Source organism: Urtica dioica, chromosome 9 (genome assembly GCF_054948205.1).
Source record: "Urtica dioica subsp. dioica isolate 48M chromosome 9, U.dioica_male_clone48M_v1_H2, whole genome shotgun sequence".
NCBI classification, from domain to species: domain Eukaryota; kingdom Viridiplantae; phylum Streptophyta; class Magnoliopsida; order Rosales; family Urticaceae; genus Urtica; species Urtica dioica.
In genome coordinates, this window is record NC_142764.1 from 19,108,673 (window position 1) to 19,161,109 (window position 52,437).

At 36.8% G+C, this 52,437-nt stretch overlaps 5 protein-coding genes across 10 annotated transcripts; 3 read left to right on the forward strand and 2 right to left on the reverse strand.

The window, feature by feature from the left end:
• Positions 1–363: 363 nt before the first annotated feature.
• LOC149385530 (E3 ubiquitin-protein ligase WAVH1-like) lies at positions 364–3,713 on the forward strand. Its single transcript, XM_089627232.1, has 3 exons — positions 364–764; positions 866–988; positions 2,275–3,713. The coding sequence occupies exons 1-3, from the start codon at positions 594–596 to the stop codon at positions 3,415–3,417; spliced, it is 1,437 nt and encodes a 478-aa protein (XP_089483358.1). The 5' UTR covers positions 364–593; the 3' UTR covers positions 3,418–3,713.
• A 14,943-nt stretch (positions 3,714–18,656) lies between these two features.
• On the forward strand, positions 18,657–22,007 carry LOC149385531 (protein PHR1-LIKE 3-like). The gene is made up of 7 exons (XM_089625021.1): positions 18,657–18,804; positions 18,939–19,205; positions 19,934–20,010; positions 20,159–20,213; positions 20,411–20,480; positions 20,590–20,659; positions 21,287–22,007. The coding sequence occupies exons 2-7, from the start codon at positions 18,968–18,970 to the stop codon at positions 21,704–21,706; spliced, it is 930 nt and encodes a 309-aa protein (XP_089481147.1). The 5' UTR covers positions 18,657–18,804; positions 18,939–18,967; the 3' UTR covers positions 21,707–22,007.
• Positions 22,008–24,944: 2,937 nt separating this feature from the next.
• Positions 24,945–28,144, forward strand: LOC149385532 (myb family transcription factor PHL7-like). 2 transcript variants are annotated; one of them, XM_089625022.1, is made up of 7 exons: positions 24,945–25,200; positions 26,141–26,368; positions 26,568–26,644; positions 26,738–26,780; positions 26,864–26,921; positions 27,101–27,170; positions 27,491–28,144. In XM_089625022.1, the coding sequence occupies exons 2-7, from the start codon at positions 26,152–26,154 to the stop codon at positions 27,884–27,886; spliced, it is 861 nt and encodes a 286-aa protein (XP_089481148.1). In that variant the 5' UTR covers positions 24,945–25,200; positions 26,141–26,151; the 3' UTR covers positions 27,887–28,144. The 2 variants fall into 2 exon arrangements, with proteins under 2 accessions (XP_089481148.1, XP_089481149.1); XM_089625023.1 differs by having other exon boundaries at positions 26,873–26,921.
• Positions 28,145–28,784: 640 nt separating this feature from the next.
• LOC149385533 (alpha/beta-Hydrolases superfamily protein) lies at positions 28,785–34,363 on the reverse strand. 4 transcript variants are annotated; one of them, XM_089625017.1, is made up of 14 exons: positions 34,160–34,363; positions 33,637–33,778; positions 33,001–33,082; positions 32,757–32,863; positions 32,533–32,659; positions 32,354–32,448; positions 32,072–32,195; positions 31,367–31,447; positions 30,973–31,071; positions 30,705–30,890; positions 30,238–30,372; positions 30,092–30,148; positions 29,765–29,902; positions 28,785–29,350 (listed from the first exon to the last, which is right to left on the reverse strand). In XM_089625017.1, exons 2-14 carry the CDS (start codon positions 33,675–33,677, stop codon positions 29,156–29,158), a joined length of 1,467 nt encoding a protein of 488 aa, XP_089481143.1. In that variant the 5' UTR covers positions 33,678–33,778; positions 34,160–34,363; the 3' UTR covers positions 28,785–29,155. The 4 variants fall into 4 exon arrangements, with proteins under 4 accessions (XP_089481143.1, XP_089481141.1, XP_089481142.1 ...); XM_089625015.1 differs by having other exon boundaries at positions 33,637–33,926; XM_089625016.1 differs by having other exon boundaries at positions 33,637–33,926; positions 34,032–34,363.
• A 618-nt stretch (positions 34,364–34,981) lies between these two features.
• LOC149385534 (Phosphoglycerate mutase family protein) lies at positions 34,982–37,661 on the reverse strand. Of its 2 annotated transcripts, XR_016301173.1 has the most exons (6): positions 37,283–37,661; positions 37,085–37,184; positions 36,821–37,000; positions 36,277–36,394; positions 35,443–35,595; positions 34,982–35,367 (listed from the first exon to the last, which is right to left on the reverse strand). XR_016301173.1 is itself a non-coding variant. In XM_089625024.1 (5 exons), exons 1-5 carry the CDS (start codon positions 37,515–37,517, stop codon positions 35,533–35,535), a joined length of 696 nt encoding a protein of 231 aa, XP_089481150.1. In that variant the 5' UTR covers positions 37,518–37,659; the 3' UTR covers positions 34,982–35,532. The 2 variants fall into 2 exon arrangements, 1 of the variants encoding a protein (XP_089481150.1); XM_089625024.1 differs by having other exon boundaries at positions 34,982–35,595; positions 37,283–37,659.
• Positions 37,662–52,437: the final 14,776 nt, after the last annotated feature.

A 52,437-nucleotide genomic window follows, 5' to 3' on the forward strand; every position in this document is an offset into this window, starting at 1 on the left:
ATTTTAAAACCGTTTGTTTACTTGTTTACGTCGATTTCATAGAATAGATCAAAATTATCGAAAAAAAACATGACCGTGTTGTTCACAGCACAAGAACGCCAACATGTTAGTACGCCAAAAAATTATTCAAAACAAAAATGAAAAGAAAAAGAGAAAAAGAAGGGAAAGAAATTGGACCCCAAAGCGGTAAAAGTAGTTCCTCGCAAGCTTTCATAAAAGATAAAACAGGAATATATCATAATTCACGATCTAAGTGCTAAAGTGGACACCTGTGTGTATAGAAGTTGGCCTGTATCTTTCTATACGTACATACACACAATATATGTATATATAAAGTTTATAAACACATAGACAGACGAGACGAGAGCGAGTGAAAAACAGTATTTAAATAGAGTGACATCAAAAACGGAAACAATAACATTCGAGACGAGAGAGAGAGAGAAAGAGAGAGAGAGAGAGAGTAATTAAAATAAAAAAGAGAAACATATTTGCAGATTTTTCTCTCTCACTCTCTGTTCTTATATTTGGCTCGTTGCCATAACAATAGCCAAAGTTGCAGAGAAATTTTCAATACTAGAGAGAGAGAGAGAGAGATGAGAGAAGAAGATAGATCGTCGTCGTCGTCAAGGTTAAGAAAAGCAGCGAGGAAGATGATATTAGCGGCTGCGAAAGCGTGTGGTTCTTTCTCCAGAAATGGATCGTCTCTCGTTGACCCAATCGCCTTTGACCGTTCCTCCTATAATCCCAATTCCAACTCCGCTTCTGTAATCATCTTATTTGGCTTCACTTTCATTCCTTTTTTGGCATTTTCAAGCAATAGAAATGCCTGTAATATCGTTTCTGAATTGTGAGCTCTGTGTGTCAGATCTCTGGTTCTTCTCGCGCCGTGTCCCCCAAGAAGCCAAACGAAGCTTACCACGAAGATGTCGTTTCTGCCACTGAGGATTTCGACTCCCCGATTAGTGCCTCCGCATTGCCTTCTGATAAGGTAATTAAATAATTAAATTATGAATTTAAAATCCCTGTTTTGTTCCTCAAGCTATACATAATTATTGGCTTAAAGCGTGGAAAGTGTGTCCGGAAAATCAGCCATTAACCGAACACAGCACAACAAAACACCAACGAGTCTTTTTCTTTTCAGTTTTATTTGACCGTAAAATCTATAGTTAGTTCTCTAAAGTCTATTCAGGCCACACAAAAAAAAAAAAAAAATTCAACACCTCATGGGCTCTCTGTTTATTTTGTGTACACATAATGTAATGTATTTTTGTAATATTTAAAAGAAGTAATAATAGCAGGTGGGGATTAAATGAAATAATGAAGAAGAGGAATATAATATACAAAAAGAAAAAGAAAAAGAAAACATATTGGGCATGTGAACGCTCCTGACACATGTGCACTATTGAAGATTGGGAATCCAGTCCGTTGTTTTGTCTTCGGGCAGAGCTCACTTTCACAAGTTTATTTTTTTAAAACCATTTTTTGACATCCATAATAATATAAATTCAATTTATTTTTACTAAAGTTCTTGAGAATATTTTTTTCCTTTCAAAATTTAAGATTTTTCTACATTTCGGGAAAGAATATTGAAGAAAATATGATTCATTTTACTTAATTAAAGACTAATTCGTTTCTACTTAATTAATTTCACCACACCCCATCAAACACTCCTCATCACTTTCCCACGGTCAAACCCGTAGCAGTAGTACAATACTACAATGCAATCTAACCCAATCATACACACCAACCGTTTTGCTTTTTCCCCTTCCCAATCAGCACGCTCAAACTCAATTATTTCAAAACTAACCTTCCAAAAAAAATAATAAGAAGAAAAAAAAAATTGTACAAAATAGTTATTTGAAATTTTCAGCAAAGTAGTCAAATTTACGTTTTTCAAATTTTTTTTTAAAGTTAAGATAAAAATTATTGATGATTATTATAAGCAATTTATCACTTTAAAAAAAAATTACTCTTGGGATAAAAAAAAAAAATTGAAATCAGATTGATGCACGTTTTAACTAGTTCACTAAATTAAAACAAACTTTGATTATTTTACAAATTCATAATTTTAAATTGACTATTTAACTAAATCACTCTAATAATAATTCAAAAGCTAAATAATAAGGCCAGTACTGTTAGGTCTCTCATGACAACTATTCCATTAACTATTTAACTTTAATTATTTAAACAGTCAGAGTGTTTCATTTCACATATTGTATATGCTCTTTGCTCTTGTATATTGGCTAATAACGTCCTCCTAAAAAAAAAAATCAGAAGCTGTGCGCGATATGCCTGGAGGAGTTGAAGTACGGGAGCAAGAGGCAGGCGATATTCACTGCGCAATGCTCCCACGCGTTCCACTTCAATTGCATCTCTTCGAACGTGCGGCACGGCAGCCTGAGCTGCCCCATCTGCCGCGCGCGCTGGACCCACCTCCCGCGCGCCGCCTCCTCCTCCGCCTGCTCCGACCCCGCTCTGCGCATCCTCGACGACTCCATCGCCACTTTCCGCGTCCAGCGCCGCCGCTCCCACCGCCTCCGCCTCTCCCTCTCCGACTCCGTCTTGACGGTGTCCCTGGCCGACCGCCGCCCCACCGACCTCGTCCTCCTCGCCACCCCCAACGGGCCCCACCTCCGCCTCCTCAAGCAGTGCATGGCCCTCGTCGCCTTCTCCCTGCGCCCCGTCGACCGCCTCGCCGTCGTCCTCGCCCACTCGCCCCGCCTCTTCCCTCTCCGCCGCATGACGCCCTCCGGCCGCCGCGCCGCCCTCCACGTCGTCGACCGCCTCTTCTACGCCGGCCGCCGCCCCGCCCACCCTCTCCAGGCCCTCCAGAAGGCCGCTTCCATCCTCCGCGAATCCGACTCTTCTTCCGCCGCCGCCGCCGTCCTCCACCTCTCCGACTCGCCCACCGCCGCCGTCCCCTCCGCCGCCGTGGGGGCGGTTCCCGTGCACAGCTTCCACGTCGGGGACTACTCTGACGGGCTCGTGATGCGTGACTTCGGGGAGTTTCTGGCTGCGTTGCTTGGCGGCGGCGGCGGCGGTGGTGGCGGGGCGGTGAGCGATGTTCAGCTGAGGGTGAGGACCCGGGAGGGGTCCCGGGTGGTGAGGATCGGGGAGCTTTGCGCCGGCGAGGAGAGGCGGGTTTTGTTGGACGGTTTCGCTGGCGGCGGCCATGCTTTTGTGGAGTACAGCTACAGAGAAGATCAAGACGGCGGCGGTGGTGGTGGGGGTGATGATGATGAGGGTTTTGTTAGAGGCGAGAGCTTGGTGAGTGTGGGAGATGATAATAAGAGTAGTCGGTCTTCTGAGGGGGTCATCGCCGGAGGGAGGCTGAGCAGTAGCGTGGAGAGTTGGGATTACCATGATCCGTATATGGCCAGACGTTGGGCTAAGCATTTGCATGGATACAGACTTTGATTTTTGGATTTGTTGTACATCTACACTAGGGCAAGGAAATTGCTGTTATATTGAATGGTTTTTATCTGTATATTTTTTTTTCTTTTATTTAAAAACGTGGCTGGTGTGGTGTATGCTGGACCGGCCTTTAGGGAGGGAGGGGATTGGTTTTTAACGAGAAATATTTTCTTTAAACTTAGGAACTTCAATTATTTGTTATATGTTGTATTGTTTAGCAGAAATTACATTGTTGTTTACGTATACTCTTGCGAAGAAATTGAACATTATTTTTTTTTTCTCCAAAACTTGAAAATTGGTCGTACCAAGTATCCATCTCAAAAATCATGTCTTGTTTTCCGTTCCAACCTGAAGAAGTTCTTGAACTTGAGAGAGAGACGAGAATTTAGGCGATGAGTTTGTGTAACTGATTTTGGCTGAGTTCTCATTAACAAGAAACGATTATATACCAAATGGTTACACGGTTGTTAAGTTACAGTGCTAACAGCTTTCCTAACTGACTCTAAGCTATACTAACATACACACAAGTGTAGGCTAACATCTATGTTATTCCAATAGCATCGCTCAAACGGGACTGCGATGAACTTGTGGATGTCGAGTCAGTGAGTTGAAGCTTGTCACAAAAGTAATTATGATGAGTAATGGAAAATGGCTTTGTGAAGATATCTGCAATTTGTTCTTCACTGGAGATATAGCGCACATCAAGTTCCTTGCTCAGCACGCGATCTCAAACATAGTGAATATCAATCTCTATATGTTTGGTTCGCTGGTGATAAACTGGATTGGAGGCAAGCATTGTTGTGCTGACATTATCATACCAGATGATCGGTGATTTTTCAATCGGCACAATAATCTCGCTAAACAGAGACTGGAACCAAGCAACAACAGTTGCAGCTGACGCCAACGCCCGGTATTCGGACTTGGCACTTGAGCGCGAAACTACCTTGTTGTTTCATGGAACTCCAATTTAGGAGATTGTTGCCGAGGAAAAGACAGTGACCACCCGTTGAACGCCGATTGTCCAGGTCACCTGCCCAAGCAGCATCAGTAAAGCATTCGAGATTGAATCGTTGGAGTGGTGTGAAGGATAGGCCAACTGTGATTGTTCCTCGAAGATATCGTAAGAGGCGTTTGCACGCAGACCAATGATCGACAGATGGTTCTTGGAGGAACTGGCTTAGTTTGTTGACTGTGTAGGCTATGTCTGGGCGAGTGCTGGTCACGTACTGCAAAGCCCCTATTGTGCTTCGATAGAGAGTTGGGTTTTCGAAGGGCTCACTATTAGTGGCAAAGAGCTTTTTCTTCTGGCACATGGGAGTTGGGCTTGGCTTGTCATGTATCATGTTTGTCCTGACAAGCAGGTCGAGCGTGTAGCGTCGCTGAGTGAGATAGATGCAGTTATGCGTCCGGTGAGCTTTAAAGCCGAGGAAGTAATTTATATCCCCAAGAGTCTTGAGCGCAAACTTCTTGTGAAGATCAGAAATGACTGCTGAGATTTGCTCCGTATCATCACCGGTGATGAGAATGTCATCGACGTAGATGATGAGTATCAGAATCTTTATTGCTCTGAAATTTACTCTCGAACTAGGCTCGTGGTGCTTGTTTGAGGCCGTAGAGGGCTCGTTTCAGTTTGCAGATGTGGGTTGGCCGGGTTGGATCTTCAAAGCCGTCCGGTTGGTGCATATAAACAGTCTCTTTGAGAATGCCGTTGAGGAACACGTTGTTGATGTTGATCTGTTGTATTTGCCAGCCATAGGTGATAGCTAGAGACAAGATGACTCGAACTGTTGGAGCTTTAACGACGGGACTGAAGGTTTCGAAGTAGTCCATGCCAGCTGTTTGTTGAAAACCCTTGGCACTAAGCGAGCTTTCAGTCTGTCCAGTGAGCCATCAGCTTTCTTCTTGATCCTATAAACCCATTTGTTTGCTACAATGTGCATATTGTCTTCATACGGAACTAAATCCCACCTATCATTGTTGTGAAGAGCTTTGAGTTCTTCATTCATGGCACCTGTCCACCTGGAATCTAACAAGGCTTCTTGCACAGTAAAAGGTTCTCTTAACAGTTCTAATAAGGACAATTCCACATTGAAAACTCTTGGTTTGAAAATGCCTAATTTTGAGCGAGTGATCATGGTGTGAGTTTATGCATTTTGAATTTGTGGTACATTAGGCTGTGAGTTTGAGGTTGGACTCGGGGCTAAAGGGATAGATTGACTATGAGAGTTGGTGGTTGGAGGATTGTCAGAGTTGGTAATGGGAGAACTGTTTGAGAGGGTAGGTGTTTGAGAAGATGATGCTTGTGTGGGTGAAGCCAAATTTGGCACAGGTGTGTCAGGTGGGTAAAAGACAGAGAAATGAATGGGGTCAGAGGTTTTTACTGAGTTTGATTTTTCTGGGAACAAGGTCGGATATGGGAACTTTGATTCGTTGTGGACAATATAAATCCTGCCAGATGGACTGAGGCATCGATAGCCTTTGTGATTAGGGCTCAGTCCAATGAAAAGACATGTGGTTGTTCTGAAGTGGAATTTTTGTGTATTGTAAGGTCTGAGATAAGGAAAACAGGCACACCCAAAAGTTCTCAGTAAAGTGTAATCTGGTTTCTTTTTGAAAAGTAGCTCAAAAGGTGTTTTGTGGTCAAGAACAGGTGTTGGAAGACGGTTTATTGTATAAGTGGCTGTGACAAAGGCTTCCCACCAAAAACTGAGAGGTAAGTGTGCATGGGCTAGGAGGGAGAGACCAGATTCCACAATGTGTAAGTGATTTCTTTCAGCTTTCCCATTCTGTTGCTGAATATGGGGACATGGGTGTCTAAATTCAATACCTAGAGAATTTAGAAGAGGGAAAAAAAGGTCTATACTCACCACCTCAATCAGTTTGTAAGCATTTATTTTTACCCCAAATTTTGTTTCAACTAAGGCTTGGAAATTTTTGAAAATTGAGAAAGTTTCAGACTTTGTTTTGAGGGGATAAATCCAAACATATCTGCTGTAATCGTCAATGAAATGTATATAGTATTTGAAACCATCACGAGGTAATTGAGGAGATGGCCCCCAAATATCTGAATGTACAAGATCAAAAGTAGTCTGAGATTTAGAAGTAGAGTTAGGAAAAGAAAGCTGATGTAGTTTGCCAATTTGACATGCATCACAATACTGTAAATTTTTTATTGACTGAACAGGTTTAGGCAGTGTGCTTAACACTTGGGCTAACACATGAGAAGAGGGATGGCCTAACCTAGCATGCCACACATTAGAGTTACAAGTATTTGATGTACTAGCAGACAAACAATGAGACACAGAAGAATCAGAAGGTAAATGAGATGCAACATTTGACAAAAAGGCAGATGATTTTGATTTTAAAAAGCATCCAGGATCATGGGAACTTGCTGAAGGTGGTGCAATGGCAAGCTCGTAAAGTCCATTTTTCAGCAAGCCTTCAAGAAGCACAGTGCGTGTCTCCTTATCCTTGACAAAACAGCAAGTGTCATGAAACTCAACAATGACTCGATTAACTTTTGTGAATTGAGCAATACTAAGCAGGTTTTTGGTAATGTGTGGGACGTGGAGAATGTTTTTGAGTTGTAAAGCTCTGTTAGGCATTTCAGTTTTAACAATGGAATTGCCAATACTAGATATATTAAGTTTAGAGCCATTACCTACAACAAGCTTGCCTTTTCCTTTGTAGTCATTCTTGATCTACAGGTTGTTGAGGTTGGCGGTGACATGGTTGGTTGCTCTGATGTCCACATACCACGCCGCGTCTGCGCTTGCTTCCGCATCAGTTGTGAGGTAAGCCTGTGATTGCTGTGAGTCACCATTGTTGTTGGTGTTGGTGCTGTTTGTATTGGTGTTGTTTGCTTCTGCTCCGGTGAAGCTGACATCAAATCGCCGGTAACATTTGATGGCAATATGACCGAGGCGCCCACAGAGCTGGCACAGAGGCCTGTTTCCAGAGTTTCCGCGTCCATTTGAGTGGCCACGACCTCTTCCTCTGCTCCGGTTGCCGAAATTCTGACCACGTCCTCGATAAGCCACATTTGCAGAGAGTGAATTGTTGATGTCTCCTCCAAGAGATGTGTTGAGTTGTTCAATTCGCATTTCTTGCGATTGAAACATGAACTGAACATCTTGAAGCGTCAAATCGTCATGGCGTGAAGTCAAATTGACCACAACAAATTCGTATTCTTGACCTAATCCGCAAAGAATGTAGAGAATAAGCTCGTCATCTCCAAACGGTTGGCCAGCTGAGTGAAGAGAGTCAGCAAGACCTCGCATCTTCATGATGTATTCATCAATTGACATCGAACCTTTCTTGAGCGATTGCAATTGGAATCGAATTTGAAGAACACGTGCCTTAGAAGTGGTGGCGAAGAGACGATCGATTGTGAACCAAATCTTCGATGCATGAACGTAGTGAGTGAAATGTCCAAGCATAGATTCGGAAATTGAAGAGTAGAGCCAACGTACAACAAACTGATCAAATCGAAGCAATCGCAAGAACTCAGGATTGAGAGTCCTGACTGAAATTCCGTCAGATCCAGGGCGATCCACGAATTGAGGTGGTTGCACGATTGTTCCGAGAAGAATGTCGTCGAGGCTGTGAGCTCTCACTGCCGGCAAAACTTGCGACCGCCATAGATTGAAATTCCCTCGCTCAAGATGAAGGGACAAAGGATTGAGATGCGCTGGAAGGACTTGCGACTCTTGAAGCTCTGTCATCAGATTCTCCGTCGCTGAGCTCGCCGAGCTTGATGAAAAAGCCATGAAGATCAGCGTAGAAGAGGATCGAAAAAAAATCTTGACCTAGATTGGCTCTGATACCATGAAGAAGTTCTTGAACTTGAGAGAGAGACGAGAATTTAGGCGATGAGTTTGTGTAACTGATTTTGGCTGAGTTCTCATTAACAAGAAACGATTATATACCAAATGGTTACACGGTTGTTAAGTTACAATGCTAACAGTTTTCCTAACCGACTCTAAGCTATACTAACATACACACAAGTGTAGGCTAACATCTATGTTATTCCAATACAACCTAAAAAAATAATATTGGTGTTAGTCTGAGCAAAATAGCTCGAACCATTAAAATGAGAAGCGATTAGCTCATAAGTTAAGAACAAAACTTTTCAAGAAGAAAATAACAAGTCAAAGACGAGTTAAACTAAACAAAACCTGGACATGTTATATTTCAAATAAGAGCTCGATAACACATCCTTGGTAGTTACCTAATAAAAAGCTAACCTATAAATTGTTATATATACAAATAATCACTAACTTACGTGAAACATGAAGGAGTTACAAATAACATCCAAGTATGTGTTTGATTACCCCATAATCTTTAATCTCATCTCTATAAAGATATATAGAAATAACAAAGAAAAATAATACTACAATTGCGCCAGAAGTCTCACATTTCATACAACACTTTCGTTTTTACTCTTCTACTAAATTCGTCAATATTTAGAGATAATATTACCTAAATATTCAGTGTGCTCACCTTTTATTCATCGCGTAAATATGTCTGTAAAAATTTTGTTTGTCAACAACTTAATGCAAAAATAAAGGTAATACTTTTTAGATTAATGACGAGTACTATAGAAGGAGACCGTCTCTCTATGAGCATTCAAGGAGAGCAATCAAATATTACCTCTCCAGCAAGAAGAAGTGTCGAAAATCAAAAAGATCCATGAAAGACATATCAGAAAGGCAACGAAGAAAACTTCATGGGACATAAAAGCTAGAGGTGAAGACCCATCGTTCATAGAAAACTTGTCATCTCCGATGATGATCATCAACCATGCATGCTCCACGAGAAAATCAAACTAATGAGGTCAAGCAAAAAAAAATCAAGATGATACCTAACAAATTTGGATGCCTAAGTGGCCCCAAAATAAAACAAGCCAATGTCATGACTCATGGGGAAGAGTCAACGCTGAGCAAAGGTACCAAGAAAATAATAGCACAGTTGGTTGCCTGGACCCTGGACAACAATAAAATATGCATAGCTTATGAGAAAGAGGAAAGCCTGACCAAAAATGCCGAGCAAATGTTCCAGGCACTTAAATTAGCTAAGTGGCCTAAATAAATAAATAAGAATGAAAAATGGTTCGAATTGTGTCCGGTAATGATATGTCAAACAAAAGTTCCAGGCACATTTAGAAGAATAAAAGTAAATAAATAAAAAGTTCCCAGCGAGTATGAACCACCATGAGGTAACTTACCGACGAAGGAAGTCATTGAGAGGAACCCCTTCCGGGGGGCTCGAGCCATCAGTGAGATACCAAGAAGAAAATTCAAGCTACGAGAAATATCAAGCTAGCGCATATAAAATTAAATCTAATGTCATTTATTTGATATAGTTTAGATAGTGTTCCCAATTAAGTCGGACCGTGCATGGACTAATCGGTTCGGCCCTAATTTTTTAGAAGTTTTGGGCCGGCCCAACTCTTTTCAGAAAATGGTCAAGGCGAAGCGGGCTTGTTGAAGGGCCTTGAGTGGGCATAGAGTATAGACCCTCGAGCCCGGCCTGGCCCCGGCTGCAATTAGGTTCGGTTCGGGTCCAACCATTTTTAAATAAAATAGATGTATTATTTTCTATTAAATTTATGTTTTTATGTTTAAAAAGTCATTTTGACACATAAACTCAAATTTATTAAGAATGATATAAATGTTTTTTACTACAAATTTTTATTTTTGGACTAAAAGTGTATATTTTGAATTTTAAAAAATATTTATTTATTATATTTTTATAAATATAGTTTGGGCATTGTTAAGATCCAATTTAAGCCTTTTTCAAGCTCAGGCTTAGGCCTAGTCATCGGCCCCGAAAATCAAGGGCTTGATCCTGCGTTGGACTTAACGTTCTATTATTTAGGTCCGACCCTCCAATAAAAGAGTTTGGATCGGACCCGGGCTCGAATTTCTTTTGGGCTTGAAAAAAAGGACCGACCTGACCCTTATGATATTTTTAGTCGCGTCACATCGCCATTGAAAAGTCAACGTGTTGCATTGACTTTTCTTCTTCGTCTTATAATCTTATAACGGATATAACTCACTCAATCCAAAAGCTTTTGTCACTCCTTTGAACATGAAAATACGCTAAAAACTAAAAAATAACATAAATAAAAACCTCAATAACAAGTCTCGATTCACTATTTTGTCGCATGATTTTTTAGGAATCAAGAATAGATAGTATGTAGTGCTCTATGTTAGAGTTTATTTCAAGCAGAGGTTGTTTTATTCTTCCTTGTAGGTATTCATTTTAGGTAGTTTGAGCACGCTCATCGATCAAAAAATAAAGTGAATAGTCAAATGGCTAAATATGATATGACGCTTGCGTCTTGTTTTAGTTGAATTTATTTTCTTGATTTTAGATTATTTATAAGAAAAAAATAAATTTAGAAAAATAAAAATGAGCTATATGCCTAATTTCATGTGTGCTTTATTTAGAGTCCCTTGTTTGTGTTTGTGTGTCAATGTTTCTAATTCATAGGAACCAAAATTTTAAGAAAGGCATTTCTCTTATGTGATTAAAGATTGAGAATGATATGTGAAATACGTGAGAGTATTTGGCCATAAACTAGTGGTTGTAGCGATCAAGGATTAACTTATAGCTTATCGTTACCTACGATTTCAATTTTTTTAGGTTTACCGCTTATCTTTCGTGTTAAGTGTCCAATTTATAAGTTATCATTTCCGAACAGTAAACCGATATCGCGGAGGTAAACCGCAAAAGTAAGAGTTTATAGCGACCTATTTCATAAACAATTTTGGAAAGAAAAAAAATGGAGTTACACACACACGTATTATAAAATGTTCAATTCACACCTAAAAACAAAATGGAGTTCACAACCTCACATACATAATCGAGTTCACATCACAAACATGCAAAATAGAGTTCACAACAAGTCATACTAAATAGAGTTTACCGTATTAAATAGAGTTCACACTCCACGTCATATCCAAACAAAATGTCTATATCCAAATCACATACAAATCACTACTCGAATCTAGAGTCTCGTGGTAGTTGAATTGTATAAGGTTGGTTGTTCTGCATGACGCAATTCTCATAATTTGTCGTTATGAAAGTCTACACATAAGGATCGTAGTTATACTGGTGTATTGATATATGAACTTAAATTCTTCACGATAAAAAAACATAAAAAAACTCCAACTTTGGCCGAGAACTAAACCATTTACCATAACTAGGATATGAAACTTCCAAACTCTCGTGAGTAAGTGTAAACGGACCAAAAATCTTGAACAACTGATTAACATCATTGTTACAAGATACGATCATTAAATTGAACATACTTCTTTGCTGATTGACTCCATATCCCACATAAAATAACTAGATGCAAATGGTTATAGTATTGGTGTAAGAAAATTCTGTCAAATATTCTATATTGGGCAACATATATTAATTCAATTATATTTTGCTATTTGAATTAATGGGTTGACATTCTGTGGTCTAATTTTGGATGCCCATTGATTTCTAATTAAATATGGAATTAATTGAGTAGATACTAATATTGCCTAATAAGGGGATTATGAGAACCCTATTAAGCACTATATAAAGGTCTATTGGTTATGGTCCCCAATACACCAAATCATAACACAGTTTCTCTTCTCCCCATCTGGAAGAGTGACGACGGTCCCATAGAGGAGCTAAGGCGATTTGGTTGAGGAAGACCACCTACCACCCGGCTCGTGTTCGTCCTACCACCGATCATCAAAAAATTTTCCGCATCAAGTGGTGATCGACCAAGATGGATCCAGGTATTCTTTTAATCCTTAATAATCTGATAACATGTTGATTCTGGGAATACTATTAGTATATAAGTTTTCCTTCAAGTGGTATCAGAGCAAACATCGTTTGTTAGATTATTAGGATTGTTTTCTTCAATATGTCTGTGTTTTAGAATTGCTTCTATTAGGTCTCAGATTGAAAGATTAAAATTCTTTTGTATACCTTTTTTAATCATTCTGAAATTATGGATAAAGATTGCAATTCTTGCACATGCGTTTTGTTTTATCCATCATTTTTATTGCATATATATTAAGTTTTTTTTATTGACGATTGTTGATAAAAAATACCTGGTTGATAAACAATATCTTGCACCTCGTTGAATCTGTTCATATGTTCATATGCTCTGGAGAAGTTTTTTTTTCTTTTCTTGTTTGTTTTTCCTTCGCTACCATTAAAAGCATTAATTGACCTTTACTGGTTTTGCTATCTATGGAATAATATAAATACATGAATATGTCAAAACTTTTTTTTTTTTTTTTTTTGCTGCTATGGTATCTCACAAAATCAAGAGTTGTTTCTTTGGTTTATTTTTTTTATTTTGCTTTTATTGCTGCTGTTATTAGCATAGCAATATTATATGCTTTGATATATCAGGATCTTTACATATCCTTGGTCCCTTTCTCTTTGTAATTACCGTGGATCCAGACTAATAAAGAGCATTTACTTAGTTTTCAAGAATCTTTTTTGCTCTTGCCGTATACAAGTATTGCAGACTTTAGAAAAAAAATTTTGGACTTTTGGTTGCTACGGTTATCTATAAAGAGTCATTAGTATGCTGTGAAGAATCCTTTTTTTGCTTTAATTGGCTTTTCTATTAATAGAAATAAAATAAATGTTCAAATATTAAGGAACGTTATTTTTTTTTCTATGTCCAAAATCTGAAATAGACATATAACGCATACGACTTTTCAGTTTGTATATCAGGAAAGCGTATTTATTTATTAGTCTGTTTTTTTTATATAACTAAATGCTAAGTATACATCTTTAGTTATATGATTTTTAAAATCAAATTGAACCATCAATTTAAGTTTATCTGGTATATTTTAATTGAGTTGATTCAAACAATATGTTGCCAAAGTAGCCTCTGTTGTGGAAAATTAATTTAATTAAAATTATACGTATAGATTTTTGTGCGAAATTATTCATGCGAATTATGCTCGGCTCAAAGGAAGACATATTTTGGCCGAATAACAACGCGCTTGCAATGATAAATACGTGATAATTATAAAGTATCATTCATGTGAACTATGATTAGTCCAAAGACATTTTATAGTTTGACAGAACTTATTATCAGTATTTGATCAATGCATTGAGTGTACCAATTACAATTAATTTCTCTGTCCAAAGACTAGGAATTAATATTGTGCTAGGTAGCTTGAGATGGTTTATTGATTTAATTAAGTACTAATGTGAGCACATATTTTTTTTTTTTTTTGTTCGTTGATCTAGTTTCATCTATCGCCTCCATCCCTACTCAAATCAACGACAACCAAATGCTAAGTAGGACAAAGAAAAAGATCACCCTCGACTCCATGAATATGGATGTCACCATTAGGGACAAAAATTCCACTGCCAATCTAGAAAAATCTCACAAGACTCTAACTTTAGTTTGTTCTGAAATTAATTTGGCTTTCGTACCTAAGGATACTTGGTGGGTAGATTCTGGTGCTACTACTCACGTAAGCGTATCCATGCAGGGTTGCCTGTGGAGCCGACCGCCAAGTGATGATGAAAGATTCATCTTTGTGGGCGATGGCAATAAAATTGCTGTGGAGGCTATAGGAACATTTAGATTGCTTTTAAAGACTGGTTTTAATTTGGATTTATTTGAGACTTTTGTTGTACCGTCTTTTAGACGGAATTTGGTTTCTGTTTCTATGTTGGACAAATCTGGTTTCTCTTGTTCATTTGGAAATAATAAAATTAGTCTCCATCAAAATTCAAATTTCTTAGGTTCCGGTTCTTTAATTGATAATTTATACCTGCTTGATACTGTTAGTTCTAATAATGAAATATTAAGTACAAGCTCGCATGGTACGAAACGAAAATTAAATGAGAATTCTGCCACTTTATGGCACAAGCGTTTATGTCATATCTCTAAACAGAGAATTCAGAGGCTTGTATCAGATGGAATTCTTGAACCCCTAGATTTGACAGACTTCCAAGTCTGCATTGAGTGCATCAAGGGGAAACAAACTAATTCTAGAAAATTGGGTGCCAATAGAGCTACGGATGTTCTTGAACTAATACATACTGATATATGTGGTCCATTCCCTACAGCTGCTTGGAATGGACAACGGTATTTTATTACGTTCATAGACGATTATTCTCGATATGGTTACCTATATTTGATACACGAAAAGTCACAATCATTGGATGTTTTCAAGTCTTACAAGGCTGAAGTCGAACTTCAACTTGGAAAGAAAATTAAGGCTGTCAAATCCGATCGTGGTGGTGAATACTATGGCAGGTATGACGGATCTGGTGAACAACGTCCAGGACCCTTCGCCCTTTTCCTCGATGAATGTGGAATTGTTCCGCAATACACAATGCCAGGGAAACCTAGCATGAATGGTGTTGCCGAGCGACGAAACCGAACTCTTAAGGACATGGTAAGGAGTATGATTAGTCATTCTTCTTTACCAGAGACTCTTTGGGGAGAAGCGTTGAAGACAGCGATTTATGTCCTGAATCGAGTACCAAGTAAAGCAGTTACCAAAACCCCTTATGAGCTTTGGACTAACAAAAGACCAAGCATCAGGCACTTACACATTTGGGGTTGTCCAGCTGAAGCTAGGCCTTATAGGCCACATGAAGCAAAGTTGGACTCAAGAACGGTTAGCTGTTATTTTGTTGGTTATGCCGAACGTTCACGTGGTTTCAAGTTTTACAATCCCACATCCAGATCTTTTTTCGAAACGGGAAATGCCAGATTCCTTGAGGATATTGAGTTTGGGGGAGAAGAAAATACTAGGAGCGTTGTCTTTGAAGAAGAATCTTCAACTATCGATATTCAAGATATTATACCTCTTACCGTTCAAAACATAGTTGAAGATATCACTCCCAACGTTGTCCCTAACCAAGACAACATTGAGATTCTTCCTCAAGACCCGCCCATAGAACAAACTCAACAACCTCAAGAAGTGCCATTAAGGAGATCCACTAGAGAGAGAAGAAGTGCGATTTCTGATGATTATATCGTTTTTCTTCAAGAACATGAGGATGGCATTGGTTTGACAGAAGATGATCCAATCAACTTCCATCAAGCCATGCGTTCTTCTAAATCTCAACAGTGGATCGATGCCATGAAAGATGAGATGAAATCCATGGAAGACAATGACGTTTGGGACCTTATTGACTTACCTGAAGGTGCGAAACCAATTGGTTGTAAATGGATATTTAAAACCAAGTTGGATTCAAAGGGTAATGTTGAAAGGTATAAGGCTCGTCTAGTCGCCAAAGGCTTCACTCAAAAGGAAGGCATAGACTATAAAGAGACTTTCTCTCCGGTTTCATCGAAAGACTCTTTTAGGACTATTATGGCACTAGTAGCTCATTTTGATTTAGAGCTACATCAGATGGATGTAAAGACTGCGTTTCTCAATGGAGACATTGAAGAGACAATTTATATGACTCAGCCAGAAAACTTTGTGTCAGGAAATCCAAAGTCTATGATTTGCAAGTTAAAAAAATCCATCTACGGACTTAAACAGGCATCCCGGCAATGGTATCTCAAGTTTCATCAGGTTATTACTTCATACGGTTTCGAGGCAAATATTGTTGATGATTGTGTATACCAAAAGTTCAGTGGGAGTAAATACATCTTCCTGGTTTTATATGTCGATGACATTCTGCTCGCTAGTAGTGACATTGGTTTGCTACATGAAACCAAGAAATTTCTGACGAAGAATTTCGAAATGAAAGATCTTGGCGAAGCTTCTTTTGTATTAGGAATCAAGATACTAAGAGATCGTTCTCAAGGTGTTCTTGGATTATCACAAAAGAGCTATATTGACAAAGTGCTTAGCAGATTCGGCATGAAAGATTGTAAGTCAGGAGATACGCCCATATCTAAAGGAGACAAATTCAGTCTCAAACAATGTCCCAGTAATGATCTTGAAAGAAATGAGATGCAAAAGATTCCTTATGCCTCAATTGTTGGGAGTCTTATGTACGCTCAAGTTTGCACTCGTCCCGACATTGCATTCATCGTGGGTGTCCTTGGTAGATATTTGAGTGATCCAGGTTTGCAACATTGGAAGGCAGCAAAACGTGTGATGCGTTATCTAAGACGAACAAAAGACTATATGCTCACTTATCGGAAATCAGAGAGTTTGGAGGTCGTAGGTTTCTCTGATTCTGATTTTGCTGGATGTCAAGACAGCAAGCGCTCCACATCAGGCTATGTTTTTATGTTGGCAAGAGGAGCTATTTCGTGGAAGTCTGCTAAACAGAGACTTGTAGCTTCTTCAACCATGACAGCGGAGTTCATAGCTTGTTTTGAGGCATCCAACCACGGAATTTGGCTGCGGAATTTTGTCACTAGATTGCGAGTTGTAGATGGCATTGACAGGCCATTGAAGATTTATTGTGACAACAAATCTGCGGTTCTTTACTCCAATAACAACAGTAGCTCGACGAAGTCAAAGTTCATCGACATCAAGTTTCTAGTTGTGAAGGAGAGAGTTCAGGATGGACAAATTTCTATAGAACACATAGGAACCGATTTTATGCTGGCAGACCCATTGACTAAAGGTTTAACGCCTAAGGTGTTTCATGAGCACACTGCTCATATGGGCGTTATTCTAGATAATACCTTGGTTTAGTGGGAGTATTGTTTTGTGTACTATGTGTTCTGTATTCATGTTTTGATTGATGATTTCTGCAGAATAAAGTTGATTTTTTTTTTCATCATTGTCCTGAATTCTAAAACTTGCGATATTATATTGCATAAAGAAATGATCTCACTAAAGACTAAAGAAGGATCAGTTGGAAATTGACGCTGATTTGAGACCACATTGCTCAAAATTTCCATGCTACTCATCCATATTTGATCTATGTCATGTAGTATACTAATATGGTGATTGTCGTGGTTTAGTCACAACTGAATGTGATAAAAATTGCGATAATTCCATTATTGATATATGAAATGGACCAGATTGATTAAAGAGAAATCAAAGTATAAATAGCATACGGAAGCGCGCCTAAAGAAATTGTGATATAATTGATTCAGGAATCATATGTAGCCCAAGTGGGAGATTGTAAGAAAATTCTGTCAAATATTCTATATTGGGCAACATATATTAATTCAATTATATTTTGCTATTTGAATTAATGGGTTGACATTCTGTGGTCTAATTTTGGATGCCCATTGATTTCTAATTAAATATGGAATTAATTGAGTAGATACTAATATTGCCTAATAAGGGGATTATGGGAACCCTATTAAGCACTATATAAAGGCCTATTGGTTATGGTCCCCAATACACCAAATCATAACACAGTTTCTCTTCTCCCCATCTGGAAGAGTGACGACGGTCCCATAGAGGAGCTAAGGCGATTTGGTTGAGGAAGACCACCTACCACCCGGCTCGTGTTCGTCCTACCACCGATCATCAAAAAATTTTCCGCATCAAGTGGTGATCGACCAAGATGGATCCAGGTATTCTTTTAATCCTTAATAATCTGATAACATGTTGATTCTGGGAATACTATTAGTATATAAGTTTTCCTTCAATTGGATGAAATAAATTTGCAACATTTGCGATAAATTTACAATTTAACATACATTGGTGATGAAAAATATGCAGTATTTATGATAATTGAGGTATTTACAATTTTTGTTCAGTATTTATGCGGTAAATAAAATAATTTGGAAAATATTCTCAAATCATTACATTGGACATGCAATATGCGAAATTCCGTGCGATATCCGTGCGATAAATGCGGTATTTGCAACTTTTGTAACGACTTGTTGATACTTTTTCATTTTAAAAATATACAACAGGAAGGGATTCACATGGCAAGCAATCTTAGTTTGTAATCTATCAAAACAAGAAGATTGACTAAACTATAGAGTATAGATTAAAAAAGTCGTTAAGAAAATGAAGTCAAAAAGTTGGAAAGTGCGTTGAGTGTTAACATCAGGACAGAAGCCCAGCCCAACATACGCGTTGTTCTGAGCTGGACTGCACTACAAGTCTACAACTAGTTTGGTCTCTCTAACCTCTTGTCGTTGATGTCATTTGCCCAAAATCACTTTTCTTTTCTTTATGAAAAACCAACTAAATATAAAAATATATATATGATGTAGGAAACGACAAGAGTGAAACGGAAGCCGAAAATGAAATAGTTACTCGTTGTTTCATTTCACAGCTGGGATGATGATGGTGAATCTATTTATGCTCCAATCGGGTCCAAGAATCGTCTTCGATTGAGAAGTTGAACCAAACCGACATCAAAGTAAAAATTCAACTAGCAGACAAAATAATTCACAACAAATAAACAAAGAGACAAAAAATACTCCAGCCTAGCTATTTTACTGATTGAGTGTCTTTGGAGCAAAGTAGACCACCAGTACGGTCATTTCATTTTCACTTTCTCACCATCAATTTTTTTCACTTTTTAAACTTCACTTTTCGAGTAGGTCCTTTTCTCTCTCTCTCATTCCGGTTGACGGTTTTTTCCTTTTATTGTCAACACTTTCTCAGAATCGGAAAGTGAGAAACAGAGAGAAGAAATGTTTCCGCGGCTGATTCAGGGAAGCGAAGGAATGCTGGGTCAAGTTCAGGACGACATTCAGCACCAAATCCATGGCGTCGTGGGTTCGAACCACGGAATCGGCGTTCATACCAACCCGAGCCTGAGACCCGACCCGTGTCTCGTTCTGACCTCCGATCCGAAGCCTCGGCTCCGATGGACCGCTGACCTTCACGAGCGCTTCATCGACGCCGTTACTCAGCTCGGCGGCCCTGGAAGTTAGTCAAATATTGTTCTCTTTTACCTATCTCAATTTAGGTTTTTTTTTTTTTTAAATTCATTTATTTGCTGCTTGGTTTGTGTTGTGTGTTCCTTTGGGCGATTAACGAGCTGTGGGAATGGGATTTATTTGAGGTTGTTGCGATGCTTGTCGGTTTGAATTGAATTTTTTTCCGTCCACAAATTTGGATTTTGTCTACTTTACTAGGTTGCATTTATTGCTGAGCGTTGACTAAAGCTTTTGATAGCAAACTTTGAATGCTGATTTATTGAAGGAGTAAATTAAAAACATATATACAATACAAATATAGATTGGTTGAAGTTGGGATTATGAATGACTCAATGGCTTTTACCATTGTTTGTAATTGGGTATGACTTGAGTCTTTAACACATTTCATGTCCTGTGAAAACAATAAATGTGTGATCGATCCATTCAAGTGGGATGAAGCTAATCAGAGTCTTCTTTTGTGGGTTTTAAAAGATGTGTAAAACCGTAGGAGTTGTACTGATTTTATGCTTTTAGATTATCGAATAGAACGTATTCGTTTTATATTGTGAAAAACAATGAAATCAACTAAGTAGAATCAAGCTACCTATAGACCTAGTTTTTGGGGGTTATTGTCAAGAGTAGTGTTGAAAATAATTACCCGGTCATGGAATACAGCTAGCTCGTAGATATGAAGATTTTCAATTGGTACCATAATACGTTCATGAATGCTTTTTACAGAAGCTACCCCGAAGGCCATTATGCGGACAATGAATGTGAAAGGATTGACTCTTTTTCACTTAAAGAGCCATCTTCAGGTTTGTTTGTTTGTTTTTTTTTTTTTTTTTTTTTTCTTTTTCTTTTTTAGCTACCACCATTATATCTTTGTTAAAGTATTACAAGGTGATAAAGTAATTGTGATAGATTTATCATATCTGTATATAATGTATCTATTCTGTATTTCAGAAGTACAGATTAGGGATTCAGTCAGGAAAGGATATGGGTGATTTATCAAAGGATGGTGGGTTTTCGCTGATTTCCTCTTCCTTCCTCTAAACAACATAGCGCTCTCCTTTGCTTTTTTTCTTTTCCCTGTTCACTCCTCGTTCTCTCAAGAAAATGAATCTCTATAACGATGTTTTCGTATAAAAACCTTCCTATAAGTGAAATTCTTTGATGATATTCTGACCGTTTTTCAATTGATGTGGTGGATTTCAGCATCGTACATGATAGATAGCCCGAGGACTGGTAATACTCCTCCAACTGTGCCGACTTCTGATATGAACGAGTAAGGAAATAATCTTGTTTTCCTTCGATTAATTAGACTCTTTGCTCGATTCTATCATTGTGTGTTGATATATTTGCGAATGAGATTAGTAAGCGGTTGTCATTCGTAGGGGTTTTGAAGTCAAGGAGGCCCTGAGAGCACAAATGGAAGTACAAAGTAAATTACATCTACAAGTCGAGGTATGTTTCTTACTCAAGTTATACTATCTTTGGACTGTATTTTTGTTAATTTTATTTTGTTGTATTGAGTAGAGACCCTGAAAGCTGGAATCTCGTTCGTCTGTTTTGCTGATTTCACTGACAAATATGCCCTTGCACTTGCACCTCAAGAAACTATTAATGAGCATAGTTATCAAACGAACTCTACTCCTTAAACGCCCTTTCCTAAAGATGTTAGCAATAAAGCATTTGCTTAATGCTTTCTGTTTTGAGAAAATCAACCACTGAAACAGCCTACAATAATGGACTTGATCAATGGCTCTGACTCATTTCTAGCTGATTGGAAGTTTTGTTTAAGGTCAAACTAGAAAATAATCACAAAAAAGGGTCCATTAGGAAAATAGCAAACGTTTGGTAAATCTTAGGTAAATAGCCACTTTCAGACGTAAATCTTAGGTTAATAGCAACTTTCATATACCAAACGTTGGCTATTTACCTAAGATTTACGTCTGAAAGTGGTTATTTACCTAAGATTTACAAAACGTTGGCTATTTAGCAATTTTCCTAATTTTCTGAAGAAAAAAGAAAACGTATCAATCAAACAAAGTTTCAAATGTCAACTCACACATTGATGAGTGGTTATTGTAGGCGGAGAAGCACTTGCACATACGCCAGAACGCGGAGCGGAGATACATGGCGATGCTGGAGAGAGCCTGCAAGATGCTAGCCGACCAGTTCATCGGAGGCTCAGTGATCGACACCGAGGACCACAACAACAACAAGTACCAGCACTTGGGGACCAAAACAACGGGAATGAGTCCCGCGGTTGACGCGCTCGGGTTCTACAGCTCGCAGACGGGCCCCCTCGAACTCTTGAACGGGTTCTGCCCGATTCGAGCCGACTGCTCGACGGAGAGCTGCCTGACGTCGCACGAGAGCGCCGGCGCTCTGACCCTCGAAGGATCTCCCGCCGCACCCAAGAACACCTTGGACTCCGCCGCGTCCCTCATCTGGAACGACACCAAGGCCCACATTGATGCCCGTGGCATCGCCGGCTTCGGAATGTAAGCCCTCTAATCTGATCCATTAAGAGTACGACCAACCCGCTCTCGCTCCGTTCCCTGCTTTAAGAGCGATGCTAAGTGTAAAAAGGTTTTAGATTTTTATTTTTATTTTTATTCCTCCCTTGAAGCTGTGGCAAGAATGGTATGGTGAGAAACAAGTTGCCCCCCGATATTGTAAATTTTTCAAACCACTAATGACTTGGAAATGAAGACAATTATGTACGCGCTTCATGATTTGAGAAACCGGGTCGCCATGGTTAATGGGTGTATCCCACTTTTGACTAATCATATGCTATTTTCCTCGACTTTGATGAGTGATTTTTTTGGTCACTCTTTGCGTATGCCAATGGCGTGTCAACGGTCAAGAAAATTACTGTGGTGAAAAATGTTGGACTGTGACGTATTTTGTTTTGTGTTTAACAGCTTGACATTGGTTGAGAACGAGGATTAATCAAATGCAGTTACTTATATCAAATATGGATGATCTGATTTTACTTGGAAATTGGTTATGGATTGAGATACCAAAATACGTATTTCAAATATCACTATATTGATTATCAATAGAGATGCCGCCGAATACTTAATAATTAAATAATATATTTGAGTAAGAAGTATTAAAAATAATATTCATATTTTATTATGATATATGTAAACTTACATTCATGACTTCGTTCCTGTGGGCATGGTTGAGGAGGCAAAAGCGAGCGGGGCTGAGAGACCATGACCAAAGTAGGTTGTGGCATACAGGGCTAGAGATTGAGGCACGAGGAGCTATAGCCTCGTTAAAAAAAAAAAAAAAAAAAAAAGTGTTGCCCCCTTAAATTACATTCCTGATTTTGTCCCTGTGGGCGCACATGGTTGAGGAGGCAAAAGAGAGCGGGGTTGAGAGACCATGAACAAAGTAGGCCATGGCAGATAGGGCAAGAGATTGAGGCACGAGGCTAGGGTCAGGGCACAAGCGAGGAGGTTGACCGACAATTTAGACTCGATTCCCGCTAGCTCGAGTCAATAAAACTTACATATACTTGAATTTTCCTTTAGCCTTTACGATATAATGGACCAGATTCGTTGCTTTCATGTCATTTTCTTTAATTAAGAATAGTTTATTTCACGTATGAGAAAAACGTAAACGAAGACATTTATGATAATTTATAAGATAAATTTCACAATGTAGACCTCCTAAGTTATGAAATATCAAGAATGGACCTCTTACTTGCAAAATATTAAAAAAATGGACTTTTGACCAAAAAAAAGATAAAAATGCCATTTCAAGAGATCTAAACTTTTATCGTAATTTATCAAAAGTAATAAGAAATAATCAAAACTAACGTAAATTGATGAAACAACGATTTTTTTTTGCAACAATGATTATAAAAAGAGTCGTTATTGCTTTTAAATAAAATTGAATAAAAAAAATTACGATATATAAATTACAATGATATTCAAAGGTCATCGTAATTTATCATATTTTTTTTAATTTAATTTGGTTTAAAAGCAACAAAGATTCTTTTTGTAGTCGTCGTTGAAAAAAAGAGTCGTTATTTTCTCAATTTACCTTAATTTTAATTAATACCGATAAATTATGATAAAATTCGATGTTTTTGCAATGATAGAGTTCAAAATAATTTTTATTTTTAAAAAAATTAAGTTTAAATGTCTTGAAAGAGTAATTTTGTTCGTTTTTTGGGTCAAAAATTAAATTTTAAATATTTTACAAGAAGTACATTTTTTTTTATATTTCCTATCTTAGAAAGGAAATTTCTCATTTACAAACTATGTGATGATTATATATTCACAACTATATAGATTCTAATAAAATGAATAGTCGGATGAAAAAAATAGCATAGTAAGTAATAAGTACAACTGTACAAGTAGGTGAAATTTGGGCAGTTCGTGACTTTTTTGTTTTTCTAATTGTATATATATTTTCTATAATTTACAAGAAAAAGAATAGAAAGTCATAAGAAAACTCCAGAAGCTAATATGTACGTCTCTAAAACAAAGGAAGTGGAAGGAAAGTGACAAAATGACCGGAATAAAATATTTTAGACAAGGAACAGGAATATTATTGTGCAGATTCCGTCGAGGCCGGTTTGTGTATGACGTGGCGCGTTTTTGTCTCTCTAGACTCTATTCTGAACTGGAATTTTATTATTTTTATTTTTAACTATTTCTGGAGAGTACAGTGACAATACATGCACTGTACCAACAAATGCAATGTACACAGTTCGTAGTTGGCCGTGCTCTTATAGGGGGCCAGGGGCGTGTATTTGGACTTTTGCTAAAATCACACCAACTATATATATATATATATATTATCCTTAAAAAAAAAAAACTAAATGGATGTATATTGATATTTTTCCATTTTTATTATCAATCCCTCGCTCGAATTGTATTTTCTAATTCAATGCGTATCGGTCCACAAACTAGTAAAGAAGTGACTACTACTATCCTAAGGCAAATTTGGGCAATTATTTCAGCTTTCACTTTAGATACTATATATTTATTTTTCAGCCACCAAGAAAGGAGTTTGGTTGGACTTGGACATGAATAAAGTTATTTTGATGGCAAAAAGATTAAAAATATGTATTTTTTTTAATAAAACAAAATCTTCATTCATATTTTTTTTTTCACTAAACATATATATATATATATATATATATATATATATATCTGTCTTAAAAATATATTTATTAAATTTAATAATGTTTCTTTGGACCTCAAAATATCCCCAGTCAAGTCTTAATTACCCTACAAACTTCACCTAAGCACATGCCAAAGATAGGACGACTAAAGCCTTTACAAAAGAATTACAATAGTTTTTAATTCAATTCTTTATTTTTGCAATTAAATAGACACAATCACACTCTAAATCACGAATAGTATTTTTTTCAGATTAATAACCCAAACCATGGATCTGTTGTATTCTTTCTTACACAACCAAGCGGATGAACAATATTGATGACGAACCAAGCATTTAATTAATTTACGTACATATTTATTTATGGTAGATAAATAAATAAATAAATTGGGGACCAAATAGGACAGTAGTGTTAAAACCTGGTGGTTCTTACAATTTTCTGGTTCAGCCCCAGGAACAGAAAGAGAGATATGAGTAGATATATATGACTAATAAATACGAGACAAAAAAAAAGTAAATATATATAAATAAAGTCTCACTTCCTATTTATTATTTTTCCATTTTCCTTTGAATAATCAATTCAATAAGTACTCTCTCTCTCTCTCTCTGAGATAAGAAAGAAAGCACACGCGTTATACATTAGATTTGGTTTGGACTTTGGACTAATTACTGCGTTGCTCATTTTCCATCAAGAGAACTCTTTTGTTTTTTTTTCCCCTTATTTTGTTTTCACCTCTAAAACAAAAAAAGATACAAAAAGTGGAGAGAGAGAGAGAGAGATAAAAAAACGAAGCAGTGTCCGAAATAGGAGGGAGCGAGGATTTCTTGTATCGTCTTCGCGACTTTTGCAGATCCGGGTATGTTTATAGTCTTTGATTTTTTTTTTTAAAGGAAATCGAGCTCTATGTGGGATAGAGCTTGGAGGTCAAATTAAGTTTGTTTTTTTGTGCGTCGCTCTTACTTTTTTTTGTTGTTGTTAGTAATGACCTATAAAAATCTGTTTTCCCGGTATCATGATTGGGAAAATCGGTGAGTATTTTCATCGGAGATGTGTTGGTTATTTAGTTTCGGAACCTTAATTGCTGTGTGATCGTTAGTATAGTATGAATTGTTGATTCATCACGTATCAGAGCCGGCTTTATTTATGTCAACATTCATACTTCTCGTAGAAGAATAAACGAAAAAAACAGAAACAAAAATCCATTTCTGATTGTGTCTCTCTTTCTCAGAGGTGCGAGAATATTGGAGAGGTAATTATTGTTTGTTGAAGTTTTAGAATCTATGATGGCTTTATATCAGATCATTTCTAAAAACGACAACGAATGTTTATTATGCTTTATGGTCTGGAATCAGGACTTTATTTATACACCGTTTTTTGTGCAAACATGTTCGCGATTTTTTTTTTTTTTTTTTGTGTGTAAATTTTGTATTGTGGTTGTTATATATGTGGCTCAGTGATTGATTGCTGATAGTTGGGCCTTTAAGAAGGTTTGGCAAATTAGGTTGACACAGAAGTGCGAATTTGGGTATAAACCTCTTTGTATCAATATAATTTCTCCTTAATCTTCTAGGAAAATACTTCTACTCGTTTACAATGAAAGCCTCATTGGTGCTAGACTCAAAGACCCCATATTTTTCAGGCTATTGTAGCTGTACTTATGCATAATTGGTGATTTAGTTTGATATAATAGCATTAGACAGTGAATGATAATAATGTATTTAATTTTCCTTACCACCAGCACATAATTGTATTGTAAAGGTAACAGCTTTATGTTCTTTTTTTTGTTTGTTTGTTAGATAAATGACAAATGTATCAACCAAAGGGCGTTCCTAGTTCAAATTTTTCGTGGAACAATTCATCTGGGCATGGTCAGTATATAGATAGTGGTGCAAACGCAATAGACTCCATGGACGGAGGAAATCATTCGAACAACCCTAGTCTTGCCTCGAAACAAAGGTTGCGATGGACAAACGAGCTTCATGAACGCTTTGTTGATGCCGTGGGACAACTTGGCGGACCAGATCGTAAGCCTCTGAATTATTTTTTTTCGGTATTCGTTGCATCAGAGCTCTTGTTTCCTTGTGTTGCTTCCCCAGCAGTTTGGGATAAATTCCTAAATAAATGATCATCGACATTGATTTGTAATTAATGTCTATTCTTAATGTTTATAAGCAGTTTGATTTTTCAGTTTTATGCAACTTCTTTTTTACTTCTTCTCTACAGGGGCTACTCCCAAAGGTGTTCTCAGAGTAATGGGTGTACAAGGCTTAACAATTTATCATGTCAAAAGTCATTTACAGGTATAAAATGGTTGAATAATGTCAAGAGTACTGTACTATATAAATTTAAATATTGTTCATTAACCTTGTCTATCCATGTTTTGATGCATCCAGAAATATCGGCTTGCAAAATACATACCTGATCCAACATCTGATGGTAGGTGCATCCGTTATAATTGTTTTTTTTTTTTAGGGTAATCTCAAACAAATGTCTTAATATCTTTTGTCTGTTGATGTAAGGAATAAAAGCTGACAAGAAAGACGTGGGAGACGAGCTTTCCAATTTGGACGGGTCATCGTAAGTATAGCTGTAATTGTAGACATCAGTTTATTTTCTTCTTTTCATTTCTTGAAACAAGATTAACGATTCAGATTAGAACAGAAAGTCACGAATTTTTACGAAACTTTCTTGCTGGTTTATTTCTTCCTCACCGGAACTGTGTAAATCTCTTTTTTTTTTGTTTTGTTTTTTTGCAGTGGCTTGCAAATTACTGAAGCACTGAAGCTGCAAATGGAGGTGCAGAAGCGGCTACACGAGCAATTAGAGGTTCTCTTAGCATTCCTAAATGCATAATTTAATCAAATATTTAGCGATACAAGCCACAAAAACATAAGCATTTGCATTTTAGCCAACGTTTTGTAAATTTTTCGTAAATAGCCATAAATATTCCGTAAATAGTTAAAAATATGATGTAACCAATGTTATTTACATGTATTTGTTAGAAATTTACTCTGGCTACTTAGCAATTTTGAACATTTCATATGGCTAGATAGCCACTGGACCCTAATTTAATTAGCTGAATCCAAACAGGTTATATCATTATCTTTATTCACAATGCCCGGGGTTGGTTTGTGTACAAAAAACAGGTCCAGAGACAACTACAGCTACGCATTGAAGCCCAGGGAAAGTACTTGAAGAAGATCATCGAAGAGCAGCAAAGACTAAGCGGGGTTCTCTCAGACGGGCCCGGCCCAGAAGCCGAGAAAGTGGACCCGGCGACCCCTGCGCCGACCTCCGAGTCTCCTCTCCTCGACAAGACCGCCGCCACAGAACGAGCCGACGAGTCTTTCTCCGAGTCCCACCACGAGCCCTCGACCCCGGACTCGGCCTGCCACGTCAGCTCCGAGAGCGAGAGGCCCGCCAAGAAGCAGCGCCAAGACTTGGTGCTGACTCACCCGATATTGGAGTCGAGCGTGACCTCTTCTTCTTACCCGCAATCGCACTCCGCGTACAACGCTCATATCACGAGCTGCGATCTGTGACTCCACTTTTTTTTTTCATTTACTATTAGGAGATGAATGTTAATTATAGAGACGTTGAGATGAGTAGGTTCAATCATTATAAGAGCAACAACATGGGTTTTAATTTTAGTATAATTGGAGGGCATAAATGTATTGTGGACAGGACAACTCAGTGAATAGTTGCTCTACCTAATTGAGATGGAGTTGTGTGTTTGAATTGAAAACTACTAGATATACGCCTTATTGTTCTGTACTAAATCAGACATCCTAGTTTTATTACGAGCATCTTTAATGGTTGTTTGAGGATTTGTTAGTAAATTATACAAAGTTGAAGTTATTTGCTCCACCATTGTTTCAACATTTGACTATTTGCTTCATAGAGCAAATCTAAACAAAACTAATGGGCTCTACTCTTTTTTCAATAAATGAAAATGGAATAAAATGTTGTAAAATATATATATATATATATATATATATATATATATATATATATATATGATTAATATTCAAGCAAAGAGATGGATATTGGCTCACCACTAAAGAGCAATGTTGCTTAAAAAAGTTGTAGCTTAAAAAACCTAGGTGGCAAATGGAACAAAAATGCTATTTGTGATGAACTACTACAATTAGAATAGCTTTTAATTTTGGCTTGACTATTCTAAGACGGTGTTGGAAATGGATCATGACGAGATTGGCTTTTCTTTAAAGAAGAAGAAAAAAGAGGCAAGTTTATGCTTTTGGACCCGACAATAGTTTCTTTGACCAAAACACAAGGATTTGGTCTCATCATTGAATCGGCTCTTTAATTATGGTTACCATTATTCGTAAATTGTGCAGACAACTTATCAACGGCTATCATATCTACAATAATGTTTTTTTCTGGATCGAAGAAAAAAACAGAAGAAAAGAAATATCGAAATGCAAGGTAAAGTAAAACTCTAGATATGCAAGCTATACATGTAGTTGATTAGCATTGTGTAGTTAATTCAACAATGATCCCACATTCCACTCCACCACGTTACATTGAATCTAAATACAAGCAAATTGTACAATCCAGCTGAACTACTTCCAACAACTTTTCTGTGATCAGATATACCACAACACCTAGCTATTTTTGGTTGAAACTAGAGAAAGAGAGACAGACAGAGATGACCTATTATCGAAATCCAAGCTCCTACAGTGATAACCGGAAAAGCGAACCACTAGTCAAGATTTTCAAGTCGAACTAATACCAAAATGTGTACACTAAGATGTGGTAAAACGCAGACATTAGTAGGTTCAAACTTTCAGCTACGAAGACTGGTGTTTCCGGTGGCTTATTCGCTTTAGAATGGACTGACGTATTCGTCTACTGAAAGCCTCCAACTTCTCAAGTTTTTCACTTTTGGGCTTCTTTGCCACTTTCTTCTTCTTTGGGTCCTCTTTTGGCGGTTCGGAGTTAGACTTCGTGTTCCGAAGAGGTGTTCCAAACACCTTCACAGTCTTCTACATTACATTTATGATGGTGCCAAAAGCAAAAATCAGAAAAGAGAAATCTATATCCAAAAGATACAAAGGTAAAAAAGGGAATAGGATACACTTTGGGTGCTTGTTTACTTCATCAAACATCATTTATGACGAAAATCGGGTTGAATATAAGTGGGGCACCATTCCCAAACCTTTCATTATTAACTGCCAATTTAGTTGACCCGAGTCTTATATATAAAGTCATAAACTGTCAATATCCCCCGATTAAAGACTATCAAGGTTGTTCCCTATAACTCCAAACACTAATTTAAATGTTATGTTCTAATGAAACCATTTGAATATCTTATCTGAATAACTAGTTTGAATTCTTATGTTTAATTGAAAGAGCTTGATGAGCAATGATATCTCAGACGGAAAAAAAAAATGGCAGACCTGATCACCATTGTCTGCGTTTGTGCAATCTGCTGATGATTCTTCCTCACTGCCTCCCAAAGACGAGCATCTTCCCCAACTCTCTCTGTTCGAGCTTGTATAAGAGCAACATTCTTCGTTATGGTTGTTTGACTTATCCTGCATAACATTTCCAGTCATATTTTTGCGGGAAGAGATATTTTTTTTGGGGAAGCAATATATATAATACGACCCCTACGCTCAAGAAGTTGATAAACCAAGTAGCCATATTTTTGCTATGTCATAAGCCACCAAGTTTCAAGTGCATTCAAGAGATGTATGAATTTGGAAGGGTTTAATATAATATACCTGCAAATGTAATGATTCAAGCTTGCTAAATTCGTTGATTTCATCAAGCATAGCCTCCTGTATAATAATAGAGAGAAAAAAGGAAGCACACAAGTCAGCATTAAGTGACTTAAATGGCATTAAGAAGCAATTAATCAGAACCATACCGCAGCAACAGGGGCAAAATCGGAAAGCAGTTGGTCCACTGATTTTGTTGTTGAAACAACAGGAGGAACTGAAGATGTACTTGCTGCTTCCGTACTAGCAGAGTGAACACCAGTAATTATCTCGTATATCAAACCCTGTATGTGAAGGTAAGACAAACTTGCGTAAACCCAAACGGTGGTAGGAAAAATGAGCATTACATAGGATAGGACTAGTACAACAGGGACATGATTATTCACAGTATGTATACGTATATGATGAACTCTGTGATGGTACATGGACTAGAAGGATTAAACAAAGAATCATAATAAAGTTTCTATTGTTCTTGTAGGTTTCAAAGTTCAAAATTCAGCTACCTTAGACCATCACTCACACTTTCCATGTATTTCTTAGCTATCAATATGAATAAAAGACGCTAATAGCATGACAACGTAAATTCTTATAGACAACGAAAAAAATGGGATATTACCTCATCCATTCCCGCACCAACCTTCAAATCTCCCAAGTCATAATACTTCTCCAGCTTACATGAATTAATAGAAGGAATTTGTGGAGGGTGAAGAACATTAAAGAAGAAAATGGATACTGAGTCATAGTAGAATTGCGGCCTAGAAGAGTTATGATCACCATCGAAGTATAACGCGTTCTTATCTCCCTGCCCAGAATAAGCTTAATGAAATCGACTTCAAAAGAGCATTACTTTGGTAGAAATACAAGGGTTTAAACTGAGGTTTTACCGCATAAGCATTATATATGACTTCAGAATGGCGGGGATTGATAAATTTGTCATCCTTAGCATGTCCAAATAAAGAAGGAATGAATGAATTGGGCGCAACCTGCCAGTCACCAAAGATGCAAAATGATATTATAGCGCCAATTATCGATCGATTTCAAGTCAAAGTTTAAAGCTGAATTCTACAGGTTTTAGTCACTAAGTCCTCTCTGACCCACAACATTTAGGGAATCAGAAACACTAGCAATTGCTAGGTTAAAACCTTAGAGGGGGCTTGAACCCAGGACCTCTTGGAAATATTCCAAGGACCTGACCACTAGACCAATACTATTAGGTGAATTCTACAGAAATTTAAGTAACTGAAAATATATAAAACTCAAAGCTTTGTATAGGCAAACCTGCAAGCAATTAAGACGCATAATATCGAACTTTGCCCTCTTCTCAATTACCCTGCGCATGTATTGCACAGCCATTTTAACCTGTTTATAAAAAATAGATAATTAAGTTGTATAAATAAGCATTATTAAGTAGAAAGAGATCATTAATGAAACAAAAAAATATATATATATCATAAGGAAAAACACGATTACAAAAAGATTGCAATAGTTTGAACAAATTTTGAATAAAATATCCAACTCTTAATGCAGGAGATAATTAGGTATGAATATTACATCGATTAAGTCGCTTGAAACATTGGAATTGTAAAGTAGCCTCTGTTTTAAGATTTTTAGTAAAATAACCAATTTTGATGATTTAGCAATTTATTTGAATATTTCATTATGATTCTATCCTTAATTTTTATAATCGAAATTTTTTAAATCGGAATAAAAGCTTTAAGCATGAATTTTAAATTTAATATTTTTCATCTGGGTTCGCTATTTAGCTTTCGCTGCAACAACTATGGCCGAAGATCTCAGTTCTTTATCCCTAAGGTCTGTCTATTTCCATCCCTGTTTTGATTATAATTCTTTATATTTTCAACATCTCCACTATAAGTTACATATACACTCCTTTGCTACATTAAACAGTTAAATTTCCATATAGTACTTTCTTCACGGTTCAAAATCTGAACTAAGAGGAAAGATGGATTATAGAAAATTTACTGTGAATTTAGGTAGCCGAATTTTGTAAACATCCACAAGTTCCATCATTAGACCATACAAGTTTGAAAAGGCACTATCTAACACCATTCCAGCAATTGAAGGATCTTCTGCCCCATAAAGCAGGCTGCATCACAAGAATTAGGATTAGCATCCCAAAAGCTGAACGAAAAAATTATTGATGTAAAAAAACTGGCAAGAGAATAAAAAGGAAGGAAAAAAAAAACCCCCCCGTAAACTTATGAAGTAATAAAAATGATATGCTGCTAATACAAAATCAAATACCAAGTCACTGCTCCCATGGATCGTCCCCAGAGACCGATACGTGAAATTTGTTTGTTGCTTCTTAAATGTGAAACAACTACTTTTAGGTCATCTTTCTGTACAGAAAAATGAAAACTTAGGAATCACAAAGACACGGGACAAAGGTAAGCGAGAAAGAAAATGGATATCAAGATCAGTACCTCGTGCCAACCCAGACTGACATAATCGCCATCAGATAAGCCTGAACCCGAAAAATCTAGAGTGAAAACAGTGATATTTGACGGCAAGAGAATTACGGCAGCTTCATTTGCATCCGCTCTGCATCCACTGAAAATTGTGGCACATGTAAATAAATGAACATTCAGTAAACAATATCAAGGGTTATCTTTTTTCTGTGAAAAAGTCTTCTAATGACTGTCCCAACCTGTTCCCATGGCAATATATAACACAAGGGAGCTGAGAATCTTCTTCAGGAAGAGTCGAGGGCATATAATGACTGCAACGCAACACATGTCCCCGTGTATTCCTGAGCTGCAAATATAGAAACAAATTAATAAATAATCCGCGAAGCTCAGGATCTATCATCCATATCCACGTCATCATAAATCAGCAAAATCGACAAGAAAAGGTTTGAAAAAACGGCACTGGTAACTTGTGTCCATACTTGCCTCCAAATCTTGTCGTTGGTATGCTCTTCCCGCGAGAGTAAATTCCTTTTCCCATAGATACTGATCCGGGTTATAATCAGCTCTGTTATGTATTTAAAAGCCCAGAATGAGTTTTCAAACCAAGTGGTAATTACCAAAAATAAATCAATAACTTGGACAATGACAAGGGATTTTAGAGAGTTGGAAAAAACACGTCATCTTAAGTGCATTAATGAACTAATAAGACGATATCATAAACATAATTTTATCTTTAAATTCGACAAATACTAGGATGGTCGCTTTCTTTATATATCTTCTTCTTGACACATACATATATTCACTTTCCGCCCATTGCAAACCCAATAATAAGCAAGCTAAACTCCCCGGCCTCTATTAAAATATATATATTCACTTTCCGCCCATTGCAAACCCAATAATAAGCAAGCTAAACTCCCCGGCCTCTATCAAAGGTAGTTGTGCCAACTCTCAAAAGAATTTTATCGAGCTCCAAAAGAATATAAAAGAAAAGAAAAAAAAAAAGAGTCAAAGGCACGTTAGAGATTTGACCCAAAGTCCAAGCTAATTTCACATCCGCTATTCTCGAATGACCGGTAATCGCTAAGAGTAAAACGAGAGTGCGAAATGAAAGTCGAATACCTGGGAGGTCGAATCACAAAATTGATGAACTGGTCGATCATTTCTCTTCCGAACCTTGTCTCATGAAAGAACAAAAAGCTTAAAAATCTACTTTCGACCTCAATTCTCCTCCATTTCTTTTAGAAGCTTCAAAACTCCTCTCCTGCAAATTTCCAACAAGAACTCGCGCTTTGAACTTCGAGCTTGAGATTGATTTACCACACCGCAAGACAACAAAATGAAGAAAAAGGTCGTTCCTCCCCCAGCGAGATCCAATACACTGAAAAGTTCCGACGCTAAAAGCTACCAACCTTTACAAAAACAACAAAAAAAGTGCACCGAAATTTGAGGTCTATGCCTTTCCACAAACGAAGTATCAGGAGCAAGAGATCTTCACAGAGACACGACAGAAGAACCTAAATTTCCAGATCTCCAACAACTCTCTCTCACGCCAGGCATTCAAGTCTCTCTCTCTCTCCTTCTCCCTCTCTCAAACCCTCGAAAAGTAGAAGAAGAAGAAGAAGAAAAAGGAGAAAAGTCGTACCCAGTGAAGTGTAATTAAAGCAGAAATTTCACCGAAGACCAGCCAAAATGTGACATTTCTGAGCAAAGCTCAAAAAGTCATATTTCAGTTGGGTTTTCTTTTTTCCTTCCTTCCTTTCTATTTCTCGTCCGTACACAGAGAGAGAAATGTGAGTGGAGGAAAATAAAGACTAGTAAAAACTAAAAAGAGAACCACAGCCAGTGCCACAGCTCAGCTACACTCTCACGCCAAGCAACTTTGCATTTAACACATTATTTATTGCGTCACAAAACAAGCCCACTTGTCGTCTCTTTTTCCCTTTTTTTCCTTCTTTTTTTTCCTTCTTATTTTTATCCAATACCTGTGCAATTTCCAAAGCACATTTTTCTTCTTTTAATTTTTCTAATGTGATAATATATTTGTTTATATTTTGGAAGGCTAAACTAACTAAATCCACAGGTGACTGATTCCTGGGCCTTTTCTGGGCCTAGTCCAGCTGTGAATGCGCTTTTTAGGCCATCAATGATAGGCGAATGAAGGGGAAAAAAAAAATAAATAATAGTAACGTGGTGACAAAGGTAATATTGACAAGGACAATGAGGAATAAACTGGAAGGTTTCAACTTTCAAGTCTAACCTAACCCTGGCTTATCCAATTGGCATGTTGCGTGGATAGTACTTTATCACGATAATAGACACTACTACACAACTTCTGACTCGACCTCTAAACCTATTTTATGGTTACAAAATAAAAAAGTTGTATTGATTTATTAGATATGCAATTACTTTGAGTGCCTGATAGTTAGGTGAAAGCTATTATCTCAAATCTACTAGGACCACCAAATTGTTCTCATTGTAAGTGCTTATATAAAAATAGGACAAATTTCTATAATATCTAAAATGGTTTTCAAAGTAATGCCAAAAATACTCATGTAGATCTTTTTCTTTTTCTTGTGCTCAACATGTAGATCTATCATAGGGAAACGAAATTTGCTGTATATTGTATTTTTTTTTTTTTTCATCACCCCAGTCTTGTACTAAATGTGGAAATTTATCTCTCTGCGTCTTAAAAAATCAATAGAGTACCAAATCTTGCACTTTCAGCCTTGCAGATCTTCAACAATTTCGAGTTGGAGTAATTCACCGCCCGAAAAATGCCGATGAATGTTTAGAGACCCAAAAGATTATCCAACCTCCCATCATTAAGTACGCAGAGATAGGTAGAGAAACCTGAACATGAGACTATTTTTCCTCAGCTTGACTAATTCCAGAATTGTTTTGCAACGGGGAGATTTGTAAATGTACCGATGCTAAGCGTAGATCGGATTTCTGATGCTTTGAGATGTCCTAAAGAGCTCATTTTATTGCTAGTGTCAGTGTTCAAAACTTCAAAAACTAGCTATTTGGCGTTACTATGCCTTGCAATTTCCAACCACCAAGTCCTGCCAAACTAAATGCCTGCAAGTTGGAATATTGGGTTATCAGAAAAACCACAAATTATGATACTCAACACAATACGAGAAAGATTCGTTGCAATAATCTATGTTTCTTAACGATAACATGTAAATTATTCAGCGGAGAGAATTAGTGACCTAAAAATTGATAAGACAACCTAACCCTACTGTATAAACTCTTATAAACCCTGGTAGGTATTGTTCTCAGAGCTTCACTCATATAAATCTGTGCTCCACACGTAGTTGCAAATAGCAAAGGTGATAATCTATGAACAAGAATCAATATCGACCTTGATTTCACATTATATTAGAATAACACAACATTTAGATTGATCAAATAGGCAACGAAGATAGAGCCCAAAACCCGTGTATCATGAGCCGAACCACACTTTACAGTCATAAGAATCAGAGTTGAGAAATCCTCCATGATCCATCTAAAGAGTTCGTTTATAAATGGGAAAGCACTATAATTATAAAAGCATATGGTCCATATTATTTTCTTAAGGAAAGAGTGTTTTGGACTCTTTCCTTCATTAGCCACCAGAACTCCATAATCAAAATCCTGCCGAACCTACTATATACATGTTTGACGTATTATAACATGATAAAAAAAAAAAGGAAAATGTAGCGGAGCAAAGAGGACTATGCAACTTTCTACAACTCGTAATCTATAAGCAAAACCAACCTCAGTCCAAGATGTCCCCGCAGTTTCTAGCAACGCAGCATTGCATGTCTTCAATTCTATGGACGAACCTGTAAGAAACGAGGCTGCTTCTTCCCAACCCCTATTATGTCCCATACACCTGCAAATTCATGCCATGATTATCAAACTGTTCTTTCTCATTTTGTAGGTACCATAACAGTACCACAAGAAAAGTCTTCGAGCTGAGATGTGATCAGGAAACAAAGAAGTTAAAAGCGATCCGAAAGAGTAGGATTTATCATGAGAATCGCAAAGATTATATCAGGAACTGTTTTTCATGTCATATATCAATTAAAGATATTGAATAGGCTTCCGTATCTCTAATCATTGGTTCCAAAACATTCCAATTTCAAATCGGAACAAAAACAACAATAGATGGAAAAACCAGCAAACTGTTGGTATTCATGCACCAAAATCAATTCCATTCCATTTCAGCTCCCACCAACTGTGCTCTAATTTGGGCTGATTAAACAGCTAACACGAAAAAGAAAAAGAAAAAGCTCATTTTTTGACCAGATAAACTCACATTATAGTTACAATATCGTCGCTCGAATATCTGCAGATAACATTCTGAATATGCTCGGCAGTCTGTCCATCCATTGCTGCAATTGAATAGAAGCTCGAAATGAATCGCACATCGGCCTTCGAGAATCCTTGCACTTCTTCCTGCATTAACTTAAGCGTCTCCTTCGTTCTCAGCGCATCACTACACACACACACAAACATAAACTGAATATCTAATCTGAATTTTCATAGCCGATTAAAACTTGGTTGATTAATCACAGCTCACCTTGAGAGAATAAGCTGCGGAATCCAATCAAGTTCTTGTAACTTATGTGCGACTTTGATTGCATCAGTTTTTCCTGTTTTGCTCAGAGGCCTGTCATGATCTGCCAAAATTCGAAGGAAAAAAAAAAACACAAACTCCATCGTCATTCATTGCAGCCTCACGGCCAATTCAGAACAGACTAATAAAGAAAACAAAGACCTCGAAGCGAACGGTCCTTGAAGGAGCTCTTGGCGTGACGAAGAAGAATTAGCCGGCGAGAAACCGGTTCAATCGGAGATGACGGAGCTTTGTCATCTTCTTTGGAAACAGACTGGCCTTGGTCGATTACCAGACCCGACCTGTTACTCAAGCCTCTGAATCTCCGGCGACGAACCGAGGGTTTCGTCGATATCTGAGGCTTAAAAAATGTCTGGTTTAGCTGTATCACATTCATACTCGACTTTTATTACAAGGGAGAGAGAGAGTGAGAGAGAGAGAGAGAGAGAGAGAGAGAGGGAGAGAGAGAGAGAGTCTTCAGTAGAGAGACAAAGTTAAGAGAAGCGAGTGACAGTGAGGATACTAATCCGAAGAGGTGAGGACGAAGACACCGCGGACGACAGTTCGTTGCACTACAAAACGACACAATGAGCTCCCGCGAAACTCTTAATCCTCTACTAATCAGTGCTTAATTAACTTATGAATTTACGTATTCTTAAATAAAACAAAAGAATATTGTACGGATTGAATTTGAGATGAGATGAGATGAGAAAGAAGAGAAATTTTATATTAGAGACCTCGAAATTAATAAAAATATTGGAGACTTTTACATTAAAAATATGTTAAATTGGATTTTTGGTCAATTTTTTAGATAAAAATGTACTTGCAAGTTTTTTTAGTTAATTTAAACAATTTTTTATTTTTTGCTTTTTATAGTTGTAGCGTAATAAATTTGTGCAATTGTATTCAAATAATTTTTGTATAGATTCATTTTTTTATTGAGAAAAAAAACTGTTTGATACATGAATTTGTTATTTAACTCAAAAAATATATTTTTAGAAACATCAATAATATAAATATAATTACACAAAACATAAATATATATGACATTATAGTCTAAATTATATACAATTATTTACTTACATCATACATAATCACTCCATGTGTCGTGAGCAATAAAATCTCTAAATTCCGTATGTAAACGTCGAGCTTGAATAATTGCGTCGGTGTATAGCGGTCCACCAACTTCTAACGCACCTTGACCTCTGACTGTTTCAGAGCATCCACCTTCAATATCCTCAATAATAACATATTGATTCCATCTTGTAAACAAAGGGTCTTCGTTTGCAAACATTAGGTGACTCTAGGACCTCATCAGATGACCCCAACCTCATCTACTTTAGGTGTACTTCCCGCAGTCGATACACACAAGACCATTTCCATTACCCGAGCAGGTGCCGCAGGTTTACTGACGGCGGCTACCTCGAGTGGTCTCATCGTCAATGCACCGGTAACTGACTTACCAGCAAATATCTCTTTAAGTTTATCGTTGTGGGCCAATCCATTTCTCTTAAACCATTTTACATCGTGATTCTGCAAAATATAGAATAGACGGTAAATATGACAAAACATATATGAAATAGCCAATAAAAAGTTTTTTTTTTTAATAAAAAAAGTCAATAAATAGTTACTACCATAATATGTGTTTCCCAAACTTCATCATCATTGGTCACCGTATTTGTTTCTGTATCCCATCTAAACCGAGTGGCTTCGGTAGTCCTTGGAAGATCTTAATCGCACTTTTAAGTCGGTGCCACTTTCACTTGAGACGGTTTTACCTATATGCCTTACCAAATTTAACTATTATCTCCTACTCAATTTTCATCCAATTTCTTTTATTCAATTGAGACAAATCCCAATATGCTGTTTAACCTCTTCGTAACAAAGATCAATGAAAAATGTATCGTCATCTTCAGGCCAATGAGCACCGTCATCCATTCTCAAAAAACTTAATTTTACAAGAGAGAAACCCTCAAACTCAACTGTCATCGGAAAAAAAAAATTACACCGTCAAACACAAAACCAAGCATCAACAAACATACAAGTAAAATTTAACAAACAAAAATACCCCACAAATAAGCAAACACACAAATAAAAATCAGCAAATAAATCACATACATTTTACAGGATTTCTAATTTTGTTCTTGTATTTGAATTTGGCTGGAGTTTTTTTTTTCTTTCTGTGGTACATATTCCTCTACTCCTATGCAAAGGTCAGGGAATCATTTACAATATCTTTTATGTTCTGATCTCTATAAATGAATGATACATTATTTTGAAGCTTTCATTCCCTGTGTTATGCATACTCAGACACGTTTGGACTCTCGAAGAGCCAGTGATATCAAAAATTGTACAAAATCTGGGAGTCTTGAAACATCTTTTTATATTACTACGACTGAAATATGAATGTCTTATGATCAAAATACAAAACTCAAAAGTTATTAAATACAAAGTTTAATAATATCACATAATACCAAATATTCATACTACAAAACCATTAGAAAATAAAATAGAACATATATCTCAGATTTATTTTTCTTTCTTCTCAAATTTTAGAAATAAATCACAAAGAAAGAGAGCCTACGGAGAGATCGAGAGGGTCAAGCTGAGAAGGACACCGGAGAGAGTGAGAGCGCCTATTGGAGATCAGAGAAGGTTGAGCATCGAGGAAGAGCTGTGAGCATGAGAGCGCGGAAGGAGAGAGCGATGATGAAAGAGAGTGTGGGGTGAGGTCGCGAGGAAAGGAGAGAAGAAAGAGTGAAGGTGGTGAGGAAGATGTTGAACTGGAAAAAAAAAAGATGAGGAAGAAGAGTTGTCGAGAAAGAGGAAGAGGAAAATGGAGTGAGAAATATGCAAAACATTTTTTTTTGTGTTTTCTAATTCCTTTGATACATTTTAAATACAACTTCAATATTTTTAAGTGGTATTTGCATCTTATGTCACAAATTGGCAATCCAATTGCAAATAAGTCACACGCAAAAATTTTAGAAAGTTTTAGAGGAAGATGAAGTGATTTTTAATGATGTATTGTAAAAATTCAGAAGACATGTAATAACTAATAAAAAGATTAAATGATGAAAGGAAGTAATTTGAAATTTGCACATGTGACACGAATGTAAATACGTGACACAAATGCAATTTTGACAACTTTGTGACACAAATGCAAAAACCCGACGAATTTGTGACATTGAAGCAAATTTCCCTATTTTTAAGTCACATTCGTTGGAAACCGTACCAAACACCAACTTTTCATTTTGTTTTTTGTTTTTAGAGTTTGAAAATTCAAAAAATCTTTTCAAGCAGACAAACAAACAGGTCCTTATACATCTAATTCTCATTTTTTTCCCACTTCTCTCTTTCAATCTAAATCTTGAATTACGTGAAAAAAAATGTTGATTTAGTGGATTGAAAGATCAAGAGGGAATAAATAAATTCACTTGTTTAACCATTTCGAATTAGAACATACATATTAGGTTAGATTGGTATTTTAACTTAGGGTTACATTCAGCATTGTGGAACTCTTTCTTAATGTATATTAATGGAACTGAAATTTTATGAACGTTTGCCATAGTTTACGATGCCTAAAGATGAAATTCAACGAAATTGGAGATGAAATTTAATATATTTTTTTGCGACGGTTAAAGATTATATGTGTACATAATCAGCAACAAATAGCTATACTGTTGAGTTGAGAGTTGAATAAAATTTTAGGAATGTTTAGAAAAAAAAGTTTACGATTTGGGGTAACTAAAGCCCTTAATTAATTTCTCTCTCTTCCTTCTTCGATAGTTCTTGAATGGGTTCATTGTTTTTCTTTGACTCGTTTGTAAATTTATGTCAATTAACGTCAGTTAATGATATTTTTCCAAGTTGTAATTCTTAATCTTATATAGTTAACTACTTTAATTTGTTATATTTTTCGTTAAGATTAGTCCATTATTATTTTATTTGTTTGTTTCTTTTGAATTCTCTGTAAATTATGTTTCTTTGTTTATATCTTCGTTCAATTTTTTAAAGGGACAATTAGGTCAATAACCCACCATTCTTTTAAAAATAGACAAAGTTTCATTTTATTACGAAAATAATCCACCATGCCAAAGTAAATTGAATTAACTGTTTACATTTAATTTAATTTACTTCGGTCTGACCAAAGTAAATTAAATTAACTATTTTAGATAATTCATTTTACTTTGGCTCGATGGACTATTTTCTTAATAAAATAAAACTTAGACTAAAATCTTAAAATAAACTAGGGGATTGACTAGTTGCAACATTTTTTTTTTATGATTATCGTTTTTTCTTTACAGAATCGCAAAGGAAAGAGTTTTTTGGCTTTTTTATTTTAAAACGCGAAGGTCATGTGTTTAGGGAGGTGGTTATTGAAAACTCATTTAACAATTGGCATTAATTGCTTATTTTATATTTACTTATAATAAAAGAGGCCAGCCTCTTTATAAAATACGTTTTTAAAACGTTTCGTTACAAAAATGACGTGACACGTGGCTCAATTTTTCTCTCATATTTTGCTCAAGTCTATCTCCTTAGACCAACTCCACCCGATAACACCATTTTCTACTCTATTTTACAGTACATGTCACATCAAACACTACCTCATCTCTAACCGAACTCTATTTCTTACACCAAATTGAAATATTAATTTTATATTCAACTTTCTCTTATTTATTTCTATACCCTTATATTTATTTAATATCTTTCAATTATACCACTTATTCATTATTTAATAATGAAGTATTACTCCATAAAATTATTCAAAATACAAATTAACACAAAGTAAACTTAATATTTATTAAACACAAAATACAATACAAAACAAATAACATAAAACAAAAAAAAGTACAATTACACATCCGAATTAGAATATCTCTCCCACAAATGGTCGATCAATGCATTTCGAAGCGCGATATGTGCATCTCTATCTCTTATTTTTCTGTAACGAGTGAAAAACTCTTGAAATCGTGTATCATCATTCTCCTCTAATTCAACCCCCAATTGTGGCGTTTCTCTGTTAACTTCAATGGGCACGCTAAGATCACGTTCATCCTCTATTATCATGTTATGCATAATTATGTACGTAGTCATTATATCTTTTAAGACATCTTTTCTCCAAAATCTTGATGGTCCCGCCACAATTGCAAACTGTTCTTGGAGAACTCCAAATGCACGTTCTACGTCTTTTCTACAGGATTCTTGCCTCATTGCAAAATATTGTTTTTTGGGGCCACGGGGTTCTCGAATAGTTTGAAGAATAGTAGACCATTTTGGATATATATTATCAGCCAAATAATAACTCATATTATACTCATTTCCCTGTATGACATAATGAGCGGGAGGAGCAATACCTTGAGTGAGATTGATGTCATTGTTGCTTCCCGGCATGCCAAAATAAGCGTGCCATATCCAAAGATCATAATCAGTCACAGCTTCTAGAATAATTGTAGGTTTTTCGCTACGACCCGTATATTGTCCGGCCTACGCTGTAGGACAATTTTTCCATTTCCAATGCATACAATCCAAACTGCCCAACATTCCTGGAAAGCCACGTTGTTGACCTATATGGAGAAGTCTAGCAACGTCATTAGGAGTGGTGATCTTAAATATTGCTCAGAAAATACCTCCACCATTGCTCGGCAAAACCTCTTCAAGCTTTCAATTGTCGTCGACTCTGGTATTTTACAGTACTCGTCTGTGGCATCTGCTGGAAGACCATAGGCCAGCATCCGAAATACAGCAGTTATTTTTTGAAGTGGTGACAACCCAAGTCTGCCAGCGCGATCCACCCATTGTACAAAATAGTTGTTGTGACTTTTAACAGCATCCACTATTCGTATGAATAAAGAGCGAGACATTCGATACCTCCGACGGAACATGGTCTCATTGTACAACGGGGCCTCTGAGAAGTAATCGTTGAACAATCTTCGGTCTGCACTCTGTCGATCCCGATTGATGAAAGCATGTTCAGGAATCGAGCCTCCTATGTTGCGCTCGGTGATTTGGTCGGCAGCATGTTGATTAAGAATTTGCATGATCGTGAGATTATTTTGGATAATTTGATGACATATAGCATCCTCTTGCTCATCAATTTGAGCCATTTGAAGTAGAATATCGTCATCAGAGGAAGAAGATGAATTAAAATTCATTTTGAGAGATGAGTGATGAGAGATTAAGTATGTTGAGAGAATGTGAATTAAAGCTCATTTGAACTACTATTTATGGGGTATTGAGTGTTGGAGCCGGTTCGGGAAGCCTGAAAGCCTTGATGAGTGATGGCATTGAGTGGTCACATCACGTCAGACCCGGTTCGGGAAGCGTGAAAATCTTGTAAGAGTGATGGCATTGAGTGGTCACATCACGGCAAACCCGGATCGAGAAGCGTGAGAGCCTTGATGAGTGATGGCATTGAGTGGTCACATCACGTCAGACCCGGTTCGGGAAGCATGAGAATCTTGTAAGAGTGATGGCATTGAGTGGTCACATCACGTCAGACCCGGGCCGAGAAGCGTGAGAGCCTTGATGAGTGATGTCATTGAGTGGTCACATCACGTCAGACCCGGGTCGAGAAGCGTGAGAGCCTTGATGAGTGATGGCATTGAGTGGTCACATCACGTCAAACCCGGGTCGAGAAGCGTGAGAATCTGTATGAGTTTTTTAGTGAGAAAATTTGCTATAAATAGTATTTTCCATAAGTTGTGTTTTCATCCAACAAATTTCTGAGTAAGATACATTACACGAAAATGACTGGCCAAGCTTCTGGATAGTCTCATGAAGAAGACCGACTTCTTTGTCGAGTTTACATGGAGATTTCTCAAGACCCTATCATTGGTATATACCAATCATCTGATAATTTTTGGAGTCATGTTGAAGATAACTACAACAATACAAGAAAACCAACTTCGGAGATGCGTTCAAAGCGATCAATCCAGTCCCGAATCCAATTAATTGAGAAAGCTACAAGGAAAATGCATGCATGCATTCGGCAAATTGAGAATAGACACCCAAGCGGTGCTTCAGCTAAAGATATTGTGAGAATTTTAGCTATTTTTATCTTCTTTTTTAAATTTACGTAATTGTAATTGGTTATATCGACTTGCAGATGGATTAAGCTAAAGTGTTGCTGGAAGATGATGAAAAATTCAAGAAAGGTTGGAAGTTTGATCATGTGTGGAACATCATTAAGAATTTTGAAAAATTTCAAGACGGGGCCTCAAGTGCCAGACAAACATCTCGAGGTTCGTGTTCTTTTTCGGAGTCCGAACAACAAACTCCTGAGTCCGTTAGACAATCATCTCCTTCTGAGCGATCCATTGGAGTGAAAAAAGACAAACTAAAAATGAAAACGGATGATAAAGTAGCATCATCCATCAACAAGCTTGATGAAGGAAATAAACTACTTCTTGAGCAGCTGAAGAAGACATGTGATATGAGGGAACGCCTCTTGGAAAGTATAGATAAGGCTAATAATTTGAAAACAATCAGAGAAGAAAATAAAATAATGAAAATGAATTTATATAGAGTATCAGATCCTCATGTTCGTGCATTTTGGGAAGCTGAACAAGGTCATTTTAAAATATTTAATACATAAAAATAATGTTTGAGATAAATATGAAATAATTTTATAAAACAATGACAATTGAATAATTATAAAACAATGACAATTGAGTAAATAATAAATTTTACAAGGACTAAATAACAAGTAGAAAGTGTTTTGGCGTAATGAACAGTCAGGCGCCATATATAGCGCAACAAAAAGAAGAAAAGTTACTTTACGCTATTTTGGTGTTATATTTGGCGTACGGGTGGAGTAAATTAATACACCAAATCAATGAAATACAGTTCGGTTGGTGTTGCTCTTAGACATGTATCTCTCTTCTCCCACTATGTTTCACATGTTGGGAATATTGTCTACTTGAAGATAATGAATAAATGATTACTAAATTCGATAATAAGATTACTTTATTAGCATTATATGATTAGTGGGTTGAGTTCTAAACAATTAGAAGCAATAACAACTATCTTCCATAGCCTCCGTATCTAACTGAGTCACGTGCTGGGCACCTGAGTTCGGGCGGTGTGCTAAAACATGGTCGATGACTGATATACGCCTGGAAAGCTATATCTAAAGTCATATATGTGGAACACATAGGTGAAGGCTGATCACTATGTGGGAGCATTTTACACTTGTGGAAAGTGTACGACCTGGACAGGGCTTGGTGTAGATGTGTCGTTTAAGGACCGTTACGACACACTAACCGAGGCCACTATGATGGTCACAGTGAGACTTGATCTAAATCCTGAAGTGATCATGGACACTGGGTTATGTTACTGAGCTCTTAGACTCATTCGCTAAAAGGCTATTCATGCTAATCACAGCTTATGTCTTGGGAGTTTTCTCAGAGCATAATTCGAGTGGGAAGTGATTTACATATACGGAATCCAGCCTTCCTGAAAGAAGGTTAATGTTCACTCACCTAAGGGTTGATTCCAGAACCGATAGATTGCTAGCACTTTCGAAGTAAGTAACGTTCGAAAGAATCTTTCGCTGGGAAAGCAGCAATGCTTAGGGCTGATATGTATCAAGAAAAGTATAACGGAAAAATTGACTTCTCTTGACACGGGTTGAACCTGGAGGATCTTGATCACGAACTGACTATATCAGTGGACACTCGTCACGATGAGTAAATATAATTCTAGTATAAAGGAGAGTTTAGTCTTGGCTTACAAGGTGGAGTATTTGACCAAGATTAGACGAATCGATGGACAAAAGAGAAAGGAATATTTCGTCTTTTTCATCGGATTTGTTAAGCTTCTATTACTAGGTCCATAGTCCCCGATTCGGCTCTGATAAAGGCGGATAAGAACTTTCGTATAATAATGTTTATCATTATTAATCTCACTTGCTGTAATTGTGATTGACAGCATTAATTCTGGAAAACGGGTATTCGCATAATTAAATAAATATTTATGGTAGAATTGTTTATTTATTGTTTGATCAAGTAAATAAACAATTATTAATTATTTGTTTATTGTTGGACCAAGTAAATAAATAATTAATTGGGTTTTAAGCAATTGGGTCTTGCACAAAATATGAAAATCGGATTTGGGAATTTTTTACACTAGGGTTTGCGCAATTACCCCCTTGGCCGTGTGCCTAAAATTCGAAATTCATAATATTGGTATTTACCAATATTTTCTCTTTAGTTGTTTAAATAAAGGAGAGAGAAAAATATAAGATATTGTCCTATATTTTCTCCTTATTTAAAGGAAAGTATTTAGGAGAATAATATATTCTCCTTTATTATCTCACTAAATAAATTATTCTCTATTTAAATAAAAGAATAATATCTCATAGATATTGATCTGATGGATGAGAGAAAAAGTAGGATTCACTAGATGAGATCCAATGGCCTAGATTTAATCCACTAGTGTGAACACAATAAAAGGAAATAAAATATTCTGGAAGATTCCATAAATATCTCATTTTTACTACTATAAATAGGGGGTCATGAGAAGGCAAAAAGAAGCAATTATTTTAAGGAATTTTGAGTGAAAATTTCGTGCATCACTAGCCTCTCTTGGCCGTGCATCTGCCTCTCCCTCCCCTCGGAAATTCGTTTCCATTCTTAGCAAAATAAGAGAGATCTCGAAACACATAGTTTCGTGATCTAGTGAGATAAAGATTGTGCCCACTCATCTTCCTTATTCGTCTCCGAGATTACGTTTCGGAAGACTAAGGTGTCATCCTCGAGTCCTTCATCAAGACGACGCAAGGAGTACGCGATAGGATTGGAGCGTTCTGTAGCTGAACCGAAAATCAATGTAAGTACTCGTTTACTCTCATATCGGTTGCTTGACTTATATGCTCTCGTGAATTAAATTAATTAAACATAACTAGATCTTGTTAATTATAACCATAATTTAATTATAGCTTATGATCAGCGTAATTAATTATTTTTCCGCATTAATATGGTTATATGGTGGAATCATCTCAAACGAGTCGCATCGGAGCGATCGTTCGTGTCCGATGCGCGCTCGATCCACCGACAAGTGGTATCAGAGCTAGTTGTTATGATTAATTAATCGATTCGTTCTTGTAATTAATTTAAATATGATTTGAAGGAAATTATATGTGGATGTGAATTTCATGCAATTCAATATATGATATGTGAATTGTGATTCGTGGTTTGATCGTAGAATATTTGATTCTCGCTTTTCTAGATTTTTTTTGTAAACCCGAAATTCAAAGGGTATAGGTTTTATGTAATTATTATTATTATTGTTGTAATCCGATGGTGCGACGTTCTTGATCACGACGATCGGCGAGAGACGGACACACAACGAAGAAGCATGACGGACGAAGAAAGCCTCCACGACTACGCCACAAGAAAACTTGTCACAAAATTTTGTGACAAGTCTCGGCCGTCCTTTTTGTGCTGGGCCGTGCCCTCGTGGCGGCGGCGGTCCGGTGCAGCCTCAAGTCTAATCTTGACCTAGGTCAAGATTAGAGGATTCGTCCGGGCCTCAGCCCGGAAACCCTAGTGGGCCCACGGGCCCACTCATTAAAAAAAATTACCGAAAAAATTAAGTTTTTTAATGTCTTATTTAATTAATTATATGGGCTGAGCCCTAATGATTTTTATTTAAAACATTACAAAATAAATGATTATGATATCGATTTATTTTAAATGGGACATTGGAATGGGCCCTTACTTAATTAATTTTTTCGATAAAAAACTAGAAAAATTAAATAATTTGATATTGATTTATTTTTCTAAGGGACATAAGAATGGGCCCAATTGAATCTATGGGCCAATGTGATTGGGCTCATCTTGATTTACTTTATAGAATCAAATAGGAAACGATCAATCCGAATCAAACCATTCTTGCATGCTCTTGCTTGTTTATTTAATTACTATGCCATGCTTGTATGCTATAACTTAGATCATGTATCGTATGTTAATGGTTGTCATGGGCTTTCATTCATTAAAATTGTCTAATTGGATTAGGATAGTTAATTAATGAATGAGTTGAACGGATCGGAGAGCTTTGTCACCAAGCCGATAAGAGGCTAAGCTGAGAGGTACTTAAGAAGACCTAGTGTCTTACCTTCTCTACTGGGAGCTTTTCCGTGATGGAATACTTTTAGGATAATCAAGACTAGATGTCACGAATTCCTAATCACTAAACTATATCGAAACATCTGTTTATAAGGGTAGCTTAGAAACACTCAAGTTTTTAATATGACTTAGTTAACTCGAGTGGATCACCTAGATTAAAGTTAATGCTAGGAAAATTAAAATACTGAAAGTATATTGAGTCGTAGGTCTCCAACATTGACACAACACCATGAGGATGAAAGATCTCCTCGTGACCGGCGGTTTTCTAAACATGGTGGTCAGTTCCATTCGGAATGGCTTTTCTGATTCCAATACCAAGGTTGTGTCTCTGACGATAGGTGGGAGGGTTGATCTCTGCGTGTACTAGTTACGCTAGTGCGTATGAGCTAGATTTCTTTCACTGAAATGTTGGGTTGACTCATGCATGAACCAACCGGTGGTTGCTCATGTGGCCAAAGATTCCTATAAAATTGGTAGTTAGTGAGCATAGTTATGAAGGTGCATGTACTATGATTGCTCACTAATCTGAGATGGTTCTCATTTTCACTAGGTGCACTCCGTTACGTCACCAGAGTGAAACGGACAGTGGCTATTAGTTGAATTACTTTGGAATATAAAAACTGGGTTCTTTTGATTAGTATTTTATCCCGTGCATGTTTGCATTATAGTTTTTATTTCCTAAATTATATTGATAGTTGTTTCTTTTCATATTGTTAATAAATGTACTTTTATGTTTTTAGTAATCATGTCGAACCTTATTATGGTCCTCTTGTCGAAAGACGTCCTGACTGGAGATAACTTCCCTAAGTGGAAGTCGAATCTCAACATTGTGTTTGTGAGTGAAAGCATTCGCTTTATCCTTACTGAAGACAGACCTCATTTTCCTGCTCATGGTGCCTCCAAGAACTTGAGGGAGGACTATGACAAGTGGACTACTGCCAATAACAAGTCGGTGGCCTACATGCTCGCAAGCATATCTGATGCGTTGCGAACTAAGATGGAAGGGAAGGAGGCCGCTGTGGAGATCCTTGACTCGTTGCAACAAATGTTTGGGATGCAAAGCGAGCAAGCCCGCATTGAGCTCACCCGTAAGTGCACTAGCACTAGGATGACTGCGGGAACTCCGGTGAGGGATCATGTCATGAAGATGACTAACTACTTCACCGAAGCTGAACTCCATGGGGCACAGATGGATGAGGTTACTCAGGTAGGAATAATCATGAATTCCCTTTCGAGTGACTTCATACAGTTTACATCCAACTACATCATGAACAAGTTGACGTATGGACTGTCTCAGCTGTTGAATGAACTACAGACTTTCGAGTCTATCACTCGACATGGGAAGAACAAAGGGTCAGCTCTCTATGCTGACAAGAGTTCTTCGCCTAAAACCAAGAAGAAGTTGACTTCTGGTGCTGAGTCATCTAAGGCACGTCCGAATACTTCAAAGGGGAAAGGTCCCGCTAAGAAGGAAAGGAAGAACTTCAAGAGAAGTGGAAAAGGAAAAGAAAATAAGCGAGAAAGCATTGGTAAATGTCACCACTGCAACACTGAAGGCCATTGGAAGAGGCATTGTCCTTTGTACTTGGCTGAGCTTGAGAAAAACAAGAAGAATGCTGGTATGGTACCTTAAAATTCATGATTAAAGATATCCTAATAATGTTTTGAGGATAATTATTCATGAGCATACTTCTTTTCTTGTTGCAGAGCAGATCTGATGGATCACACATGTGTCGACGAGCTTGCTGAACAATGTCGGATTCAAGCCCGAATTGTAGAGAAGCTCATGCTCCGTTTGAAGATCTAATTTCCCGCTAGTCTTATTACTTTCATTTTTGGATTTATTTTTTGAACATGGGATGTGTCATTTAATAATCCGAGGTTTTCTGGATTGTAGCCTTTATGGCTATTCCAGAAAGGATGAATCTTTCTTTCTTTATGTTTTATTACATTATTTATGAACACATGGTTGTGTCTTTAAATATTTCCTTCTATTGAATGCCTTGATTGCTTTTATGATATTTGAATATGCATGAATGCTTATGTCCTTATGAAAAAAATATAGAATATGAAGGTCACGTTTTTCCGTTCATATGCTATATAGAAGCGCAATAAATAAATATAAATATTTTCTAAGTTATTATCTCTGTTAGAATTTAATTAGCTTTTATTGCTTCATTAAATTCTTATGTTGAATATGTTTTATTGTTTAAAAACTATTTAGAGCTTTGAAAGCGTCTAAATAATTATTACCATTATTCGACAATGACTTGTGCGAATAATAAGTAATAAATGAGACACAACTAAGAGTTAGTATTGATGATGAATTAAATTAGTGGGAGCTTCCTTAATTGGAACCTAGTCACTAATATTCGTATTGTTTGAGTGGGAGCATCCTTGAATGGAACCTAGTCACTCTAGATTTATTGTTTAAGTGGGAGCATCCTTGAATGGAACCTAGCCATTCTAGATTTATTGATTGAGTGGGAGCATCCTTAATTGGAACCTAGCCACTCTAAAATTCAATAATCAAGTAGGAGCATCCTTAGCTGGAACCTAGCTACTCTTATTCATTGACTTAGTGGAAGCATCCATAAATGGAACCTAGCCACAAAATAACCAATATTATTGAGTGAAAGCATTCTTAATTGGATTCTAGTCACTATTGTTCAATAAAAGAGTGGGAGCTTTCTTTAATGAAATCTAGCCACTTGTTGTTCAATAAATAGCAACATCCTTCATAGGATTAAACCCATCATTGAAGATGGCATCTTTAACCGGAATGTATATGCTATTATTCAATAATTAAAGTGGAAGAGTAATCAATGATTACCTTGCCACATAAATCAATGAATTGAAAGGAATGATAATTTTGAATTATCTTGTCGTTAAAATCAATAACCTAGTGGGAGCATCCTAGAATGGATCCTTGTCACTCTCATCAGCAATAAACTTTTCTTAAATGGAAAGACATGATCTTGAGATATCACTCTCGATCAAACTATCTTGTCTGAAAGTTATTAGCCCATATTTAATAGATCTACCTGTTAAGCTATTAGCTTAAAGGAATAGAGAGATCTATAAAAGGATTAATGAAATGCTTTAAGCTTTATAAGCTATAAGGTAATGGATTGAGCCCTTAAGGAGAGACATTATTATCAATAATACTCTTCTTTCTGATACCACGAACCACTTCATTAGGGATCTTCAAAATTGAAGATGAACTGTCCTTTGAGGATGAAGTTCCAATAACATAAAGACATGGATCGAAGTAGTTATACTACTAAACCTTTTGAAATATGAAAGGTAGATCCTAAGTACTTAACAAACTAATCATGATTGTACATGGATGTTTGTTATAATAGATATTTTGAAAATGATCGATAAGTGTAGCTCCTAAACAAGTGTCATGGATAAAGTCATTACTATTATAGTTCTAGACTTCAGTATGACACAAGTAAATTGACTGAGCTAACTGTTTCTAAAATTAAATTTAGAAACGACATGCTCATTCCATTATGTCTCAAACATACTTATTGATATAAGGTATGAGCTCAATGTTGAGGTTATTGACATTGTCTTTAAAAGGACTAATAATTAGACCTTAGACAATGTCGTATTTCCGAGAATAACTACATGTGTTGTAAACACTGTAATTTTTGGAAATAGTGAGATACTTAGTTATTTAAATATAGTAGATCCTTAAAGTCCTGTGTATATATTGAATATGAACACGACAAACAAATGATGAACTATAAATAACCAAGTAATGGAAATAGGTCAATAAATTCTTATTTAAACACGTTCAATAAATCACACTATAGTAAGTGGTGATGAGATCAAACCATGCAATGGTGCAACATGTTTTGGCACCAAAGGGATGTACACCTTGATAGGGAGACTTGTTATCTTTAGATATAAAGTCTGGTGTATAATCTAATGGTATGCGAAGTGTTAATTTGTTCTAAAGTAAATTTATTTATTATGGACAATTTGACTTGACCTTAAATGGTAAGTCAAAGATCACTTGCAAAAATGCATGAACTAGAATAATATGAAAATGAGACATATGTCAGATCGACATAAATGATAGAGTATAGATAAAAGTGGGAATCCATATGATGGGAATCTCAATCCTGGGTCAAGGTCTAAACCGTCTACAATGATGGCAAAGAATTAAATTGG

Bases quoted from the DNA above. Each gene is read 5' to 3' on its own strand.
- LOC149385530 (XM_089627232.1), top strand. From the start codon at position 594: ATGAGAGAAGAAGATAGATCGTCGTCGTCGTCAAGGTTAAGAAAAGCA. The intron at 765-865 runs GTAATCATCTTA...TCTGTGTGTCAG, and splicing joins CCAATTCCAACTCCGCTTCT to ATCTCTGGTTCTTCTCGCGC. The intron at 989-2,274 runs GTAATTAAATAA...AAAAAAAATCAG, and splicing joins CCGCATTGCCTTCTGATAAG to AAGCTGTGCGCGATATGCCT.
- LOC149385531 (XM_089625021.1), top strand. From the start codon at position 18,968: ATGTTTCCGCGGCTGATTCAGGGAAGCGAAGGAATGCTGGGTCAAGTT. The intron at 20,011-20,158 runs GTTTGTTTGTTT...TCTGTATTTCAG, and splicing joins ACTTAAAGAGCCATCTTCAG to AAGTACAGATTAGGGATTCA. The intron at 20,481-20,589 runs GTAAGGAAATAA...TGTCATTCGTAG, and splicing joins CCGACTTCTGATATGAACGA to GGGTTTTGAAGTCAAGGAGG.
- LOC149385532 (XM_089625022.1), top strand. From the start codon at position 26,152: ATGTATCAACCAAAGGGCGTTCCTAGTTCAAATTTTTCGTGGAACAAT. The intron at 26,369-26,567 runs GTAAGCCTCTGA...TCTTCTCTACAG, and splicing joins ACAACTTGGCGGACCAGATC to GGGCTACTCCCAAAGGTGTT. The intron at 26,922-27,100 runs GTAAGTATAGCT...GTTTTTTTGCAG, and splicing joins TCCAATTTGGACGGGTCATC to TGGCTTGCAAATTACTGAAG.
- LOC149385533 (XM_089625017.1), bottom strand. From the start codon at position 33,677: ATGATCGACCAGTTCATCAATTTTGTGATTCGACCTCCCAG. The intron at 31,072-31,366 runs GTTTGCCTATAC...GGTGACTGGCAG, and splicing joins TGCGTCTTAATTGCTTGCAG to GTTGCGCCCAATTCATTCAT. The intron at 29,903-30,091 runs GTATATTATATT...AATGTTATGCAG, and splicing joins TTGAATCATTACATTTGCAG to GATAAGTCAAACAACCATAA.
- LOC149385534 (XM_089625024.1), bottom strand. From the start codon at position 37,517: ATGAATGTGATACAGCTAAACCAGACATTTTTTAAGCCTCAGATATCG. The intron at 37,185-37,282 runs GTCTTTGTTTTC...GAATTTTGGCAG, and splicing joins CAAGGACCGTTCGCTTCGAG to ATCATGACAGGCCTCTGAGC. The intron at 37,001-37,084 runs GTGAGCTGTGAT...GTGTGTGTGTAG, and splicing joins CCGCAGCTTATTCTCTCAAG to TGATGCGCTGAGAACGAAGG.